We start from the raw sequence: 70,680 nt of genomic DNA, 5'->3' as shown, positions 1-70,680 counted from the left end.
CCTCGCCGCGTATCCATCAGCACCTCTGCTGCTTGGCTCTCGACAATAGTCTCACTGCATGACCCCCGCTAACAACCTAATCGCCCAACTCTCGGAATCTCTGCCACCTATGTTACGATCAACAACCTTACGACTCATCGGTTTGACAACATCCATCTTGAACAAAGAGTTTTCTACGTTTTATGCCAACAGCTTCGTCGTCTATTGGTATAACAAACTTTCCTTATTCGTCATAGTCTGATCTGGCTACCTACACTACCCATACCAGACTGAGGGAGTTTAGTTGGGTATAGTGTAGTTTGAAGATACCTTTAGGACGGTTACTAATGCTCGTGTAAGGCAAACTATCTAGATGGCTATTTGTGAAATTCCATCTGCGTCGAATAACAGTCTTATAGATTGTGTGGCTACCTTGATATGATATCGTACCGACTCCATTGCCACATAGCAGCCCCGCTCCGCATAGCATTGTCAACAACCTCGCTCTGCATGATCGCAACAACAGCTACGTTGCATCATATGAGTTGGATCATATTCCTAACAAGGAAAGGTCATTATGTAACAGCCCAAATCTCAAGTATTGCTAAATTGCATTTTAGGGTATTTTAAAGGAGGGACTCGGCGAGTTGGAGCCAGACTCGCCGAGTAGGGTCGCAGAGTTGGTCGCGGGTTCGCGACTGGACTCGACGAGTCCAGGTATGGACTCGGCGAGTCGACGCTGTTCAGTAGAAACCCTAGCCGTTTCGACCCTGGATCGTATATAATGTCTTTAGGGCCGTCATGTCTCGTCTTTTGGTCGATTGAAGCTAGCCTAAACGGCTGTGGGCATCTGGAGCAAGGGTGAAGGCTAGTGGAAGCTTAAAGAGGTTGTTAAGCAAGGTGGTGATCAAAGGAGGATCAAGGGGTTGAGCTCTGAAGGTTGGGGATGCAGGGATCACGTTTTCCAGGTAATCCTCGGATCATTTCTGTAGTGTTGGTGTTGTACTCGAATCTAGGGTTTAGGAAACCCATTTAAGGATTTGATAGATTATAGAGTTGTTACTAGTGTTTAAATCCCAGTAATAGTATGTGTAAAGGTCCAGGAAGTCCCATATCTATATATTGCGGAATCATGCGAATTACAGGGGGCAGTTGGCTGACTGCATGGCGTGGACTCGCCGAGTCGGATGATCAGACTCGGCGAGTAGCTTGAAGATTCACTGAAACTCGCCGAGTTGTTCTTCAGACTCGGCGAGTAGCATGAAGATCTACTGGAACTCGTCGAGTCGTTCTTCAGACTCGGCGAGTGGTGTCAGGATGCTTATACTCGTCGAGTTACCCTTTGCACTCGACGAGTCCAGTCAAGATTGACCGTTGACCTGTATATATCTTAGAGGGGTCAGTTGCCTTGGTTGATAAGATCATTAACTAAGGCTGTGGTATTATAGGGAACCTGCGGAACTAGCGGATTGTGTGCGAGTAGCTCGAAGAGGTTATAGCCTGCGTACCGAGGTGAGTCTTCTCACTATACCTCACCCGGAAGGGTTTGATTGTGTGACCGGAAGGTCAAGTATGTTGTGTGTTATGGTTATATGCTATGCATGGAAAGTTAGTTGCTACGCGTGATATACATGCTTATATATGGGCCGGAAGGCAATGTATTATGTGACAGAAAGGGCAGGTATGATATATGATATATGTGCTCTATGTGTTAGAGTATTTGTATTATGTGCTATGTATGTGTACGGGCCGGAAGGCATTTATCTTATGGGCCGGAAGGCGATATATATTGTGGACCGAAAGGTCCGGGCCGGAAGGCAATGTTATGTGGATCGAAAGATCCGGGCCGGAAGGCAAAGTCATGTGGATCGAAAGATCTGGGCCGGAAGGCAATGTTATGTGGACCGAAAGGTCCGGGCCGGATGGCGTATGTGCGTAAGGTATATTGGGGAACTCACTAAGCTTCGTGCTTACGTTGTTTATGTTACGATGTTTCAGGTTCTTACAGTAACGCGGGATGGCAACGGTTCGATTGTACACACCGAAGAAAGAGTTGAGTTTTGGAGGATCCTGGTCTTCTTTTATAACGAAAATGAAACTACGTTTTGTATTTTGGATGTGAATAAGATTTTAAACAAGTGTTTTTAATATTAAATTGATTAATTAAATGAAAATTTTATTTTTGGAAATCTGGGTGTTACAAATTGGTATCAGAGCCTTGGTTTGAGGGATTCGGACGCGCCTACGGGTAAATCTGGACTCAAACTGAGGAAGTAAGAAAAAGTTTTCCAAATAAATGGTTTTCTAAAAGTGGATAAGAGTTCAAAGAGGAAGCAAGAAAGAGCAGTGTGTACAATCAGCCAGAGCCAAACGGTGATTTCCCAAAATACTCTTACTTTTGTATTATGAAATATCTGTTATGCACTTTATGAGATATTATTGCATGCTAGAGACAGGCTAGGTATTTCACATCTTAGGACTAGAGTGGCCTGATTTGTGATGCCTTAGTCTAGGGTTGCCGTTATATGTGCGTTATGCTTTTGTGTGTATGTGATGAGTGAGAGTATCTAGTTAGAACGCACGAGGGGTAGAGCTTTAGAGTACAGTGGTACTTCCGAGGATGAGCCGAGAAGGTGGAGCTATCACAGCTAAGGAGTCCTATGTATGCTTCGATGCTCGAATGCTGCTTGCTTCGTGCTTTGTGGAGTTCTCGATGATGGGAGACAGCTACTAAGTGAGTATGACGATACTCGGGAGGTAGATGTTTGGCATCATCAGGAGCTCTTCAGCAGCTGATAGCAAAGAAGTGGGAGGACGGCGGAATGGGCTAGAGATTAAACCTAGCCAGATGAGTGCGCTGGTAGAGTAGAGGATTTCGCTGGAAAGCGAGCACGCGCGATGAGATTGGTGGAAGAGCAGGTTTATCAGCTACTTAGGAACTCTGGAATGGTCCGTGTGGAAAGTATGGGTAGATGTGGCAGGTAGTATGGGCCCGTACTACTGAAAGCAGAGGACCCATACTTGATACAGGGGGCATTCTGAAGGTCCTAAGGAACAGATTGAGGGGTGATGTTATGGTTCGGATACCATACATCGGAGCGGATACAGAGTGATGTTATGGTCAGGGCACCATACATCGGAACAGATTGAGATAGATGTTGTGGTTCGAGTGCTATACATTGGAGCAGGTTGAGGAATGGTGCTATGGTTCAGGTACCATACACCGAAGCATGTTGAGGAAGGATGTCATGGGGTGAGTACCATGGTTCGTAGTGGATGATGCTTGTGGCTATCTTGTTATCCGGTTATCGATCGGACGAGCACGAGCGAGCGGGATGCGAGGATTCGCGAGATCCGGCGTGATGAGGTTGCTGCATTGTTGCGGGTTGAGTCGCCAAAATTGTTTGGGTCGATCAGGACCACTATGATTGAAGTAGTTTGATGAGCGATATGCGGCTTTCGCAGAGACGGCTGCCGCGGCAGTTACAGCGGTTGTAGCAACGGCAAAGAAAGGGACTAGTCGGGGTTTTCAGTATCGGGACTTCTATTATGCGAAGCCTCCCACCTTCGATGGGGTTCAGGACTCGATTGTTGCTATGAGATGGTTATCAGTCATGGAGGGGTGTTTCTCCACGAGTTTATGCCCTGCTAATCAGAGGGCGGGGTGTGCTCTGAACCTATTGAGGCTCGGGGCGAGGGATTGGTGGAGGTTGACCACGAGGTCATTTTCTGATGCGCAGAGGGCTGCGGTTTCATGGGATCAATTCAGAGGGATGTTCAGTACTCGCTATGTTCCGCGAGATGAAAAGGGGAGATTGGCTCGGGAATTCCTTGAGCTGAGACAGGATTTGGAGTCGGTGACTGAGAGCACCGGGATGTTTATTGAGAGGGCGATGTTTTGCCCTGAGATCGCTTCGAAGCAGGCTCAGATGTTCCGGAATTCAAGTATGCCCAAGGGGGGGAATATCAGACAGTTCGTGTCTGCGCAGAGACGCGAGACCGTGTTGGTATCGCAGGAGGCCGCCATGTGGCGTGAGTTAGAGGTTGAGTTGCAGTAGCGTGAGATGAGGCAGGCCCCGATGCAGTCGTAGTCGGCGCCGAAACGGTCCATGACCGTAGACGTTGAATAGCAGGTTGGGTTATAGTGGTAGCAGTGAAGAGTTCAGACGAGTTTTGCAGTGCGGAGAGTCATCGTCTGTATTGAGAGTAAGTCCCTGTTCTTGGGACAAATCCGGCGTTGGATACGGGTTGAGGAGTTGAGATGAGAGGAACGATGATGCTGCGGTGCAGTCTACGAGCCAGATATGTTCTCGAGCAGTGCAGGTGCTTAGTATTAGATCAGTATGGGATTTGGAACGATTAGAGGCAGCTGTGATGAGAAGTTCTTGGAGAGTTAGCTAGAGGATCAGAGTATAGGGGAGTGATTGACTCCATAAGGGGAGGGACTATCGGGTGTTGCACAGCACTTTTCTGGAGCAGGTACGACTTCGCTGGTGAAAGATAGTCGTGGGTTGATTGTATATCAATTGGTGTTGGTTCGAACTCTAGTGGGGGAGAACCAGGTGCAGTATGTAAGAAAGAAAGAATTGTCAGGAGTAGTAATAATTGGAGTATAGAGATGCAGTAGGAGAGCATGAGATCATAGGTGTCGATGATCGAGTAAAAAGGGGTTACATCGGAGCTTGCGGGTCCGGTGGTACATGCCGCAAGTGCGGAAAGGAGGGGCACTGTGCGCGGGATTGTTGGCAGTCAGTGCCAATTCGGGATTTGAGGAGGACAAAATGAAGCGGAGCCCCAGAGGGCTCAGGGTCGTGTTTATCTGCGTGCGACAGAGGAAGACGGAGCAGTGCCGGAGGCAGCGGCAGGTATGATGCTTTCGGGATGTCTTAATTGTCTTGCATGTATGTGGCGTATTGTTTGTGCTGGTATCTTGTATGGATTTCGATGCGGTATTCGTTGTTTCGCGGGTCGGGCATGGTTATGGATTGGTGCTTCAGGTTTTCGCTTTGGCATTCGTTATTCCCTGATGGTTGGGTATGGTTGTAATTGGTATTTTAGTGTCTGTAGTCTTGTGCGGTTTTCGATGTGATGTTCATCCTTTGGGCAGATTGTGAGTTTGGTTATGGGTTGATGTCGAGGATTCCCTTGGTTATCGTTCGTGAGGGTTGTTAGGGGAGATGCGGCACGGGGTTGATTGTCGGGTAGTATCTGCAGTTGTGGAGTAGATAATTGAAGGATCAGATTCTTTTGAGCGGATTGATCAGGGAGGAGATGTGTTTTGCTGAGGGTTGCTTACGCTTGTGGGAAGCAGTCAGTGGGTAAATGTTCTCTTTGTGCAGGATGGTTCTGAAAGGTCGTTAATGACGATCGGTGGCAGTTAGTCAGTGCTTTAGTGGGGGAGAATTGTAAAATTCTCCGGGAGATCGATGAGTATGTGAGGGTGCTTAGCTGCCAGGATTCAGCAGTGTTTGTTAGCGCAAAGTATAGGCCATCGAGAATGGGTGGAGCATGCGGGGCGGGATACAGACCTAGGGTATTCGATTGTGGAGGCCTGGGAGGAGGCCGGAATCAAGCTTGAGTAAGTAATCGGAATTTTGCGATCAGAGTATTGGTACGTCTGAGGTACGTGATGGGTTGCACTGCATTAACCCCACGGGATTATGTTGTGCATGTTTCTAGAGCTGGAACCGGAAGGTTCCAGAGTTAGAACCTAAGGGTTCGCAGAGTTGGGTGTACGGACCCACAGAGATATAGCCTCGAGTGGCTAGTATGTGTTGTGAGAGTCGGTCCAGTCATACTGGAGACTCTGTTGGTATTGCTGGATTAGTTTGGGATTTGCGGATCGCGTATGTGCGGTGTGATTGCATTGGAAGGTCTGGCCCCGGGTTAGTGATCTTGTTTAGCTGAGGCAGTGATTCTGATGAGTGGAGAGAGCGTATGGGATTGAGAACCCCTGCAATGGGAACCAGAGTATGCGGATAGCGGTTACGCAAAAAGGGGTGGTGTCGCTTGGGGCGAGCACCGTGGCACCGGTTGGAGTGGCATTATGGCCAGGAGGGTTCCTTGGAAAAGGAAAAGAGGAAGGTGTGTAGCTCCGAAGGGGTGCAAGTTCACGAAAGTGAAAGCTGCAGGGCAGAGTTATGGTTAGAGTACTTCGAGTATGGTTCTGAGTATCGTGTTGCGGCAGTGGAGTAGGAACCCATCCGGTTGGGATGTCTGTTGAGGCTCAGAAGGGATGCATGGAGAGAGAAAATTTTAAATTTTCAGTGTGAATCCGATCAGAGTGTAGGGTGGATGTAGTGGTTCATCTTGGGAGATGTTCGAGGATATCATCAGTGTACCGGGTCTTCCAACCTACGAGTGTTGGGGCTAGTTCAGCATGTGTATATGATGGCAAGAGGAGAATTTGTGAGAGTTACTCTGGGAGTGAGAATGGATCTCTCAGTTGGTCTGGGATGGACAAAGTGGGCTTTGGACCGGGGATCCGGTGGTTCAGGGTTTCCTAACCCTTATGGGTTGAGGGATCGTTGAGATTTGGAGCAGAGTGCGTCTTGGGTAATTTCCGAATGCAGAGAGTGATGAGCAGTTCAGAGTTCGGGCTTTAGTTGGCAAAGCAGACTCAGCAGGTTAAAGAGAGTTAGTGATCGTCTAGAGTTAACAGGAAAGTTATGCAGGCAGACGCCGTTACGAGTATGTGATTCAGGTCAGCGACTTCGTATTTCGGTCGGGTGTTTTGATTTAGGATGAGGGGTAAATGGGGGGCCCCGGTATGTTGGGACTTTTCGTGAAGGTGCGAAGGTAGGAAGGGTGGCCTACTGTTTGGAGCTGTCAACGGGATTGGATCGGATCCATGACACTTGTATGGGTCGCAATTGAAGGGGTGTGTAGCGGATGAGTCAGCAGTGGTTTTACTAGAGAACGGTGAGGTGAATGCGAGCCTGTGTTATGTTGAGAGGCCAGTGGCCGTCGGAGATCGGAAGATCAAGGTTCTGAGGAACAAGGAGGTACCTCTGGTATTGGGTTCAGTAGCGGCCTCGGAAGAGATCGGAAGTGTCTAGGGAAGCCGAAACGTGTGATGCGGGAGCAGCATCCAGAATTATTTTCAGAGCGAGACTTCGAGGGCGAAGTCTAATTCTAGTGGGGGAGAATTGTAACAGCCCAAATCTCAAGTATTGCTAAATTGCATTTTAGGGTATTTTAAAGGAGGGACTCGGCGAGTTGGAGCCAGACTCGCCGAGTAGGGTCGCAGAGTTGGTCGCGGGTTCGCGACTGGACTCGACGAGTCCAGGTATGGACTCGGCGAGTCGACGCTGTTCAGTAGAAACCCTAGCCGTTTCGACCCTGGATCGTATATAATGTCTTTAGGGCCGTCATGTCTCGTCTTTTGGTCGATTGAAGCTAGCCTAAACGGCTGTGGGCATCTGGAGCAAGGGTGAAGGCTAGTGGAAGCTTAAAGAGGTTGTTAAGCAAGGTGGTGATCAAAGGAGGATCAAGGGGTTGAGCTCTGAAGGTTGGGGATGCAGGGATCACGTTTTCCAGGTAATCCTCGGATCATTTCTGTAGTGTTGGTGTTGTACTCGAATCTAGGGTTTAGGAAACCCATTTAAGGATTTGATAGATTATAGAGTTGTTACTAGTGTTTAAATCCCAGTAATAGTATGTGTAAAGGTCCAGGAAGTCCCATATCTATATATTGCGGAATCATGCGAATTACAGGGGGCAGTTGGCTGACTGCATGGCGTGGACTCGCCGAGTCGGATGATCAGACTCGGCGAGTAGCTTGAAGATTCACTGAAACTCGCCGAGTTGTTCTTCAGACTCGGCGAGTAGCATGAAGATCTACTGGAACTCGTCGAGTCGTTCTTCAGACTCGGCGAGTGGTGTCAGGATGCTTATACTCGTCGAGTTACCCTTTGCACTCGACGAGTCCAGTCAAGATTGACCGTTGACCTGTATATATCTTAGAGGGGTCAGTTGCCTTGGTTGATAAGATCATTAACTAAGGCTGTGGTATTATAGGGAACCTGCGGAACTAGCGGATTGTGTGCGAGTAGCTCGAAGAGGTTATAGCCTGCGTACCGAGGTGAGTCTTCTCACTATACCTCACCCGGAAGGGTTTGATTGTGTGACCGGAAGGTCAAGTATGTTGTGTGTTATGGTTATATGCTATGCATGGAAAGTTAGTTGCTACGCGTGATATACATGCTTATATATGGGCCGGAAGGCAATGTATTATGTGACAGAAAGGGCAGGTATGATATATGATATATGTGCTCTATGTGTTAGAGTATTTGTATTATGTGCTATGTATGTGTACGGGCCGGAAGGCATTTATCTTATGGGCCGGAAGGCGATATATATTGTGGACCGAAAGGTCCGGGCCGGAAGGCAATGTTATGTGGATCGAAAGATCCGGGCCGGAAGGCAAAGTCATGTGGATCGAAAGATCTGGGCCGGAAGGCAATGTTATGTGGACCGAAAGGTCCGGGCCGGATGGCGTATGTGCGTAAGGTATATTGGGGAACTCACTAAGCTTCGTGCTTACGTTGTTTATGTTACGATGTTTCAGGTTCTTACAGTAACGCGGGATGGCAACGGTTCGATTGTACACACCGAAGAAAGAGTTGAGTTTTGGAGGATCCTGGTCTTCTTTTATAACGAAAATGAAACTACGTTTTGTATTTTGGATGTGAATAAGATTTTAAACAAGTGTTTTTAATATTAAATTGATTAATTAAATGAAAATTTTATTTTTGGAAATCTGGGTGTTACACATTAAGCCAGCACTACCTGGCTCATTGCGTATCACCACGGTGCTCGTGGGAAAGGTTCGGTCATTTCTTTCCATTCTTTAATGTATTGGTTCTTGTCTAATCTGATCCGATTGTCAGCAACCCAATCGCATCGGACTAGGGGGACTTGATGACACATGGTTTATATGACTAAGTCCAGTCCATTGTCATTGGCCGCATACCAATAACATCCGACTGGGGGGACTTGATGACACACAGTTCATATGACTAAGTCCAGTCCGATGTCATTTGCCGCGTACCAATAACATCAGAATGGGGGGACTTGATGATATATGGTCCATTAGCATGGGCTAGACTGCTCTAGCGCGCCAGCTTGGCCTAGCGCACTCCTGCCAGCCTTGTCTGGCGTTCCCTTGCCAACCTTGCTGGGGACTCCCTTGCCAATCCTGCTGGGGACTCTCCTGCTGGCCCGGCTTGGCGCTGCCTTGCCAGCCTGATGATGCACAGTTCATATGACTAAGTCCAGTCCGATGTCATTGGTCGCGTACCAATAACATCAGACTGGGGGGACTTGATGATATATGGTCAATTAGCATGGCCTAGACTGCTCTAGCGTACCAGCCTGGCCTTGCGCGCTCCTGTCAGCCCTGCCTGGCGTTCCCTTTCCAGCTTTGCTGGGGACTCTCCTGTCGGCCTGCCCTGGCGCTCCCTTGCCAGCCTTGCTGGGGACTCTCCCGCCGGCCTGGCCTGACTCTCCCTTGTCAGCCTCTCCTGGTGTGCGCCCGCCAACCTTGCCTAGGGCGCACCCGCTAGCCCCGCCCGACGCCTTTGGGCGGCCTTGCCCAGCTCCTTGATAGTTGGGCCTGAACCGGGCTGGCCCAAGGCCTGACCTAATTCCCCTTGACCTAATTGTCCACTATAAATAGAATAGTGCCTCCTCCATGAGGGGGGACTTTTCCCCTAGACCTTGTCTCCATGACCTTTCTCTTGGGCTCTTCCTCCATGGCTCAACCGCCACTCTACTCCGGTCGGGTGGCTCAGCCACCACCCACCGTCGTCAGCCACCATACACCACCACCATCACCAAGATGGTTCTCTCTAGCTAAAGAGAACCGTCTCAGATCTACCAGATGATCTAACTTGACCGTCGAAGCCCGGTCCCGGGGCACAGTCCCTGGGGCGGCTCTAATAGCATTGTCTGTTGTGACCTCGCAGATTTGTCTCCGGCGTAGAAGCACATTCTCAGAGCAGGTGGTCGGAGCCGATGTCACATCAGTTATAGTATGAAAATTATTCTTAGTGTAATTCATTCTTATGAAATGGGAGCATTGCATTGTGAACTGTAGTTGATGATATACATTGTCATGGATATGTTAAAAAATAATTGATTGAAATAATATAACTCAAAACTACCTAATTTACTATATATGATGGCTAATTTTAGTTTATTTGGTGTTTCATTTTCCATTTGTCGTTCCAATGTGTTTATAACTTTAACAAATGGTCTAAATGTATTTCTTAAACAATTACATCATTGGAAAACGTTTTCTAAATTTAATTCATATGTAAATCTATACTCACTTTTTATTATTTATTTTTCTTTTCTTCTCTCAAAGCATCACGTTTTGTGCAATGGCTTCTCATGGCCGATCAATATGTTCATTATCCCAGAGTGGTGTAAGGAATTGTCTTCCTTACACCACTCTGGGATGATGAACCACTTAAACGGGCCTTCATCAGCATTGTAAGAGATGGAAGTCATTGTTCTTCCATACCAAAAGGCCCACTTTTTTAGGTGATCTACCAATCACACTATTTGATGCACTAACTCAAAATAGAAGGTGGTGCATCGGTCTGTTAGAGGTTGTATTTTCAAAATACAACCCGTTAACGTTCGGTAGTGGCTTCATGGGCCCTTTAATGGACATTGCTTATGCACAAAATGCGTTTTGGCCTATTTGGTCAATTCCAATCTATATATACTCTTTCATCCCTCAGCTAGCACTCCTTAATCGTGTATCTGTCTTCCCGAAGGTATGCACATACCTAAATATACTACACTCCTTGCAATACTATACATATCCAAATTAAACATTTGCAATGATTGAAATACATGTTACAGATTACTGGTTTCTTTTGTACGTTTTTTTGTTTCTTGGGGCCAACATTCAAGACTGTCTTGATTTTATGTTGGCACAGGGTACATTCCAACAATGGTGGAATGTCCAACGAATGTGGTTCATACGAGGTCTCTCATCGTATATATTTGGGTTCATTGAATTCTCCATTAAACGTTTGGGTATTGCTTCAAAAGGGTTTCATGTGACAAACAAAGTGGTTGACAATGAATAAAGAAAGAGATACAACAATGGGGTTTTTGAATTTAGTGTCCCCTCACCAATGTTTGTGCCTTTAGCAACGGTTGCAATCGTCAATTTGGTTGCATTTGTGTTTGGCATTTTGCAAATTTTAAAAGGAGGAAACGTTAATGGACTTTTTGGGCAAATGTTTCTAGCTTGTTTTAGGCTTGTGAATTCTTGGCCCATTTATAAAGCTATGGTATGGAGGACTGATAATGGGAGAATGCATAGAAGTATAAACGTAACTTCTACATTGTTTGGACTCACATTGTGTATGCTGGTTAAACTTGTACCAAATGCGTAACACGCATTAGTCACTTGTACTTTTAATGTTCTTGTGCAATTCAGATGTATACTTCATGTATTAGGACAACAGGACTTATTACATGTGATGAGTTTTTTTATAGTATATGAATTGTTGTGTACGTATGATTTTTTATTGGTTATAATTGAAACGCGAAAACGATATATCCTACTTCATAGGTAGGGATGTTGATTGGGTAAAATTTTCGGGTTTCGGGTAGAACGGTTCGGGTAGTTCGGGTATTTCCTTAAAATAATAATACTTGATACCCGGCCTATATTGTAATCCGGGTTCTCGATTTTTGGGTATTCGAGTTTTAGGTGTTCGAGTTTTAGGTCGGGTCAAGTATTTCCGGGTATACCTGAAAATTACTTAAGTGTCACTTATTGATTTTTTTAATTCTTTTTTGCATTTCGGTTGCTTTAACAAAAAAGTGGGTAACAAAATATTCCATGCAATTAACAAGTATATATACGATAACAATACAAGTCATTATAATATATTATGTGATTTTGCATTTCATTTCAAATTTTGATAAAAAAAAAACAATTTATGGAGTAAATGATCACTCTTTGATCAAATTTGGATTAACCAAACATGTTACATGATTTAATGCAAAATGTGAGTACATAAATATTATAAATAAAAGAATTTAGCATGTTATCTAAATTGCAGGGACCAATTATATAGCTATATTTCAATTCATAAAGAATAAATGATAAAAAAAGAAACATGTGCATAGTTGAAAAAAAGAAACAGATATGTAGTGCACAAAGAAAATGAAAGGGGGTCGAACATCTTATTCATTTTCATTATATTTATTGTAACATTCTGTTAAAAAACTCTATTTCATTTTCAACAATTTCTTTTTTATTTATTATATACCGTTGAAATAATGAAGTCATATAACATTTGGTTTAAACTTTAATAGTTATTATAACTAGTGTATTAATTTATTTTTTATTTTAAATTGAGTATTCGGGTATACCCGGATTTTTTTAAACCTACCCAATTCCCGACCTATTTAAATATCGGGTTACCCGATCACCCGAAACCCGATTTACCCGACCCAATCTATCCGAATTCAAAACAGGTCGGATCAAGTAATCGAGTATTGGGTATTTTCAATAGGCCTATTAATAGGAAAAGGACATGGTCTGAAGGTTGATAAGAATGCTTAATATGATGATTTCCACACAAGTATGAGATTCCTTGGACATAATATTAAGACAGAAAAAGTTAGTGCAACCATAAAAGTTGCTTCTAAATTTAGTGCAACCATAAAAGTTGCTTCTAAATTTACATAATAAAAGTCAACTATAAAGAATTAGGTTATAGCTCATGGGTACTACGGTTACAACAATAATTAAAACTTTATAGTAAAGTGTAAAACTTATAATTATTAATTACTTATTTTCAATAAATTATTAATTAAACATGATTTTGTAGGATTTTCAATATAGAAATAAAATTAATTATCGACAATCATAACCAAAACTTATTCAATGCAAATTTAAAATTCTCCTAAAAATCATAAATCAAATAATAATTGCATAACTTATTATTAACATCAATACTTTTTAAAAAATAAAAATTGATGAGAAAATGTCAAATGTCATTTTAGAAAATGTAAACTATAAGAAAATGACAAGTAACATTAGTAACTATTTTTTTATTAGTATAGGAAGGTTGCGAAGTTTGAATTATCTTTCATCTTTTTATGAAAACATAATAATGGACATATCAAAGATGTAAGTAATGCAAGTTACTCACCTTGATGACTTTGTATCTAATGGTGTTTCACTTCTTTGAGATTTCTTGCTTCCAAGAGCATCCAAACTTGTGTAGTACAAGCTTAAGATATGAATGATCAATACTAAGCTTTAGATAGCACGTAACAAAGTGACCATTAACCAACTACCTAACTTTTATACTTATCTTGTGTGCTAATATGATACGATCATATCATCAATAGCTCTAATTAACAACTTTGATGATAAAAAATTCATTCCACAAGATCCAACCATTATTTATTCAACCTAGGGTCTTAAGTCCCATATGTGTTACCAAAAATTTGGTAAGGAGACTATCTCCTGAAAATAAGCTACTTTATTTAAATAAAAGATAAAATATATAAATTGATAAGCCTTATAATCGGATAAGGACCCAATCTCAATACTTATAAATACTAACGGCTATGAACATCCATACTAAGTTTCCTACACGATTCTAATTGGAAATCCAACCATAGGAACTAGTAACAACCAAGTCATATATAGATGACCTCTTTCTTGGGTTTGTCATAGGTTAACCTGATCATGTTTAAAAGTGTATGTCTATGATATCTCGTCACCTGTCGCTAATTATCATATAAATCGCACCACATGTTGTCGGTCGCTAATTTTCCTATTCTAATAAATGAATAGTTTTATTCTCATATTGACAAATGTCATACTATTTGAACTCCTCATTAATATTAGAGGTTACCTATCATGCCACTTGTCAACCTATTAATTATCAATTTTAAATTTCAAATTTTAAATTTATCACTTTAATTACATTAAATTAATAATTGATTCTCCATTTTAAATTTTAAAATTGTTCACTCTAATTATATTAAATTAATAACATTAGATTAAAAAATAAAATAAACTTAATACAAATTATAAGGTGATATAACTTCACGCATTTATTTAAACCAACGATTATTATTTTATATAAATAAAAAATAACTCTTAAGTAATAATTTATTTAAAATAATTGATTGATATTTTTGTATTTTTAATATCAAAGTTTAATTAATTTTATAACAGTAGTAATTTATAATAATTTATTTAAACCAACGATTATTATTTTATATAACTAGTATATCTTATATGTTTGTTAACACAATTTTTTTAGGTAATTTGTATTTGATAATTTTTATTTTTAATATTATATTAGTTTGATTACATGTATTATAAACAAATAACGATTACATTTTCAAAATTAAAAATTTGTTCTAATTTAGATGTTGAGTTAAATATATACTTTAACTAATTTTCCATTAAAAACTTTGAACTTTAACGTCACCGTTCATGAGCTTACTATAAAATCTAAAGTATAGCTGATAGTTTTTTTTTATTAGATAAAGAGACATCTCATTTGGTTAATTATATCAAAATTTTAATTTGATATATTGTTTTTTTTTTCAAATTTGACACTTTGTTTTCTAATTTTTTATAATTCTTACCACTTGACCAGTCAACCTAGTTACATGCTAACATGACATGATAGCATGTCATTTTTGATGACATAACATGCTGACGTGTCAAAGTTGATTTTTTTTAACACAAAAAACACTAAGTTTTCATATTTTTTTCGATTTTGACACTAAGTTTAATTTTTTCTTTCAATTTTGACACTCTGTTTTTTTGTTCCTGAACATTATTTTTACCAATTTTGTTCAATGTTAACTATTTTCAATTTGAAACCATATAAATATTTTATGAATACATTTTAAATCGTATAAGTGCATTTTTTTTCATTTAAAAGCCAAATTTTGTTATAAATACAACGTTTTTTACATTCAAACCATAATTTTCTTTATAATTATGTATTAGTTATATAAAAATCATATTTTATATTAAATAAACAACTTTAAAATGAGTTTAGAGGTTTGGAGACGTGTAGTTAATTAATGTCCAGAGGTCAAGCTTGCAACCCGTGAAATTTTACATATTATTCACAACTTATTGTTAGTTTGATTCTCATGATTATAACAAATGCATATGTATGCATAACCTTATGCTTTAAATGTAAAAAGAAAAAAAAAACATTGTATTTATATAAAAATATGGTTTTTAAACGAAAAAAAAATATATTTATACGGTTTAAAATGTAATAAAAATATATATTTATATGGTTTCAAACGAAAAGTTAACAACATTGAACAAAATTGAAAAAAATAATGTTCGATTTTGAACAAAAAATAGTGTCAAGATTGAAAAAAAAAATTAAACTTAATGTCAAAATCGAAAAAATGAAAAACTTAATGTCTTTTGTGGGAAAGTTAGATATAAAAATGAATACTTATAACATGAAAATGCAAATCTAAAATATTATTACGAGAATATTAAATTTTGTCATTTCAGCATGTCACGTCATCAAAATTGACATGTCATCATGTCACGTCAGCAGGTAACCTGATTACCCGGTCAAGTGGTCAGAATTATAAATAATAAAAAACACATGTCAAATTTAAAACGAAAAGAAAAACACACAGTCAAATTAAAATTTTGGTATAAACATAGTGTTTTTGTACTATTTACCTCAAGATAATGTCTAATAACTTTTATGATAATTATTTATTTTGACTTTTTTTTTAATTTATAATCTAATTATTATTTAACTACATAATTATTATTTATTATATCCAACTAATTATTTTTATTTTAAATGATATTTTATAATAAAAATTAACAAACATATTTTTTATCTTATCTACGTCATCTTTTTTCTTTTTACAGTAATTATTCTTTTTGTTTTCTAATTTATGTGTCTCACATAAATTAATTCAAAAAAAATTATTTCTAACAAACGTCAATCCCAAGAACTAAGTATAACTTTCTAAAAATAAATTGTCAATTTTGTAATAAGTTATAATTAACAACCAATATATAACGTATTTAAATTGTTTAAAATTTACAAAATTCTCTTATTTCTAGTCATTTATTAAAATAATAGATATTAGAAATATTATTACAAAAAATCTACATGAACTTTATTTATTGATAAGATACACATAATAAAATATTATAGTTTAGGAAAATTACAAAAAAAAAAAAAGGATCATCAGCGTCTTTTTTTTTCAAAAGAGAATGCAATACCTTTTTTTTAAGAGAGGTTAAAATATTTATAGTATAGAAAAATCACAAATTGCACCGGAATAAAGTTGTCTTGTGGATCTAAAATCAATGCGTTTTTTATATAATAATAATAATAATAATAATAATAAGAATAATAATAATAATAATAATTATTATTATTATTAAAAAAAAAAAAAAAAAAAAAAAAAAAAAAAAAAAAAACTTAGAACAAAATTTAAAAACTATAACCGTACACCATAAAAGAAAACTAAAAAATGTTTATTACGTTAACTGACGGTAATATATATAACTTAATTAAGTGATGATACATTCTTCTATTTTTAATATTTATTTGAAAATTAACATGTAGAATAAATATATCTTAATTATTTTATTATTTGTTTATAAAATATTTAGCTTTTAATTGAAAACTAAATATATTAATCAATGTTATAAAAATCGATTTAGATGGCCAATTAATCAGACCAAACAACTATAAATGACTCACCCGTTCAAAGGAGACAGCTGACCAAATGCATGGTTGGAACTTGTTTTTAATAAAGTCTTCTACCCTTTTTATACAAATGTTTGCCCTTGATTTTTTTTGTCCCACTAGCGATGTGGGATACTCAACATTATAACTTCTCACAAATAGGTAGAGAACCCTCTTAAAATCGATCAACTCCAACAAAATTGCACACCTTCCTTTTGCAATAGATTGATTTCTATTCTTTCTTCTTTCTTATCGATTGCAGATACCGTATTCTTCCTCCTTTCTTTTGCGTTTGTGATGTGTGAAAGTTGATGGTGGTTGTTGTCTGTTAATACGGGGATGAAGTGGGATGTGTTGCAGCGGTGGTAGATGGAGGGAATGCTAACACTCTTAGCACGTTGTTATATAGGATTTTTTTTTTAGTTTTTTTGATGTCGTATAAGCTTAACATGTCTAGCACAAAAATGAAATAAGTGAAAATGTGACAATTTAATAGGTTTAATTTTGGAGAAAAAAAATTAAAATATATAAAAAAAAATCACAAAACAATCAAGCACAACACATTTTCTTAGCTTGTCTGCGACACCCATATCATCTCCTTCTTGTGTGAGGGGTGTAGCATCCTTAGCATTTTGTTTTAACACCTTTCATAATACATTCAACTCCTTAGGAAATTGACTTTGATTAGATGCCTTTTTAGCAGAACACAAACTCTTTTTTATTAGGTCATCTGTTATATCAACCACTAACCATTATAATGATGGATGTCACATCAGCACCACATTTCTTACCATTAACCAATGGATACCTACCACTAAACACATCACTCCATCTCATTTTTTTAATTAAATTTAATTCAAAAATACATAAAAATTCATATAATTTTTTAAATACTAACTTTCATTAATTTAAAATACTAAATTACATTAATTAAAATGAAAAAAATAACGTTAAAAATAAAAATTACATTAACTAAAATAAAAAACAACAAAAATAACATTAAGAATTAAGAAGCTAAAAATACCAAACTGTTAATTTGTGTTTTTTAAGCAAGGTTATTCCATTTTGGGGAATTCATCAATTTTTGTCAAGCTTTGACATGTCTAAAACGTTGATGATTTGTGTTTTCATATTGCTCCATGGTCACATTAACCGGATCAATATCGGCTTTGTATACATGTTTATAACAAAGTTGTAAATTCCATTGAACTCAGAACATTTGGCCCTCATATCGCGTTTCATCAACATTTCAAATTGCACAACTCATTAAACCATGGAAAACACTTTCAACATTTCTCCAAAAAGAACCGAAAGTTTGACCAACGTCTTCTTCCGAAACTGTCACACATGCTTGTGCTGATTTCTCTTCTGACTATTTTTTATTTTAGGGAGGCATAATTTTTAAAGGATCAAACAACAAAAATATATCTAAAGGGAGAAGAAATGTATGAAAAATAAGAAGGTGAGTAGTATTATTTATAAGTAAATGTTGAAGGAATTGAAAAATAGCCGTTAGAAAGGAGGAAGAATAAGTAAACGAGATTTAATACAAGAAATGAAATTATTGGTCGTTTGGAATCGTTGACCGGAGCATGGAGGGCCACGACCATGACCCACCACGAACCACCAGGGTGGTGTGCACGGTCGTGACTCGTGTCCACCTAGACCACGACCCACTCCGTGGCCTTATCTCGAAAATCTCGAAAAACGCTACAGGGAAAACCTTTTAAAAGATCAATGCATATATCGATAAGGAGACTACTTTAAAATTAAATAAAAGATAAACATATGAATTGATAAGCCTTAATCCGATAAGCCCCAATCTCAATACTTATAAATACTAACGGCCATGAACACCTCCAAACACACTGGAAAACACCGAGAGGGAAAACATGGGATTAGGACCACCCCTTCACACATACAAGCACATGCCATGCACTGTCTTCAACCGTCTATTTGCAATTATTTACATTTGTGCCATCGTCGCCCTTATCTACCACCATTTCCTCACCCTCAGCCACTCCACTACCTTCATCTCCGTCGCCATCACCACCTCCCTCTTGATCTCCGACCTCATCCTCGCCTTCATGTGGGCCACCACCACTTCCTTCCGCCTCCGGCCCATCCTCCGGCAAGTCTTCCCTGAAAACCTAGAGAAAGTCCTCGACAGAAAAGATTTTCCGGCCATGGACATATTCATATGCACGGCCGATCCCTACAAGGAACCACCCATTAACGTAGTCAACACTGCGCTATCTCTTATGGCTTACGACTATCCACCGGAGAAGATTTCTGTGTATGTTTCAGACGATGGTGGGTCGGAGCTTACTCTTTTTGCGTTCATGGAGGCTGCAAATTTTGCAAAGATTTGGCTGCCGTTTTGTCGGGATAATAATATCATGGATAGATGCCCGGAAGCATATTTCAGCTCTGAACACCATGGAAGGGCTGAGCTAGAGAGTGAGGAGATTAAGGTAATTAGAACTAAGTATTTTGTTATCTATATATGTTCTTCTTGCATGATTTTTTTTATAAGCTACTTCACTCACATACATTCATATATCAGAACGAGCAAAAATTAATTTGTCCAATCAAACTTACCAACCCAATTAAAATCGATTGATTAGTGTCACGTATCGAATTGTAATTGGATTCGGTTTAAACATTTTCAATATCCAAATTAGAGATTGACATAGTCATGATTCGCTCAAACATAGATATGATTTTTTATAGCCTTTTTGAGTTTTGTGTTTGTCTTTTTGCTAGATTTTTTTGATGTAAATTATTGCCATTCTAAAAGAATATATTGAACACGTTCCGTGTATAGAATCATTTTTTATTTTTCCTAATGTGTTATTATATCCGCGCATTTATGTCAATACCACGTAATTCTTTTCTACAACGTGTTTGTTGAGTAGATTTTCCCTCTAAACGATAGTCGATGATGTTCATAAGTTGTTACGTACGTTAGGCTATTTATGAGAGCATGAAGATGAAAGTGGAGAATGTGGTTGAAAGAGGTGAAGTATGCCCCGACTACATCATGAACGAACTACAACGTCAAACATTTAACAAATATCGAACCCCAGGGTTTGCTCGTTCACATCACCCTCCTATTATTCAGGTATATTTATTCATTAACTTTATATGTATTATGTATAGCTTAAAATGATATATCGATCCGACTACCATATAAGACAATTAATATAAAACATTATGAACTTGAGCCATTGATTCAAGTAGTCATCCTAGTGAGAAGCGTAAGAAACAATCACAGATTGACACTCATTGGATAAAATTCATACGACCACTGTGATTTGTACGTAGGGTGTCAACTGTTTTGTAACCACCCATTAATGTGGTCTTTGATTTTGTTATCCATAGGTTAAATCACCATGTTTATATATGAATGGTCCTATACTTGTTTTCTCTCATGTATTGATGCTAAGTTTTCATATAAAAAGGACATTTAACATTCAATGGTTTTAATCATTTATTTGTTGATAGGTATTGATAGATGGTGGAAAAGAAAAGGACAAGAAAGGGCACTCCATGCCAAATCTTGTGTATGTATCAAGAGGAAAAAACATCAACGTCCCACACCATTTCAAGGCGGGTGCTCTCAATACATTGGTAAGATTCCAAAACTTGTTTTCATTCTTTTTGGTCCAAAAAGACGTCTTTAGTTTTATTGACCATATTCTTAATAAATAGATATAAAGCTAGTAGCGTTAAATGTTTGGACACATGATTAATAATATGATTAATATCGATAAACATGACATTTTCAATCTAGAAAAATGGTAAACCAAAACATCTTAGTGGGGTCTCACGTAAGCCCAATCAATTAATACTAGCAATATTTTAAGGTGTGTTAAAGTTTAAATTCAGGACATCATGACGAAATTATATTTCTCAACCATTAGACTCATGTTAAAGAGTAACAGTTTCAATGTAATTATGATAGATGATATAAGGGTTGTGTGTTATATCGAAAATACAGTAGTGTTTTCCTTAAAATAGTTACAAGAAACCATAAAAATATAGAAAAATTAAGATTGTTTTGACCCGGCTCCGCCCATTCCATTTATCTTGTAGAAAAAAAATATTCAGCTTATTATTCAACACAACTATTTTGTCACTCTACTTTTGGTAATTTTAAAGTACCACGACCCATTCCATTTCTCTTATAGAAAAGAATATTCCACTTATTATTCAACACATCTATTTTGTCACTCTACCTTTGGTAAATTTATAGTACCAAATGACGCAAAATAATGTTTAGAAAGTATTATAATATTGTATATTATATCTATATTAAAAACTAAAGTCGGTAGAATTGTCAATCGGTTTTTCCAACCTCTCTGTTTTGTATCTATCCATATTTTCCGTTGTTTTTCTTTTGTAAAATTACATTTTCTACCCTTATATTTTGAAAAATATCATTTTTATCTTTGAAAATTTTAGAAAGTTACTTTAACCCCCTTTATTTCCACCTCTTTGTTTTTAAAAATTTGCTTTTACCTTTGAGCTGTCCAAAATTTCATTTTCATCCCTCCATGTTCTAAATTAGTGTGTTTACCCCTCGTACTATACATAATGTGATTTTCTTATAGTTACTGCCCTTCGATTTTGTAAAACGGCGTTGACCCCATCAGCTTTGAACTTTGTAAAATTCGTTAAGTTAAAATAAAAAATAAATAAATAACTAATTCTTTATATGTTTTTATTTTTATGTATGTATTGATATAAATTCGAAGTGGTCGAAGTAAATTTAGAATATTCGTTCCTTAATTTTTTTTTAAACTTATTGTACTTTTTTTATGTATGTGTGATTTTTATGTTTTGACAACTTAAATCCTCCTAAGTTTATATGCAATACTTTTGGTCCATGACGTTTATTATTTGGACCGAGTTCTACTTTAAGAAAAAAGCTTTTTAAACAAATATATAAACAGACACGTTAATACTTTATAAACAAATTAGAACAAGGTTAAAATGTCAGAAATTTTGTATTTTTGTTGGGTATGGCAATAAAGTTAAATAAAATATTATTTTACTTATTCTCCAATAGCAAATGTCTTTTGATAAATTAAAGAGATAAATAAAATATTGAAGCATTAATATATGGTATCAATAGATCTTTAATAATGCGCATGTTTTAAAATATAATGCACATGGTATAACTTTTTAAACGTTTATCATTTCATGGCATATCTTTTTAATAATGCGCATGTTTATGTTATATTTATCTAATTTAACTAAACTGTTTAAAATAAAGCATTAATAAACCTATCATACACAGATCTAGCAACATACTGTTGTCGAATTGAAACTGATTAGTGGTGTTTAGACTTTAGTTTGGTTCCTGATTCTGTCGATGTATTATTTTCGGTTTTTGTTTATTTCGGTTCCGATACGAACATCTTCTTAGATGACACACTTCTTAATAAAAACGGAACAAAAACCGGTTAGTGGTGTTTAATCCGATTCTCAATTCCATGTTCACTCTTTAATTAGTCTTCTATATTCCAGTTTCGGTCTAGTTCCGACCCTGTCAATTTTAATACATAATACATAGATTAGCAATTAACTTTAATAATATCTAAAGTACATTGCTAATCATAATTTAATTACCGACTGTGTTTCAAATAGTAAGTAAAATAATTAATATTTTAAGGTTCATGTATTACCCATCACAATTATTGATGACAATAAGAATAATCATAATAATAATTGTTGTTATTAGTATTTTGTTTTTTGAATGGATTACAAATTATATATACATAGTGTTTTACTTTTAAATTTACACATCCAGGTTGGTGGGTGTGATATCTAATATTATCATATTTTTGGCATGTTACGACATTGTACATATCATTTTCCCTTTATTCTTCTTTCACCCCACAAAACTGATAGGAAATGGATTTTAATATTTTTTATATTATATTATATATATATATATATATATATATATATATATATATATATATATATATATATATATTATTTAATAATGAATTATAAGTACTTAAAAAGGAACATAGGAAAAGATGTGGCAAGATGGTCTTGTGGAGGGTGGACACCACACACCTGGTTGGTGTAGTGTTTACTGCACTATTACATTGTCATGTCACATACCGCAGTGTGCGGTGGTGCCACTTCAACTGGTATGAACCTTCAAATTTTGGTCGAGAACACTTATCTTAACTCTTGATATATATATATATATATATATATATATATATATATATATATGTTTTTATCTATTTTTCCATTATCAAGACTTAATTGTTGTAAATGGTAATGTAGTAATCTTACTTTAAAACTTGTTTTTACATACTAATTGAGTTTAGTTTTCTAAGTTGATCTTAATTATTACTCGTGTTTTTGAAGCTTCGAGTATCGGCTGTACTGACCAATGCACCTATAGTTCTTACTCAAGATTGTGATATGTACTCCAATGATCCACATACTCCTAAAAGAGCATTGTGTTATATTTCCAATCCATCGGTTCGACCCCAATTAGGATACATCCAGTTTCCTCAACGTTACCATGGGCTCAACGAAGATGACATCTACGGTGGTGAGTTCTTGCGTTTATTTGTAGCAAACCCTGTTGGAATGGATGGTTTACAAGGTCCTTCTTATGTCGGAAGTGGATGCTTTTTCCGTCGTCGAGTTTTCTTTGGTGGCCCCACGTCAATGGTGCTACCAGAAATACCAGAACTCCGACCAGACTGTGTGGTGGAGAAACCCATTACGTCAGAAGCCATTATTGAATTGGCCCACCATGTGGGTGAATGCAACTACGAAAATAACACCAAATGGGGATTCGAAGTAAGTCATACATACTCGAAACTTGTTATTTGTAATAACATAATTTGAAAATATTTGACTTCTTTTTTACATGTAGTTAGGGTTTCGTTATGGGTCACTTGTAGAGGATTATTTTACAGGATACAGATTGCAATGTGAAGGATGGGAGTCAGTATTTTGCCACCCAAGTAGGTCGGCTTTTTTGGGTGATGTTCCAATCTCACTCATCGATGTAGTTAGTCAAACAAAAAGATGGGCTATCGGACTTCTTGAGGTTGGCTTCTCCAAGTATACACCAATGATTTTCGGGTCACGATACATGGGTCATGTCGTGGGTTTATGTTACACACACTATGCCTTTTGGCCCATTTTGTCAATTCCCATTGTTATATACTCGTTTATCCCTCAAATTGCTCTTCTAAACGGATTATATATCTTTCCAAAGGTACGTACATATTTTAGTTGTATAGTATTTGTGAACATATGTCGAGTCCATTTAATTTCCTTTGAACATGTTCTTTTTGAATGTAGGTGACAGATCCATGGTTCTTGTTGTACGTTTTTGTATTTCTTGGAGCATATGCGCAAGATTGTTATGACTTCATCTTATTTGGAAGCACGTTTAAGAGATGGTGGAATGATCAACGGATATGGTTGATTAAGGGATTATCGCCTTACTTGTTTGGACTTGCCGAGTACATTGCTAAACATTTAGGGATAGCTTCACAAGGGTTCAATGTAACAAGCAAAGTGCAAGATGATGAACAAAGCAAGAGATATGATCAGGGTCTTATGGAGTTTGGGGTCCATTCCATAATGTTTTTACCCCTCACAACAGCATCAATTGTTAGTTTATTCTCGTTGGTAGTTGGAATAATTCAAATGTTGAGCATTTGGGAAGTGGAGAAGTTGTTTGTGCAATTGTTTATAGCTGGTTTTGGGGTATTGAATAGTTGGCCAATATATGAAGCCATGGTACTAAGGAGTGATAAAGGAAGGATTCCTATCAAGACTACGATCAGTTCAATATGTTTTGCAATACTTCTCTGCGGTGGAGCTTTCCTTGTACTATAAATCTTGTGTTAGTAATTATTTATGATAATAATGAAATATATTTGTAGCAGCTAGAGCTTTAGTAGTAACAATCTGTTTGGTATATTTGAAGACAGTTTTATTCAAGCATATATAATATCATGTATTAGACTATTAGGTGTAAAACCTGTGTATTACACGGGTTAATTAAAAAAATTAAATATTAAAGTGTAAACAATAAATATTTTTTAATTGCAATTTAACATCATATTTTTTACATTTAATATTTTACATATATAAATATTATGTGGCTTTTTAATTTTAGAATTTGAAAAACCTAAGAATTGACATGTTAATATTATTTATTTTAAAAATATTACAAAATAACAAGTGTCAAAACTCATGAGAAATTGACATGTGGCAAAATGGATCTTCATTTATTATAGTCGATTCAGTACCCCATAACCATTCACTAAGTCTTAATTATCATATATTCTTATTCATACATTTAGTGTAACAAATATCTTCTTTTTCTTGGTTATGACCAGAGAAGCAAAAGTCCAAAACAAAGATAAAGGAAACATGATGTGTACGTATGTGTGTGTCTATTGTGCCATCAACAAAAACAGACAACAGCTAAACTAAACCAACACATGAGGTAAAATACAACTAATCTTTATAGATCAATTAAGGTTTATAGATCTATAATATTTTAAATTTATCAACGATTCAAATTGTAGGATGATAATCAATCAACCTTGGATTCACAGGTTTGACCTGGTTTACTTTTATATAAAGTCATAAATTGAGTAGTGGAATTGGGGATGACTCTTCAAAATATTTATATTTATAACAATAAACATGTATTATTTAACAAAAAAATCATTATATCAAGTATAAAAGTACATTGTTATTTGTAATGAAAGTTGCAAGCAATAAAAATCAGAAATAGTGATGTTAATTGGTTTGGCGCGTGTTTGACAAAATTAGTTGGAAGTTAGTAGCTAGAAGTTGTAGCTTTTGGATTTTAATTGTGTAAAGTTAGATAAAAAAAAACAAAAAAAACAAAAAAAAAAAAAAAACAAAAAAAAACAAAACAAAAGCTAACAGCTCACAAAAGTTACTTGAAGTAGCTTTTGGATATGAGTTTTTTTGTTTAAAATAAAAGTTAAAAGCTCCTACCGTCAAACATATTTTTTTTTTATTTTCGGGTTTTATTTAACTTTCAAAATCCCCCAAAAGCTACGTGCCGAATACGTCGGATATTATTATGTCATTAGCTTCATAAACTGGTTGGCATTAGTTAATAGTGGCGGGTCAATTAAGTGATAAATGGGATATATGTTAATCTCTTAATGACTTGACCATATAATGGAATTAAGAAGTAAAACTTTGATCATAATTAGGTAGTAATGTCATAACATGGGACATGGTAGAAATATGTTTAGATCACACATGTCTATAGTATAAGTTGGTCTTAAAGAATAAGTAGGTATAACATATCGTTTTACATAAACAAAAACATCTACATTATTATACATCGCATTTTATTATTATACGCTCATTTTAATTGGACTCCAATACCAAAAGTAAACATATAGTTATGTTCATATATATTGATCCTCATGGGTTTATATAGACAAAACTATGCAATTGGTCATTGGTCCATGTTGTTTGCCAAAATAGAACGGGTTTATATAGACAAAACTATGCAATTGGTCATTGGTCCATGTTGTTTGCCAAAATAGAACGATTCAATATAATTATCGAAAACGCTACACGTTGGGTTTATTGTGTGTGTTGTAGAAAGGTTTTTGATTTTGAAGGGTTTGAAGGAAAAATTGTTTGGAGCTCATCACATATCTATACAAATTGGAAATCGTTTTGAAGGTTTTCCTAGTTTTGAATTTTGAAGTCGTTTTAAAAGATCATTTTTAGTGGGAGCAGATGATGATGTTGGTGACTGATGGTGTTCAAATTTAGAATTGTTTCTAAACTTAAAGTCGATTTCCAAGTATGTATGTGTTTGTTGCTTACCAAATTTGTTGGTGGTGGCAGTTTGGTAGTGGAGGCGGCAAATACTGGTGGTGGTCTGTTGGAACTTTATATAAAAAGGAATTGCAAGTTGGCAATTTCCTTTGTATTCCACATTGGTGGGGGAAAAAACTTTTGTGGGTTTATAAGTCTATTCCCTTGGTAAGCCTTCAAAGGCTTTAGTGGATAAAAGGAATGGGTCAAGCCCACGCGCGCCTAGCCTAGCCTAGCACTAGTCGACGCGGGTGCGCGAAATGGCACGATTTAGGCGCACTTTGCACGACGCATCGATCGCTGGGAGCTGAGGAGCTTTTATTTTTGACGGGTTCGGGTCAAGCCGGTTTGACCGATCCGGTCAAATGGTTGACCGCCGTTGACTTCGTGGAGACCAAGTCAGGGTATTCTAGAAGGATCAGGAGCTGTCGCCCTAGGGTTTTTGGGGCCGGCCTATGGGGGCCCGTTTGATGCCTTCTAGGGTTACAATACCTATAAATACAACACCCTAGGAGCTGCATTAAAACCTCACGAAATCTGAAAGCTCTCACCCTCTCTCTGTGTTTTTATCCCTTCTAGTTTCCAAGTAGTCGCTTTGTGTTTGTCGATTTCCAGTGTTGTTGGAATATCGATCAAGCTGCATTAAATCCTGGGGTTTTACTCTGTTGCTTACAGCCAGTACAAGCGAAGTAAAAACCTTTAAGGACAGGAGTCTGATCCGTGCAGTTGCTTCAAGATCAAGATCAGCAATCAACAGGTAGGTTTTACTTTTATGTCTTGTGGTTAATTCGTCTAATAACAGGACAGTCTTCTTCTACCTTTCTTATAATCAAATCTAATCGAGAAGGATAGATTTGGTTTCTGGACGAAAATTGGTAAATATAATAATAATAATTGGATCTATTATTCGCAACTAATCGACATATAATTCTCAATATTATTTGTCAGTTTCCTTGCGCGTCTATTATTTGTGATAAATCAACAGACTAATGGACACTACTGCTAGCCTCCACTTCATGAACCAAGAGTTTGCCAAACTTGACCAATTCGATGGTCAGAACTACACTCATTGGGCCGAAAAGGTCAAGTTCATGCTTCAAGTCTTGAAGCTCTATGTAACGCCCCGTTCCTGGGACTTTTGGGGCACTTTGGAGCAAGTGGAAGAAGGGAGAGGTTGAAGAGGTCAAGGAAGGGGACTTAGATCCAAAACACATTCATTTGGGGTCATCCATTCTGGTAATAAAGTTTCCATCTTGATTATTGATTTTTTAGATCTTGTTTGTCCCTAAATTGTTGCTTTTAAGCCCTAAAACCCCAAATCCTTGAAGAGAAACCTTATGGTTGGGTTATACTTCAGATCTGGACTCTCATTACCTTCTTGAAGTGTTAAGTTTCAGTCATATTGGTGATTAAGGTCCCTCTTGAGTTTAGAACCCCATTAAGAGCTTGTTTGGGCATTTGAAGCCTCTAAAGCTATGCATGCACGTAAAGTTTGCAACTTTACGTGATAAGGATGCCCTAGAAGCCTAGATCTGTGGTTTGGAGCCGCTGCATGGCTCAAATCAGGTTTGTATGGAAAAAGGATTGAATGAACTCAGCGAGTAGAGCGATGGACTCAGTGAGTCCTATGAAGATAGCCTTGGACTCGGCGAGTTGGATGAGCAACTCAACGAGTCCGATAAAGATTGCCTTAAGACTCGACGAGTTGTTCTTCAACTCAGCGAGTCAGATGAACTTGGACTTAGTATGTATTCATCGAGGAGGAACGCGTCGAGTCTTCGCTAAGCTCGACGAGTTGAAACGGGTGTAGAACTAGAATAGATGGAAGGGACTCGGCGAGTTGGCGAGCCAACTCGGCGAGTCCAGTCAACTGGGAGTTGACCTTGGACCAGGGACGGGCCAGTCAATTGACCTAAGGATATTTATGAGTGGCTAATCTATGTGTATGGGTTTGTAGCCGGAGGATTACCGGTGCAGCAGCCAGACGTCTTGTAGTCGGACTTTCGGTAGCTATTCTTCGAGGTGAGTTTCCTTCCAGTAGTAACGAATCTAAGGCACCAAGGTCGGCCCGATTAGATGATATGCTAGTGTCGGAGTGTGGGCAGAGCCCGTATCTCATGGTCGAGTTTGATTATGATACATGCCGGTATGATAGATTTGTCTATACTCGTTGTCTGTGTGATACTTGTATGTTATGGATTAGCAGCTGAGTGTGGGCGAGGCCCGTATCTCTCTGATAGCGGAGTGTGGGCGAGGCTCGTATCTTCTAGATGGCGGAGTGTGGGGGAGGCCCGTATCTCCCAGATGGAGGAGTGTGGGCGAGGCCCGTATCTCCCAGGTAATGGAGTGTGGGCGAGGCCCGTATCTCCCAGCTAGCGGAGTGTGGGCGAGGCCCGTATCTTCATGAGTGTGGGCGAGGCCCGTATCTCCTAGTTGTTCATTGTATGTTTGTATGGTATAAGGTATTACGGGGGAACTCACTAAGCTACGTGCTTACAGTTTTCAGTTTTGGTTTCAGGTACCTCTTCTTCGAAGGGGAAGGAGTTGGCGCGGTAGCGGCCCATCACACACATGCCTCGTATTCCGCACTATGAGATCTTCATGGGGATTTGTACTCTCACATTATTAAGTTTATGAAAATGTTTTCCTGACATGTGATATCTTTTATGAAATGTTATGATCGGTGACGCTTTTGTTTCTAAATGCTTTACTAAGTATATGTTTTAAAAATGAAATTTTTGGCTCGTATTTTTGGGATGTTACAAGTTGGTATTAGAGCCCTGGTTTGAGGGATTCGGACACACCTTCGGGGGTGTCTGAACTCAAATCGAGGGATTAAAAGATTTTAAAGCAGAAAAATATTTTCGAAAAAGCTAAGTAAAGAGTTTTAAATCGAGGGATCCGTACCCGAACTAAGGAAGGCTGAGACAAGACCAGGGAACTTGAAGTAAATGTGACCCCTTTAGGGGTATCAATATCACTAATGGTTGTCTGTGTGTATTGCAGAATGGTGGTACTACGTCAGAGGCCAGCTGGTGGCAGTTCTGGAGAGGGATCGGGTTCGGGATCAGGTTCCGAGCCAATAGATGAGAGGCTACACGAGTTCATCGCGTCAGAGATCACCAGAGGCATCCTTGAGTCGACCCCCGTCATTTTCGGGTCGATCAAGGAAGGGATAGTTGAGCTGATGGAGGACCGCCTCAGGGCGTTCAGGAGTGACATGGCATCTGGCCAGTCAGCATCTCGCACACTGTCCTTTAAGGACTTCAAGGGAAGTGGTGCGCCGGATTTCCATGGGGCGAAGGACCCCATTGTTGCCAGACGATGGATTGGGGGCATTAAGTCCGCACAGCTGACCAGCTTCTGTCCCGAGGGGTCGAAGGTGAGATATGCAGCAGGATGTTTGCGAGACCGAGCTAGGGATTGGTGGGAGTCCGTTGGTGACTCGTTGGGAGCCTCGGTTGTCGAGGCTATGACCTGGTCGGACTTCGTGACCAAGTTCAGGGCAGAGTTTGCGCCGGCTGTCGAGCTTCAGCAGTTGGCCAGAGAGTTCTTAGACATGAGACAGACGACGGAGACTGTGGCGGAGATCACCGCCAAGTTCCGGGAGAGAGCATTGTTAGTGCCCCAGTATGCGGGAGACGAGGATATGAGGAGGACCCGCTATCATGACATGTTACGGGCCGACATCCGGGAGCATGTTAGCTTTTCAGCTTGCCCTACCATGGAGTCCATGATTGCTAGGGCGAGGGAAAGGGAGATTGATTTGGAGCACATTCGAAAGAGAAAGGCAAAGACGGGGCAGGTGGTTGGGGCTTCGGGGAAGAAGCCCAAGGGATCAGATGGTAGGCCAAAAGGCCAAGGGGGTCGGGCCGCTGCGGAAAATGCAGCAGGTCGCATGAGGGAGCATGTAGGTTGGGATCATCAGGCTGCTACAAATGCGGCAAGGCGGGGCACTTTAGCAGGGATTGTACTGCCCCTGTCTCGGTTGTTCAGACATCTGATTTGTTGTGTTTCCACTGCAACCATAGGGGCCACAAGAGGGCCAACTGCCCCCAGTTGACGGCAGCATCAGCACCAGTGAAAGCGCCAGCTCCAGCGACTCTGAGGATCACAAATGGCCGGCAGGGCAAGGCAGAGGCTCCAGTGGCGAGGAGTCGGGCGTTTCAGTTGACGACAGAGGAGGCACGCGTCGCACCCGATGTGGTGACGGGTATGATTCTTTCCCTCTATCTTATTTATGATGTTATGATATTGATATGTGCTTTGTGTATATGCGTTAGGATCGTTCCATGTGAATGGTATTCCTGTTCAGGTGTTTGACTCGAGTGCCACCCGATCATTTGTTTCCCTTGCGCTTAGCAAGAGGTTTACTGAGTCTTCGGGCATGTTGGATTGCCCTTTAGAGGTAGAGATTGCCGATGATCGATCGGTGCGAGCGTCGGCGGTATTCAGGGATTGTGTCCTAAGGTTATTTAAGGAGCACTATCTGGTGGATTTGGTTCCCAGCCCTTTGTGGGGGGAACAAGGTGATTATAGGCATGGATTGGTTGAGCCCTAATGGGGCGGTGATAGATTGTGCGCAACAGTTAGTGTGGATCGGGGCCCCAAGTGGGGGAGAGTTGATAATCCACGGCGAGAGGCCACAACGTGGACCCACAGTATGTTCAGCAGCAAGGGCTAGGCGCTACCTTCAGCAGGGTTGCGCGGGATATGTCGCGTACGTTATGGATACCCGAGAGGCGGGTAAGGCGACGGTGAGCGAGGTTCCAGTGGTGCGAGACTATGCTGATGTGTTCACGGAGGAGCTTCCTGGAATACCTCCGGAGCGTCAGGTAGAGTTCAGGATCGACCTAGTTCCTAGTGCGGCTCCGATAGCCAAGGCACCCTATCGGTTGGCTCCTCCCGAGATGCAGGATTTGTCTACATAGCTGCAGGAGTTGCTAGACAAGGGATTTATTAGACCGAGCAGTTCACCCTGGGGAGCCCCGATCCTGTTTGTGAAGAAGAAGGACGGGTCGCATCGGATGTGTATTGATTACCAAAAGCTGAATAAGGTGACAGTGAAGAACCGTTACCCACTCCCGAGGATTGATGACCTATTTGATCAGTTGCATGGAGCATCTTGGTTCTCCAAGATCGATTTGCGTTCAAGGTATCATCAGATGAGGGTCCGAGAGGAGGATGTATAGAAGACCGCGTTTCGGACGCGTTATGGCCATTATGAGTTCGTGGTGATGTCGTTTGGGCTCACCAATGCTCCTGCCGCGTTCATGGACCTCATGAACCGCGTATGTAGACCAATGTTGGATCGGTCTGTGATAGTTTTCATTGATGACATCTTGGTTTATTCCAAGACGCAGGAGGAGCACAAGGAGCATCTGAGAGAGGTTTTGGAGACCTTGAGGAGGGAGAGCTTGTACGCCAAGTTCTCCAAATGTGAGTTTTGGTTGCGCGAGGTGCAGTTTCTTGGGCGCCTCGTCAATCAGAACGGGATTTCTATAGACCGGGCCAAGGTGGAGGTCGTGATGAGATGGGAGGTTCCGAAGTTTCCATCCAAGATTCGGAGTTTCCTGGGATTAGCGGGCTACTATCGGAGATTCATTCAGGACTTCTCCAAGATAGTCGTACCCCTGACGCGGCTGACTAAGAAAGTCGTGGTCTTTCGATGGGGGCCTGAACAGCAGGCAGCATTCGAGGTTCTAAGACAGAGATTGTGTGAGGCGCTAATCTTAGCCCTGCCAGAGGGCGTAGAGGATTTTGTGGTATATTGTAACGCGTCCATTTCGGGGTTGGGCGCGGTATTGATGCAGAGAGGTCGTGTCATTGCCTACGCTTCGAGGCAGCTGAAGCCTCACAAGGCGAACTACCCGACGCACGGTTTAGAGTTGGGGGCGGTGGTCTTCGCCCTCAAGATGTGGCGACATTACCTTTATGGGGTTCGGTGTACCTTTTACACGGACCACAAGAGTTGAGGTACCTCATGGATCAGCCGAATCTGAACATGAGGCAACGTCGGTGGCTCGATGTGGTGAAGGATTATGACTGTGAGATCCTTTACCACCCGGGGAAGGCCAATGTGGTGGTCGATGCGCTTAGCCGCAAGGTGGCGCCGATCAGGGATATTTGCATGCAGATGACAGTGGTGACCCCGCTTTTGGAGCGAATTCGGGAGGCCCAGCAGGAGGCCATGAAGGAGGAACATCGGAAGAGTGAGCGCATAGTGGGTCAGGTTTCCTCCTTCGACTATGATAGCAGGGGATTATTGTCATTACACCGCAGGGTGTGGGTGTCGTACATCGGAGGCGTGCGCCAGGTCTTGATGGAGGAGGCGCACAAATCTCGATTCTCCATTTATCCTGGGGCGACGAAGATGTATAGGGATCTTCTTCTGGACTATTGGTGGCCCTGCATGAAGCGGGATGTGGCTTGGTACGTCGAGCGGTGCTTGACCTGCAGGAAGGTCAAGGCCGAGCATCAGAGACCACACGGCAAGATGCAGCCGTTGGATATCCCGTTGTGGAAATGGGAAGATATTACGATGGACTTTATCACGAAGCTACCCAGGACTGCGCGAGGAGTGGATTCTATATGGGTCATCGTGGATCGATTGACCAAGAGCGCCCATTTTATTCCGATTCAGGAGAGCATCTCGGCCAAGAAGTTGGTCGACATCTATATCAGGGAGATAGTGGTGCGGCACGGGGTGCCAGTATCAGTGATTTCAGACAAAGATGTGCGTTTTACTTCCAGGTTTTGGGAGAAGTTTCATGATGAGTTGGGCACTCGTCTGCATCTTAGCACTACCTTCCACCCGCAGACGGATGGTCAGAGTGAGCGGACCATCCAGACTCTTGAGGATATGTTGTGGGCATGCGTGCTAGATTTCGGTGGCAGTTGGGATACGTATCTTCCGTTAGCATAGTTTTCGTATAACAACAGTTACCATGCGAGTATTGACCGCCCTCCTTTCGAGATGCTCTACGGGAGAAACTGCAGGACCCCTATTTGTTGGGGCAAGGTCGATCAGTGTGTCATTGGGAGCACCGAAGTGGTGCTCAAGACGACAGAGTTGATCCAGCACGTTTGTAGTATACTACAGACTGCGCAGAGTCGGCAGAAGAGTTACGCCGACAGGAGGCGTTCAGACTTGGAGTTTCAGGTGGGTGACATGGTCCTCCTGAAGGTATCACCCTGGAAGGGTGTCATTAGGTTCTGGAAGAGGGGCAAGTTGGGCCCCAGGTTCATTGGTCCTTTTAGGGTTTTGGCCCGAGTGGGTCGGGCCGCCTATCGATTGGATATTCCAGCAGAGCTTAGCCAGATCCACAACACTTTTCATGTTTCTCAGTTGAGAAAGTGTTTGGTGGACGAGTCAGCAGTTGTACCCTTGGAGGATATTCAGGTTGATAGCAACCTGAACTATATCGAGAGACCAGTTGCGATCTTAGATCGAAAGGCGAAGACCTTGAGGAACAAGGTGGTTCAGTTGGTGAAGGTGCAGTGGCAGCACCGGAGGGGTTCAGAGTGGACATGGGAGGCGGAGGAGGAGATGAGGGAGAACTACCCAGAGTTATTTCTGGAGACAGCAGACTTCGAGGACGAAGTCTAAGATAAGTGGGGGAGAATTGTAACGCCCCGTTCCTGGGACTTTTGGGGCACTTTGGAGCAAGTGGAAGAAGGGAGAGGTTGAAGAGGTCAAGGAAGGGGACTTAGATCCAAAACACATTCATTTGGGGTCATCCATTCTGGTAATAAAGTTTCCATCTTGATTATTGATTTTTTAGATCTTGTTTGTCCCTAAATTGTTGCTTTTAAGCCCTAAAACCCCAAATCCTTGAAGAGAAACCTTATGGTTGGGTTATACTTCAGATCTGGACTCTCATTACCTTCTTGAAGTGTTAAGTTTCAGTCATATTGGTGATTAAGGTCCCTCTTGAGTTTAGAACCCCATTAAGAGCTTGTTTGGGCATTTGAAGCCTCTAAAGCTATGCATGCACGTAAAGTTTGCAACTTTACGTGATAAGGATGCCCTAGAAGCCTAGATCTGTGGTTTGGAGCCGCTGCATGGCTCAAATCAGGTTTGTATGGAAAAAGGATTGAATGAACTCAGCGAGTAGAGCGATGGACTCAGTGAGTCCTATGAAGATAGCCTTGGACTCGGCGAGTTGGATGAGCAACTCAACGAGTCCGATGAAGATTGCCTTAAGACTCGACGGGTTGTTCTTCAACTCGGCGAGTCAGATGAACTTGGACTTAGTATGTATGCATCGAGGAGAAACGCGTCGAGTCTTCGCTAAGCTCGACGAGTTAAAACGGGTGTAGAACTAGAGCAGATGGAAGGGACTCGGCGAGTCCAGTCAACTGGGAGTTGACCTTAACCAAGGAGTTGACCTTGGACCAGGGATGGTCGAGTCAATTGACCTAAGGATATTTATGAGTGGCTAATCTATGTGTATGGGTTTGTAGCCGGAGGATTACCGGTGCAGCAGCCAGACGTCTTGTAGTCGGACTTTCGGTAGCTATTCTTCGAGGTGAGTTTCCTTCCAGTAGTAACGGGTCTAAGGCACCAAGGCCAGCCCGATTAGATGATATGCTAGTGTCGAAGTGTGGGAAGAGCCCGTATCTCATGGTCGAGTTTGATTATGATACATGCCAGTATGATAGGTCTGTCTATACTCGTTGTCTGTGTGATACTTGTATGTTATGGATTAGCAGCTGAGTGTGGGCGAGGCCCGTATCTCTCTGATAGCGGAGTGTGGGCGAGGCCCGTATCTCCCAGCTAGCGGAGTGTGGGTGAGGCCCGTATCTTCATGAGTGTGGACGAGGCCCGTATCTCCTAGTTGTTCATTGTATGTTTGTATGGTATAAGGTATTACGGGGGAACTTACTAAGCTACGTGCTTATAGTTTTCAGTTTTGGTTTCAGGTACCTCTTCTTCGAAGGGGAAGGAGCTGGCGCGGTAGCGGCCCATCACACACATTCCTCGTATTCCGCACTATGAGATCTTCTTGGGGATTTGTACTCTGACATTATTAAGTTTATGAAAATGTTTTCCAGACATGTGATATCTTTTATGAAATGTTATGATCGGTGACGCTTTTATTTCTAAATGCTTTACTAAGTATATGTTTTAAAAATGAAATTTTTGGCTCGTATTTTTGGGATGTTACACTTTCCTTTGTGTTGGACCCAAAACTGGCACCAATTCCTGATGATCCAATTCCCAAGGAGGGGGAATCTGTAGACCCAACGGTCATTACAGAACTGGAAAAGCAAAGGATTCTGCATAGAGAATCCGAGGAATTGTGTGTGGGTCACATCAAGAATTCCCTATCTGATCGGCTCTATGATCTTTACTCGCCAGTCAAAGATCCAAAAGAGCAATGGAATGCGTTGGAACTTAAGTATAAGGCACATGAGGAAGTTACTAACAAGTACCTTGTGTCCAAGTACCTTAAGTTTCAAATGGTTGATGACAAATCGATTATGGAGCAAGTGCATGAACTCCAAGTCATGGTCAACAAGTTGAACGCACTCACCATCTCTCTTCCATAACTCTTTCAGGTTGGTGCGATCATCGCAAAACTGCCACCCTCGTGGAAAGATTTCTCTAAGAGAATGATGCACAAATCTGAGGACTACTCCTTGGATGATCTAATGAAACACCTCCGCATTGAGGAGGAAACTCGCATCAAGGACAAGCGAGGTAAAGTTGGACAAAGTGTGCATCAAGTGTCAGCTGGGAGTTCTAGCCACAAAGGCAAATCTGGGGGACAGAACAAGAAGAACTTTGGACCCAAGAAACAAAGCTTCAAGAAATTGGGTCATCAGAATCCCAACTCAAAGCCAAAAGGGCCGGTCCTTGCCACGTCTGTGGAGAGATTGGGCACTATGCGAGAGAATGCAAAGATCGCAAATCAGTACCGGTTTCACATGTAGTCGAGAAGGTGACTGACATGGTGGCTAGTGTGAACCTTGGAGAGATTTTCATGATCTCCTCTCTTACTCGAGCAATCTGTGCTCGAGGTTGGTTCGTGGACACTGGAGCCACTGTGCATGTTTGTGGGCATCGAGAGAGCTTTAGCACCTACCACCCCATGCCACAAGGGACGGTTGTCGTCTGTGCTGATGGACACAGAGCTGAAGTTCTAGGAAAGGGTGATGTTCGGTTGAAGTGCACACGTGGTGAATGGGTGACTCTTCGAGATGTTCTTCATGTTCCTACGATCTCGAAGGGTTTGGTTTCTGCAGACAAGTTTGACAAGGGTGGGTTCAAGATGGTGCTTGAGAGAGGCAAAATTGTGATCACTAAAGGCAGAAGACATGTTGGGAGGGAGAACAATACTTCGAGAATGTATCGCTTGTGTCTTAGTGATGAGGGTAATATGAGTGGTCCTAATGTTGAGTGTGGTGTTTCTAGTGTTGCTAGTGTGTCGAGTGTTGGTAATGATGTAATTGATGGATTGGTTGCTAATGTGAATGAAGTGAACTTTTCTGGTTATATTGTTTGTTCAATTTCTTTATGGCATAAACGTTTAGCTCACACTAATGTTAAAAACATTGAAAAAATGCAAACTAAAGGTATGTTAAAATATGACACAAAAGATTTTGAAAAATGTGAAACATGTGTAAAATCAAAGTTCACTAAGAAACCATTTCCATCAGTTAAGAGAAACACTTCATTACTTGAGTTGATTCATTCTGATATATGTGAGTTAAATGGAATCCTTACTCGAGGAGGAAAAAGGTATTTCATCACATTTTGTGATGACTTCAGTAGATATCTACATGTTTATTTGCTGAGATCAAAAGATGAAGCTTTTGATGCATTTAAACGATATAAGGCTGAGTTCAAAAATCAACTGGAAAGACACATCAAAATTCTTCGCTCGGACAGAGGCGGAGAATATTTCAACCAAGAGTTTGACACATTCTGCGAAGATAATGGAATCAAACATGAGAGAACATCACCATACACTCCCCAACAGAATGGTTTGGCTGAAAGAAAGAACCGAACCCTTTGTGAGATGGTCAACTGTATGTTGAACCAATCGGGTCAACCAAACAATTTGTGGGGGGGAAGCACTATTGACTGCTTGTTATGTTCATAATAGGATCACTAGTTGTGTGATTCCTACAAGCCCTTATGAGTTGTGGAAAGGTAGAAAGCCTAACCTAGACTATTTGAAAGTGTGGGGGTGTGTTGTTTTTTATCGGACTCCCGATCCTAAGCGAACCAAATTGGGAGCACGAGCTAATAAGAGTATATTTATTGGATATGCTCAAAATAGCAAGGCTTACCGGTTACTAGATATTGATTCAGGTGTTTTTGTGGAATCCAGAGATGTGGAATTCTTTGAGGACAAGTTTTCTAAGGATGAAGAAAACTCTAGTCATACAACACCTACAAGTACCTCTTAAGAAATACTCCCACCTCCTCCCATTGTGGAGGAACCAAGGAGAAGTACTAGGGCTAGAACTGAGAAAACCTTTGGAGATGATTTCTATTCTTATTTGGTCGAAGGAACACAAAAGAAAGTGACGAGAGAGGTCATCTTTTCAATTAATTTGGATGATGATCCTAAGACTTTTACTGAAGCCATGACGTCTCGGGATGCTCCTCTGTGGAAGGAAGCAATAAATGACGAAATGGATTCAATGAGGGTAATGGAACTTGGGAGTTAGCTGATCTACCCAAGGGGAGAAGACCCATAGGATCCAAATGGATATTCAAGAAGAAATATCATCCTGATGGATCCATATCTGCCTATAAAGCAAGGTTGGTTGCAAAGGGCTATAGGCAGCGAGAAGGGATCGATTATTTTGATACCTATGCCCCAGTTGCTAGAATTAGTTCAATTAGAACTCTCATAGCAATATCAGCTTTGAAGGGATTGTACATTCATCAAATGGATGTGAAGACAGCCTTTCTGAATGGTTTTCTCAAAAGGGAGATTTACCTGGAGCAACCTGAAGGTTTCGTAATACCTGGACAAGAAAACAAAGTATGTAGACTTGTTAAGTCTTTGTATGGGTTGAAAAAAGCTCCCAAATAGTGGCATGAGAGATTTGACACCACTGTGACTGCATTTGGTTTTCAGCACAATAGTGCTGACAGGTGTATTTATTCTAAATATACATCTGATTATATAGTAGTTATATGTCTTTATGTTGATGATATGTTGATCGTTGGCACTCACCTAGAAGGTATTCTTGAGACGAAGAAATACCTATCCTCGAACTTTAAGATGAAAGAGCTTGGAGAAGTAGATACTATTCTTGGTATCAATGTGAAGAGGACAGGTGGTCAGATTTCTCTGAGTCAATCTCATTACATAGAGAAAATTCTGACAAAGTTTCAACATTTGAACATTAAGTACTTCAATACTCCTTTTGATTCAACTGTAAAACTGAAGGAAGTATGATGTATGCTACTCACTGCACGCGACCTGACATCGCATTCGCTGTAAGCAAATTGAGTCAGTACACTGTTAATCTAGGGACGGAGCACTGGAAGGCAGTGGGTAGAGTACTAGGATACCTGAAAAGGACAAGTACTTTTGAGTTGACATATTCGTCATCTAATGGAATACTTGAAGGTTATTCTGATGCCAGTTGGATTGATCACACTAGTGATTCAAAATCAACAAGTGGTTGGATTTATACTCTAGCTGGTGGTGTTGTTTCTTGGGCGAGCAAGAAACAGACATGCATAGCTCATTCAACGATGGAAGCAAAGCTAATTGCCTTAGCAGCAGCAGGCAAAGAGGCAGAGTGGATTCGAGATCTACTTATGGATATTCGTTTGTGGGATATTCTGATGCCATCAATACCCATGTACTGTGACAGTGAGGCCACACTGTCTAAAGTATATAATGCGGTATATAATGGGAAGTCAAGGCATGTAGGTCTGCGACACAATTTTGTGAGACAACTAATTGAAAGTGGTACCATCAAGGTTGTCTATGTCAAGACAAGTAGGAACTTGGCAGATCCGTTTACCAAACCTCTGACGAGAGATTTGGTTACATCTACCACGAGAGTCATGGGTCTAAAACCACAATAGAATCGTTTAGTGATGGAAACCCAACTTGTCATTAGTGCTCCTAATTTTTTCAAGTTTAAAGGGTAACAACGAAATCACTAACGATAGAAGGTACTATCATTCATGATATATCCATGTGAGGTAGGATAGTACGTCGTTGCCGAGAATGAGGTTGAGTTACGACTCTTAACATAGTTTTGGAGACATCTAAGCAACGAAGATGTAAAACTTTGCCTATATGATCTAGAGGTGGTGCCTCCTCAAGTGAAGATTAGTGGTTTATCTTCTAAAGGGTCATGAAAAGGATTTATAGCGCATGGCCATAATAGCGCTCAGGGAGAACACAAATATGACTTGTGATGTGTGGGGGTAAACCGGAGAGGTCATTTAGGTTCATGGTTTAAACCTATAAGGATACCATTGAATCCGTCTCTTCTTGTTTGTTCTCATTAAACTAGGGTTTAATCTTCGTGACACCTGAGTGACATCATCTGTCTTAGTGAAAGGAAACTTACCAACTTGGTGGGGGATTGTTGGAACTTTATATAAAAAGGAATTGCAAGTTGGCAATTTCCTTTGTATCCCACATTGGTGGGGGGAAGAAACTTTTGTGGGTTTATAAATCTATTCCCTTGGTAAGCCTTCAAAGACTTTAGTGGATCAAAGGAATGGGCCAAGCCCACGCACGCGCCTAGCCTAGCCTAGCACTAGCCGACGCCGCGAGTGCGCGAAATGGCGCGATTTAGGCGCACTTTGCACAACGCATCGGTCGCTGGGAGTTGAGGAGCTTTTATTTTTGACGAGTTCGAGTCAAGCCGGTTTGACCGATCCGGTCAAATGGTTGACCGCCGTTGACTTCGTGGAGGCCAAGTCAGGGTATTCTAAAAGGATCAGGAAACGGCTTGCTTGGAGAGCAAGTTGTCGCCCTAGGGTTTTTGGGGTCGGCCTATGGGGGCCCGTTTGATGCCTTCAGGGTTATAATACCTATAAATACAGCTCCCTAGGAGCTACATTAAAACCTCACGAAATCTGAAAGCTCTTACCCTCTCTTTGCGTTTTTTTCCCTTTTGGTTTCCACGTAGTCGCTTTTTTGTCGATTTCCAGTGTTGTTGGAATATCGATCAAGCTGCATTAAATCCTGGGGTTTTGCTCTGTTGCTTACAGCCAGTACAAGCAAGGTAAAAACCTCTAAGGACAGGAGTTTGATCTGTGCAGTTGCTTCAAGATCAAGATCAACAATCAACAGGTAGGTTTTACTTTTGTGGTTAATTCGTCCAATAACATGACAGTCTTCTTCTACCTTTCTTATAATCAGATCTAATCAAGAATGATAGATTTGGTTTCTGGACGAAACTTGATAAATATAATAATAATAATAATTAGATCTATTATTCGCAACTAATCGACATATAATTTTCAATATTATTTGTCGGTTCCCTTGCGCGTCTATTAGTTTGTTTTACAACATGGTCGACAGTGGTGACAAAGGTGGTTATTATACTTAAGTGTGTGTTTATAAAGATGCTCATGAATATGTATGCACACATGAAGATGTTTTTGAGTATGTGTATTCATGAAGGACAAACCCACATGAATATTCATGAAGTGTTTTTTTTATTTTTTATTTTTTAATCAAAAAACAAACAAATTATGTAAAACAAATAAAAATTGATAGAAAAGTCAATTTTATATTTTATATGCAATAAAAACCAACCACACGAAATAACAAGGACCCAACATGTAGTAGTTTGTATTGTCAGTCTACAAGGACCAACCACATAATATATATATATATATATATATATATATATATATATATATATATATATAATAAATGGTACTTGCATTATATATCAAAATAAGTATACACTTTAAGATTTTTTTTTGAAAAATGCTTAGTGTAATTTATTCTTATATATGAAATGAGAGCATGACATTGTGAACCGAAGTAGATGATATACTTTGTGGTATATATGCGAAAAGTAGAAACAAGTATACAAGTTTTTTTCAAAAAGACATTTCATTCAGATCACTTTAATTTCAAAAAACTTTTCCTTTATATCATTTTGTCACACAATGAAATCCTTCAAATACATATTTTTAAGGAATTTTTGGGAATTCATTAATTACATTTGACAACCAACCACGCTATCGAATGGAATTCGGCATTACAATTCCTTCCGGTTGAAGTGAAACACCACATTCACCACTTTTTTTTCTTTTTATTTATTAGAATAGATGTTAAATATGATTAAAAAGGAGTTAACTAAATTAGCAATTAAAGTTTTTCAAATAGATAGATTTAATATATGGTACGTGTCTAGAGACATAATATGACTCAAAACTACCTATTTACCAAACATGTTGGCTAATTTTAGTTTATTTGATGTCTCGTACTTCAATTGTCGTTCCAAGGTGTTTCTGACTTTAGCTAATGATCTAAATGTATTTATTAAACCATTACATTGTGTTATATATTGATTAGGTCATACAAAAGGATAAACAAAAAAGGAGTGCAATCTGTGGAGATAAAAACTAAAAAGTTAATTGTTCAATATTAGTTATTACTTGTGTTTTTCATTATATGGGTGTGTAATTAAATCTTTACATTAAATAAATAAAGCGAGTAGGATCGATGAGGTGACATAAGGTCCATAGAAGTCGATTTTTGTCTCCGATCTTAATACTTATGATGAAAAAAAAAATAAGAATTCATAAAACCAAAAAGGAGTAGTTTTTAACTTTTTATGATAGAATTCCACACGGGTCAAAAATATATAGGTCCACAAAGATTAAACACATCGATAATTCTAACAAATTTGATAGAGAAATCCCAACTAGAATGCAAACAGATTTGGGGTTTGTAATTTTGTATAATTGCTTATGGTGGACCATTTTTCACACTTGGATTCTTTTAAAATGGAAGCAGTTGTCGCAAATTGGTAATTACGCTTTCCTATATTCTAAAAATCTTCCACAACGATTCCCTCTTCTTCACGCACCCAATTATTGTTGACCCTACATGTCTTTTCTTGCATTCCCTCAACCTCACAAGTGTAATACTAGGTTTTATAATGTCGACTAAAGAATTAATATAATAAATATGACCATAAAGATTAAATTTCATTTGGGTTAGGTCAAGTAAATGAACTAAAACAAGCATTAAGCCATTGACTTTTATTTCCTTAGCGTAAATGACAAACTTGAGAGCAAACTACAACCTTCAATGAATGATGTACACGTTTTACATCATTATTGTCATTTCTTCCTTAAAATGGTTTTACCTTCTTTTAACTCAACATCATTGAAAAACTACCTTCATCAAGACGCAATAATCCAATAAACTCACCACTATGAAACTAATCATGAAATTTGTTTGTGTATGTGTGTGGGCTAAGTATATACATATATATATATATATATATATATATATATATATATATATATATATATATATATATATATATATATATATATATATATATATATATGACCCACTCTCACTCTCACTTACTCACCCCTACAACAACAAGTGGTCTGTCTCTATTTAAACTTTAGCCACTATCAAAACTTTCATGTTTTGTGCTTAGGTGTCCTAATGGAGGGTAAAATTGTAATTGATCTTCTTCCACATCCCAACTATGATGAAGGTCTCTTTGCCAATGGTCTCAAGGTCTCTTTTCACTTTCTAAAATGTCAAATACTTTTTTTCACCATGTTATACTACTAATATTAATATGACAAAGCCTTTATAAATCGGTTGTATTTCTATAGGACTTAAGAAATGTGAAAGAACAGTTGTATTCAGCTGCAGAACATTTTGAAGATTCGTATTACAAGAATGATCAGAAACAAATGTGAGTGTCATTTTTTGTGATATTTTTATCCACTGTTGTTATGTTTTTCTATTTGATTAGTTTCTGTGTTTTGTTTAAGGTTGTTTGAAAGCTTAAAGAACTACATCTCCAAATCTCTCATTAAAACCATAGACCATTTGGGGTCTGTCATGTATAAACTCAACAACTTTCTAGATCACAATGTCAATGAAGCTTCCAGACTAAACCTTCAACTCTTATGCATTGAACAGGTAATCTTTTTATAAAAATATATATTTTTTATATTTATAAACTTGTATTTTTTATATGTTGTCTTGGAGATTATTGCTTGCAGAGGTTACAAACATGTCAAGCATATGCTAACAAAGTTGGATTATATCAATACTTAGAGACTCCACAGACACCCAAGTGTCCTAAGAAGTACACTCTCCCAGGTGGATTTTTATTTTTTAAAAATTTCTCATGTATCTTATTGAGATTTTTTCTAATTATTGCTACAGAGAATTGTGTTTTTGAAGGAAAGGCTGAGTCATTTGGTGTAAGGTAACATATATACATATATATAATAAGTAAATCATATGTAGGCATTGTCGTTATAAGAAGTTACCTTTGTAACAGCAGAAAGGGGTATTCTGGACAATTCCCACCGGGTTCGGTTGACTTTTCATTTAGAAAGGCTGCATTGAACAAAAGAATAGGTTAGCAGAAAAAGACTTCTTTCCACTTTCAAGTTTGACGATATTTTTTTTTAAATAATTTCTTTATTTACTAATTAAATTCACATGAAAAACCAGAAAAACGATCAAGATCAATTTCACCTATTCGATTCCGGATAAAGCGATCAGAGTCTGCATCTTGTGCTCATAGATCCATGAGTCCAAACATATCAAGAAGATCTTGTTCATCGTATCCACAAAGAGAAAGTCCAAAAGATATGGAAGCCTACTCTAAGAAAACCAGAAATCTTTTCAAACTGTTGCTCAACATGTACAAGTCAAAGAATAAGGCGTTAAAAGATCCTGAAAAGCGTACAACTTAATTTGTTTCTATCGATGTTTTGCTAATCATTAACCAAAAATAAACAATTTGTTTCTTTTCCTTTTGGGGGAGTGGTTTTGTGAGAAAAGTGGGGTCTAGTCAAATCCAAGATCAAAACTTGGGAAGTCTGCATTTCTTGAGTTTGTATTCTTGAAATCATTCAGATCATTGTAATCTTTAGAAGAATCTGGTGATTTAGTATCAGTATCATCATCAACTGGTTTGCAATTTTCCTCATTGCAAATTGCCACGTCAGAAGTACTAGTATATGAGTCTTTTTGCTTCTCTATTTCACCACTTTCTTGAGTAGTAGGTCTTTTTAGAATGGACAAAATCGAACGTGCTGCTTAAAAAAGAGTGATGAAGATAACCACCAAATTTTAGTGCAAATCCAAATAGAAATTGATATAGGGATCAATTATATACCATCACGTAAAGGCTTGTTGTTTATGATAGTTGTTGATACAGCTTCATCTGGCTCAAAAATTCTAGCTTTTGAGTCAGTATCTTCCGATTGCAAAGCTCTTTTTGGAGGTTTTTCTATAAATATAACATATAAATTTAGAAAGGATAACTTCATAACCACATGATAAACCAAAAGATAAAAACAAGTTACAATTTGACCAAAAAACAACCCCTGAAATAAATGGAATCTTAATTCATATTACACAACATAATTGGGTATCATGCATCAAGATAATGATTGGTATATGCAGTAATCAGATATGTGGAATGGAATTGGAGCATTATGATGGAAAGTGAAAATCATATTTGGTTGCCACATAGGAATGGAATGGAACATTTATCATGCAATGTGATGCATTCCATGATGGAATGGAATGATATATCATGGTTATAGATTATTTTATTTACAAAATCTTTGATAACACCAATATCTTTAAAATTAAGTTTAATTACATTGCTTTTTTAAGTCTATTTCAAGATTCCATGGTATTTAATTTAATTTATTTTTTTATTTTTGTAAAATATTTTTTTAAAACGAAAATGAACTTTTTTTACTACGTGAAATATATATAGTCTACATTTGAAACGAACATGAAATACTTTTATATGTCATTAACTTAGCAATGCATCTTTATTTGATTAAAGTTTATTTGTATAAAATCACATTTTTTCTTTATCAATCAATTTAAATTCATTTAGTTTTCTAAATGTACATAACAAACAAGATGTTTGAATGACTTATTCCATTCCTTCAAGGCAACCAAACATGATAATGGAATGTAATCATCCATTCCATTACTTTGTTGATTTTATTCCATCATACCAAACAGACTATTAAGTCTTACCATCAGATAGAGGTCTGTTAGCTGGGATTCTCTTAGATAATTTGATATTTTCTACATCTTCATTTTCCAATGTAGAAGCTTTCCTTGAACTTTCCCCTACACATTTAAGCCAATAACAGAATAACAAATCATTATCCATAGTTTCATGTAATTTCACATAACTATGACACTAAAGAAATATAAAATCTACCTTCAGAACATCTCCTTTGTTCACCAATTTCCACCAAGTAATTTGACATGTTGAATAAACTTCCACTGTTGATGTCTTCAGAGAGTTTAAGGTATCTATGGGACAATATTGTTCCATCTTCTGATAACAAAGTAGCCTCCTGTGATGATGTATAGATATCCTCCCATTGGTAAACAAAATAGATAAAAACATGTTTGTATAACAAAAATGACAAATTTGACCTCTCTCCCTTGTGATCCACAACTTGCAAGTTTTAAGACACCATCATGGAACTTCTTGGCCTTTTGGGTTACTTGTGTAGTGTACATGACATTCCACTCTAATTGAAAAAGACAATGATAAATCATAATAATGCAATAGACATAACAGAACATTGTGGATGCTTAAAGTCAATGAAAAATGTGCCTTGCAGAAGTCAAATAATGTATAGAACTGACCTTTTAAATCTGTTTTTGTAAAAGACATGTTTGTTTCATGTTTCTTGAACTCTGAATTTACATAACAATGACATAAGATAAATAACATTCACCAAAAAAATGCAACAAAATGAATAGATGAACAAACCAGCAAGATGCTCATTGTGATTCTTGGAAGGCATTGTATTCTGTTTATAGAAATTTCTTCCATCAACATTTGTATCTTTGAAAGGTTTATGGTCTCTGAGTTCTATAATGTCAACTATATGACCATCAAATTTCATTGATTCACCAGCTGTAATTGTTTCCTCCTTTTTAAGGAATCTGCTGTCTAATTGTGTCCTTGTTTCATCATATAGAATCACCTGAGGAAAAAAAAAACTATGAAAATGTGTAATTTTGTTTGGTGAGTATGCAAAAATGTGTTGAAATTTAACCTGCCTCCCCCGCAACCCAGAAATTAAAACTTTTAAGATTCCATCGTGAAATTTCTTGGCTTTTTGTGTTAATTGAGTAGTGTATAAGACCTGCCATTCTAATTGGAAAAAAGAAAATAGAATCAACAATGTGAAAACAATATGCAACTAAAAGTCTAACAATTAAAAATATATAAACATGATTAATAATATGAAAGAAATCTTTCCACTTAAGTATTGATACCCAATATAAAGCCTAACATCACAGATTCCTTTGTAAGAGAAATTGTTCATTTAGAAAATAAACCTGTTGAATCATCTTTAGATGTGTCTGGACAACTGGGTGGAGAGCAATACTTCTTGACTTCACGTTTCTTGAACTCTGATATCATGAAGGTTAACATGAGTGCAATGGCACTTAACATTGTTACATTACATGATTATGAATATAATATAACTAACCTCTGATAATTTTCTGTGATGGACTCAGATTGATTGATGATGTTTTACCAATTCGTGAGCTAACCTTGCTGGTTTCTAAATGTGAAAATAGAAGCATGAAAATGTGTGGTATTTAGTTATATACCAACTAAACATCATAAAAACAAGTGGAGTTATTATTTAGCTTACTACTGTTGGACATGTGAGCCTTATCAGCAGTAGATTTGTCTCTTTGAAGAATCAAGTTTGGAAAGGGTTTACTATCTCCATGAGGATCACCAATGTCAACAAGATAAGCACCAAGTGTTATTGTTTCACCCGATTTAACAGCATCATCAAGCTTCACAATTTTGCTATCCAAAAGTTTATCACAATCGTCATATAGCTTAACCTGTTAGAAGATTGATAAAAATGAAAAAGTGGTAATGCTCTTTAGATATAAGGTAATTGATCAGTTGTTAATATCACCCATAGCAATCACTGTACTCTTTTTCTTTTAAGTGTTCCATTTGAAAGGTATTTAATCTCATAGGAACCAGAAGTCCAAAATATAATTATCTTATGGTGTTATAAGAAAATTGCAGATTCTTGCAGTGACACTAGCAATAGAAGTGGGCTATGCTATTGTAGTGTTATGAACGAACCATACTTTTCTATCATCTGGAAATGAATTTCTGAATAGTTTTTATATAGAATCTCTCGAAATCAATATACATAAATTATGTATCATGTGAAAGCATTGATAGATTTACTAATTATGCATCTACACCACTGCTATCTGTAAACTGGCAACATATATGGATTTTTTGTGGTCTAACAAAGCACTCGAAGTATCAAAAACCATCATATGTTCTCGTTGATTTCTAAAGAACAGTAGGTGTAGCTGTTACAGATAATTTATCTGACTATAAAAGCCAAAATCACTATTAGGAAGTCAAATTCAGGTCGATTTTTCCAGATGAGAGGATAAGATGTAGACAAAACTTAAAAACAAAGTTCGAATGAAACAGACAGTAGAACGAATGAACGATCATCACAATGATTAACATTGTGTGTCCTCGCACGCAATTAACCGACGCAATAAACAAATTAAGAGTATGATGCGAAAGCAACCTTATGACTAGATGATTGAACATCTAAGAATCCGTCTTGATAAACTTTACGCTTCTGCTTTATGTGCTTCGTGTAGGTCACCGACCATCTCGTTACATCATCCGCCATTTTTCCTCTTTCTTCACTGCTTGTTAACGATAATCCAAACTTTCAAAAGCTAGAATTCGATTGCATCAAACTGAAGCCAGAATTTCATAATGAATGAACAATTCGACTTGAATTTGTATATTTTGTAATGGCGGGAAACTGATAAAAATGTTGGTGTGAAAGAGATTCGTCGTCTACTTCATCATTCGGTAAATGGATTTTGGCCGGATAGGCAATGACCCATATCCGACTCTCGACCCGGCCTGATAATCTAGGTTTCGGTTTTTACAAGTATCCAGTTTCTTTGCTTTTCATTCACTAAACCAAATCAAATTTATATTATCTACTTTTAAATAATTTTAAATAATATTGTTCATTATTCCGATAAAAACGAATTGCTCAATTTGACAAATTAGATTGGACTATTTGGTTCGGATATTCGGATTTTTGGATTGGTTTTCAACAAAACCGAATTACTATTTTGGATTTTAGATTGGTTTTGGTTTATAAATTATGAACCGAATAATCCAAAAAAAAACAAATAACAACTTATTATTTATTTATTTTTAATATAACTATAACTATTTTTTAATTTTATAATTTATTTTTCAAACAAGTTCAAAGATCCTTAACTATTAAATATTAAACTATAATATACATTCTTAGTAGTTTATAAATTTTAAATCACAACTAAATATTTTTTTTTCTTCTATAAAAATTGGATAATATTTTAATTATATGTAATTTTAAAATATTTTAGTTTTTGAAAACCGAATTATAAAAACCGGTCCAACCAAATTGTAATTGGATCGGATTTGAATTTAATTTGGATTATTCGGATCCATATTTTTAAAACCGATATTAATTTGGATTTACTTAGTTGGATCGGGTAGAACCGATCCATCTAAACGAACACCCCTACTTTTAAATATGTTCATTCATTTAGCCCATTCGGAATGGGCAATGGGAGTCCCGTTATTATTCCGACATGTACATCAAATAACGTCGGTATAACGCGCAAAACATCGTCGCCCCCTTGTTGTTATTAGGCATTATGGTATCGGGCGTTTTCGTGGTAACGAGAAACGAAAGAAATACACACCGATTTTTCTACAACGGCTATAAAATGGACCGTTGATTGAACGGTCAAAATGTTTAAAAGAAAAAAAAAAACTATATCTATTTCAGTTTTCACTCTCTCTCTCTCTCTCTCTCTCTCTATATATATATATATATATATATATATATATATATATGAGAAATTAAATATCCTCCTACTTTTGCTCCTGCAAATCTTCTTACCCAATTAAATGATGACATGTGTCACAATTAATGTTCATTTAATGATATTTTAGTATACTAAAATGACACATGTGTAACAGCCCGGAATCTCAGGTATTGTTAAATTATGTTTTTGGGGTGTTTTAAGAAGGGACTCGGCGAGTTGGAGCCTAGACTCGCCGAGTAGGATCGCAGACTTGGTCGCAGGTTCGCGACTGGACTCGACGAGTCCAGATATGGACTCGGCGAGTCTACGCTGTTTAGCGAAAACCCTAACCGTTCGGGTTTGGGACGTATAAAAGAGACTTATTGGCCGTCATTGTTCATTTTAGCCTTCTGAGAAGAACCCTAAATCGATTGTGTGCATCTGGAGCAAGGATTATAGGTCATTGTTGATTATAGAAGAGTTGTTGTGCAAGAAAGAGAAGGGATTGGCTAAAGGAACAGCAAGGGAGTCACATTCGGAGGATTGGGGACACAGAGAACACATCATCCAGGTAAGAATTCGAATATACTCTGCTATGTTGATGTGATTATGGAATTAGGGTTTATGGAACCCTTTTGTGAATAGATTGAATGTTACCCTAGTCCCCTAAACGATTGTAACCCTGTATTGGGACCCTTGGAGGTCCAGAATGTCCCATGTCTGTGTATTTCGGGAATTGATGAAGGTTTTGGATTGGAATCCTTATGCCTTAAGTCAAAATGTAAATTATGAATCATAGGGTGTATCATGAGCACTGAAATGAGGACTTTACGTGATGGATCAGCCTAGGAAGGCCAGACCTAGGAATGGTCGAAGCAGTTCTGACCTTAGGATGCAGTTTGAGCGGTTGCATGGCATGGACTCGCCGAGTTAGATGAACAGACTCGGCGAGTAGCTTGAAGATTAACTGGGACTCGTCGAGTTGTTCTTCAAACTCGGCGAGTTGAGTCGGGGTGGCCCCGCGATTCTTCCAGGAGTAACTCGTCGGGTCAAGGAGGATACTCGACGAGTATAAAGGGAATCTCAGAGAATTGGAGGACGTCTAGACTCGCCGAGTCGCCATGGCACTCGCCGAGTCCGGTCGAGTTGACCGTTGACCGTTGACCGTTGATCAGAGTTGACCTAAGTCCGACTTCTTAGGGATAGTCACACTTAGAAGATATAAGTGTTAATGAGAGTTATGTGATGTTATAGGGAGGTTGTAGCTCGACGGATTGTGCACGAGTGATTTCAGGATTTGCTAGCTTTCAGCATTCACGAGGTGAGTCTTCTCACTATACTGTACCCGGAAGGGTTTGACTGTGTGACCGGAAGGTCATATATGATATGTGATATGTATGCTATATGTGGTAAGCTGTTTGTTATATGTGCTATGTATGTTATGGGCCGGAAGGCGATTATATTATGGGCCGGAAGGCAATATGTTATGGGCCGGAAGGCAATATGTTGTGTGATGGACCGGAAGGTCGGCGTGGGTAGGACCGGAAGGTTTACCCAGCAGGGACGGAAGTCCCCTGAGACACATGGACCGGAAGGTCAGGGCCTGGAAAGGCGTATGTGCGTAAGTTGTATATTGGGGAACTCACTAAGCATTTATGCTTACAGTTGTTATGTATATGTTTCAGGTACTAGCGAGGACCGTGGGAAGGCGCCGGCGTGATCGGTACACACTGGAGAATGTTTTGATGATCTTGGGGTTTAGACAATTTGTATTTGACATGACACTTAAATTATTTATGCCTTGTTTTGAATGGGAATACTTTATTTTTTTAAAATGAAAAATTTATTTGAAAATTTGCGTTGTTACAACATGTCATCATTTAATTGGGTAAGAAGATTTGCAGGAGCAAAAGTAGGAGGATATTTAATTTCTCTATATATTTATATATACATTTTCACTTCAAATATCACTCACCATTTCTCACTTTAATTATTACATACCATCAATTCATTTTTTACACAAAAAATCATATGGATCAAACCCTAACACTCCTTCTCCAAACACAAATACATCTCCATCTCTTGGTTTTGCACAATACGAGTTGTACCCGAACATCCTCAACAGTCAATGCAAATATTTCAATCCTGCATCGCCCCACCACAATTCCCTACAACCATTCCACAAAACCTTTTCAACACATTCGCTACAATGCAACAAAATATCACGCAACCACCACCCACGCAAGAAACGGTTCCCGAGACGCAAGCGGGGGGGGGGGGGGGAGCCGGAAAAACTGGCCAACAAAGGGAGAGCACGAAGGTAAGGGAAAGTGGTCGCGGTCGCGGTGGAGCAATCAGAAGACGAACCTCCAGCATGGTGGACTGCGGGGGAGGAATACGCGTTGGCGATGGCATGGTGCGGGACATCAAAAAATCCAACACAAGGAAACGATATGAGAAAAGTTGTTTTTTGGGAAGCCGTGATCGGGAAATTTCGGACAATTTTGAAGAAGGATGCAAATTATCGCAATCACGATATGTTGAGTCGCAAATAGACTCAAATAAGCAAGAAGTGCATCAAATTCAGTTCCGTCCACAACAAACTTTCCTCGTACAAGCAAAGTGATGCGACCCATTTTGACGATTATAGAGCGGCTAGGGACCAATATCATGTTGAGACCGGTCACGTTTTCGAGCACGAAAAGATTTGAGAGATTATCAAGGAATACCCAAGATGGAATAAAACGGACACATTTACGGAACAACAATCGAAGAGGTCTTGCGGCTCGGGTTCGATTGATTTTCGGACGTACGCACGAACATCAACCTTAATGCAGACATAGATGAGATACCGGACGACTTCAACGACATCGAAGAGATCTCCCCGCCTCGACGATCGATAAGTCGCGACAAAGCGAGGCGGGCTCAACGACATGTGGAGGAAGGTGAAAGTAGACATCGAGAGCAAGCGGAAATGAAAACAAAAGTTTGACGATCACAACGAAATTGCGCGTAAAAGATATGACTTGCAATGGGAGCATTTGAAGTTCCTTCGTCATGAAGCCGATGAAGACATTGCTAAGGATTTGACAATTTTTCAAACTAGCGAGGAGAATATGTCACCGAGACGGTTGGAGGTGCTCCGAAAAATGAAAGCAAAGATCGAGCGGAGATATTTAGTCGAAGAATAGTGTATCAGTTTTATATTTTTAAATTCCGCCTTCGACTTGAAAGCGAGAGGTTTTTCGCTCCTCTCCTGACGTGTTGAAATAAGGACCTGGGCGACTTTTCTCCTCATCGCTAGCCTGTTTCCAAGAGGGGGAAGAGAAGGTTTATTATGTTTTCGGTCGATGTTTTTTTTCATTGTAATGTCGTTTTTATTTTTAAAATAGTATGTTTAATTAACTATTTAATTTAATTATGTTTTATTTAATTTATATGTTTTTAAAAAAATATCAAGACATAAATTAAAAAAAAACAAATTAGAAAAATAGAAATTAATAAATAAATAAAATGGTAGCGATATCACATGTTATTTGGTGTTGTCCATTTCCATCTTGGGTGTTATAACACCAAAAATATGACTAGGATGATGAGGTCGACACTTTGGGTGTGATAACATGTAATAACATGTTGCCCATACCCAATAGCCTTCAACTCTATTTTGTGTGATAGTTCGAAAAGCCAACTTATCTATAAGTTAATTTAAATAGTTTATCAAAAACTAGTGATATGTTATAATAAGTTATTTTTATGGTTATAACAACAATTAAATTACCGGTAAATGCTTATCACCATAAGGGTGACAAGGGTGACACTCGAACAAATATATAGTTTGTTGCTGTGTTTTTGTAGAAATGATTTACTTGGATTTGGATGATGTTTTTTGTAAGACCAAATTTAAATGATGTTTTTTAAACGATTTTTAACATAATTACCTTTATAATTATATAAAGTCATTTTCCCTTTATTTGTTTGTTTTTACTTTTAAGGGCAAGTAGCAAACATGTCCAGTATGGTTGATGCCTCACAACGTTAGACTCACAACGTTAGAAATATTATGGTTGATGCCTCACAACGTTAGACTCACAACGTTAGAAATATTGAGCCTAAGATAATCCAAAAACCATACAATTACTTGTAATGATTCCTTTATGTAAAAAAACATAGCATCAAAATATAACATCAATCAATTAATCAAGATCCAGCAATCCCACAATTTTTTTAAACAAAACAGTGAAAATTGAGTACAATTTCAATGCAGAATTTTATGTTTTATTAAAATCACAAACTCCCATCTCCAATTTATATATTCAACTAATAAAGACATCAACAAGGAACATTCATTCTTCTTCAACAACAACACTGATCTCACCCTTCTCCAGAAGATCATAAAAAGCCCTTGTTTTTCTCTGCTCATTCCAGTGGTGCATCTTCCACAAACCACCAGCAGCCAACCCAAGAACCGCCCCAATCACCAGTTCCTTCACCACACTTGGCCCTTTCAACACCGGATGAGCCACCCTACCACCACCCATTATTATACTTTCTACTAAAAAAAACCTGTAATCTGAGGAAAAAACAGTAACAATCACAATAGTAAAAAAAAAAAATGCAAATGTGTTATTATTATGGGAAAATAAATGTATGTAAAGATTAAAAAAATCCGCAATGCGAAAGGCAAGTCAATTTGGTTCTGTTTTGATTGATTTGACTTCTTTCTGGATTTGTTTATGGTAATGGAACTAAAATTTTGGATTTGGGTTCTTCATTTCACATGTGTCGACACAACCCTAACTTTTTACAAATTCCTCAATTTTAATTCTACCAAAAAAAAAAGATTTACAGAACAAATTAATTTCCTGTTACACAAACGGATAATGCAAAATATACGTTCGATTCCCATGTCTTCAATGAAGAATGAAGATAAAACAATTACAAATGAGTTAACAACAATCAAGCAAGTTTGATTAACAAAGCTAAAAACAGTATAACTAACTAACTTCACAATATCATGATAATCGTAACAATAGCAATTTTTAAACAAAAAAGATGAAAAATCAAGCATGCACGAATCTACGATTTTAACGGATCTACTTGTTTCTGATTTAAATCTTTGTTTCCTAGAGACAAAAACATGCTAAGAAAAAAAGTTGACGGAAAATTTACCGGAGACGACGACGACTGGCGGACTTTTTTCGCCGTTCGCTTGCCCTACGGATGCGCCTTCTGTGACGAGTGATTTTAGTTTTTGACTTTTTGTTTAGTAAAGTTACGGGTCTAATTTAACGAAAGAAAAATTGCATTAACACTCCTTGTATTTTGTTATATTTTCAAATCAGCATACATAACTTTCTTATTTTGGACAGATGGACCCCGTACGTTTCAGTTGAAGTATCATATAGCCCTTTGTGGTTTCTTTATTATTTAAAACTTCCCAAAATGAACAAAATTGGCATCGGGCTTAATATGACCTAATGTTTTTGTTTAATTTATAAACGTAATTCTAAACAAATATCATTTTCTTATAACAATACACATATAACATTTTTGTTTTGGGTTTAGTCGATTCAATTTGTTTTAATCGATATAAATCATATCTAATTGCTATTGCTTTATTTCATAAATCATGTCACATTTCCAACCCTATATGAAAACAAGTCAATTTGGCTTTTTATGCAACTCATACAGGTAAAACTGAATTAAGAAGCCATGTCAAAATGTATTTATATATTTATAACCTCTAACATTGTATTATTATATATTTTATGCAAACATGGTTAAAAACTTAAAATATATAAATCTGGAGATATGTAATATGCAAAATCTTAAATCTTTACATATCCATATTCCATTTCCCATGTCTAAGAAATTATAAAACACAGGCCACATCAGGTCACAACTTGGTGTAAATTAGAACCAATGAAAAGGGGTCCAAATTCTAAAATCCAAATATTTTTTAAATAAACAAAAACATGTTGTATAACCAAAAAAAAAAAAAGTTATCTCTTCTTTTTGCCACCCTTTCCAGATTTAGAAGGTCCAGTGGTTGACGTGGCAGCAGGCTCCTGTTTCTTTACCCTGCCAGGGTGTCTTGGAACCAATTCAGCAACATGAAGCATCAGGTGTTTTTCTGCAATTTAAAAATTCATAATTAACATTAGCTTTCTTTTTTCTAGACCAAAAAAACTGTATGAACAAGATTAAATTACCATTTTACCATTACATTTGAAAAAATATTCATCAATTTCAACGTGAGAGGAAAAAAGAAGAGAGGCAGATATGTAAATACGGGTTAATGTTTGATACATTCCAGTTGTCTAGATTAAGTGCTTAACTCATTAAGCCCATTAACACCCCTTAGTTTATCTTGGTTATAAACTTATAACTTTTTATGTTTTCTTCATATTATTAGCCATATAATGAGGTTATTTTCTTATTATGTTAACATTTTAGGGTTGCTATTTCCACATTTATACTGGGTGTTGCACAAAATTTACATTCATTAGCCACATGATCATACAACAGAATCAAAAAACAGGAACAAATTGGAATAAAAATCAGAACTTTTCAGAAATCAATGCTTACTAGATGTGATAGCTTGGTTGTATAAACTCCCATCCGACCTTTTCAGAATGAACCTCACCCTTCCTACTTGCATGAAGTCCCGTGGATATGCCTTATCAAGCTTTATAAAAATGAAAGTGAATTAGAACCCTAAATTACACATTTAAGTTAACAGAAAAGCTGCTTATACTTGATAAGAGCTACATTATGTTGATATGTTGCTGTTTCTGTTAACAAATAACTATTCTTCTGATGAACACAGATAGATAATCAACAGATCCATGTTTGGATCTTTCATTCAAGTTGTAAGGATATTGACACAAAATCAAAACTAACTGTATACAACTATACATTATGTCAACTTGTTGATGTCATGAATAAAACCTCAACATTCTAATCAATCATTCTTAAAACGTGAAAATCTAGTTCACCTTAAATTAAACTATTCGATATCAGAAGTAGAATCATAGCTTCGTGTAAAAGAAAATTCAAAGTGAAGTCGAAAAAACCTCAATAGCGAAAGGAATTTTCAGGTGGCTGCAACAATCACCGATTTCTACCGCGGTAGGGTTTTCGCAAGCTTTTGCTGCGCAGATTCGTCTACCTTCGGCTATAGTCTTCTTCGAGTTTATGTAAACAGGATATAGTATATTCCATTTTTTGAAATTAGGCGTCTCACCATCCATAATTTTCTGTTAACAGCCTAATCGCAATCAGAAATCTGAATCGATCGTATAAAGATAGATGCACATACCGTATCAATTACTAAATACAGATTTTTAAGAAAGACACGATCAACGACATACCTTTTTCCGATTGGACGCCGATCAAGGACTTTAAGAAGGAGTGGCCGGAGACGGCAATGTGGTCGACTTCCGGCGAGAATCCGAGAAATGGGACAAGGCAGCTGCAAAAGCAAAAACTGTCGTCGAGAAAGAAACTGCTAATAACAAAAGGCTAAAAGCCCAAAATGCTGGACTAGTAAGAGAGTATAAGAGGCCCAATTATAAAGGTATAACAACAGAGTACCACTGTAACAGGGTGTTTTGGAATAGTTTTTTATTTCTTGAAGTCGAAAAGCTAAACTAATATTTGGTATAAAATAACCATATGATGCTTCATCGAGTTTTTGCTATTTTGATTGTTCATTTTATGTATATAAGGAGTTTTTTTCAAAGAACTTATCATTTTGTCGTTATATATTTTCTAAAATAGTCTACATTAAAGAAACAAATCATAGTCAAACTAAATTGACCAATTATGTTTAGTTTAGAGGTGCACAAAAATAGGATGTAATCTAATCCATTTTTTAAAATCCAATTGGTAACTAATTTCGGAGGTATTCGGATATCAAATAATCTGGTCCAAATTTATCCGGATCTGGGCCAAGAAATAAGGATCCGGTATGTTCGGATTCATATAGGTTTAGAATTGGATTTTTGAAATTGTATATCCAAAATTTCAATGTATATTAAAAAAATCACTCCAACCAAATATATATTTCTATTGTATTTGATTTAAATAGAAAATAAAAAACAAGTATAAAGTTGCAATAACATAAACATAGAAATTGAAGATACAGTTATGACAAGTTTGGTTTGCCAAATGTCTAGAAAGGAATTGGAATTTTTCAAAGGAATTGAGTATAAACAATTTTAAATTTGTTATGAGTTTAGTTGATATTGGAATATAGAGTTATTGAAAAAAATTGAAATGTAAAGTATATAAAGTTTTGTTATTTTTTTTTTGTTATTATTTCCTCTTTTATAGAAAAAGATTAAACTATAACATACTATATTTGTTACTTTTAAAAAATATTGTTAAACCCAAATAATAAAATAAAATTACTCAAATAACCAACAAAATAAAATCGATCAAAACATAACTAAATATTGTTAATAGGATTTCAAACAATATTATTAGCCAACTAACTAAGATACGTATAAAGTATAAACTTGTAGTGTACCCTCCCTTAAAATACGTATAAAGTATAAATTAGTGGTGTACCCTCCCTGTTAGGGTTAGGGAGGAGAAGAAGGTTTCTAAAATTGACAAGCAACTTGAATTTTCTTGATAGATTGTGTAAACGCTTTCCGAATATGATATTTCTATATGATTGAGTTACACAAAATCCAAATTACGAGTATAATCATTTAACAAACAAGGGACCGATAAAAGGCACCGAAATAGAGTTTTATAGAATTCATAATTTTCTAGATTACCAAATACCAATCGACATTAAATGATGATTTTATCATTTAAATAGGATGGTGACGATTTCAAAAATAATTATGGTGAATATATTCCAAAAATATGATTATAAAACCCCCATTATGGGCACATCTCCATTTACCTCCACCGTTTTGTCACACCGCGAGATCAAATTTATTTTATACAAAAGTGTTACTCTATTGGTAATTTGTAAATTTCATTCCTTTTTTAAAAGGGTGGACTCTAAACTAGAGGCCCAATATAGAGTATATAGAGACCAAAACATATTTTATGTCTTGGCTAGCGGGCTTTTCTAAACCCATTTTTATCAATTAAAAAAATAAAAGACCAAAACCTTTTTTAGTTAATTCCAATTTAATAAAGAATTTAATCAAAATGAGTAAAAATTTATAAAAACATCCCAAAATTCAGGAACTATACTCGGAGGTGCTCCAGAAAGAAACCGCGTGATGGAAATGGATAGCCGCCAAAGATGGTAAGGTAGAAGAGAAAAATGGATTCATAGTTAAGCGGTAGTCTCTCAAGTAAATTAGAAAATGTAAATTTTACTCAACTAATCAATCTAGAAAAAGATGATAGGGTTATATTTTAAGTAATAAGTATTTAAATAAAAACATAAGGTATAAACTAATCTAACCTAATAAATAAAGATTTTTTTGTCACATGTCACATTCTTATTTATTTTGTCACATGTAATTTTATGGTTATTTTAAATTAATTTTTACTAGTTGTGAAACCCGTATATTATACAGGTTGATTAAAATAAAATGTTAAATAGAAACGATTAAATGAGAAGTTTATTTGAATTTGAAATTTGAAATAAATAAAATTTATGAGGAAAAAAACATGCAAAAAATAAATAAATTAAAATTATTGTTTAGTTATCAGACCTGTATACTAAACAGATTAATTATAACAAAATGTTAAACACAAAGGTTTAAACTATAAATTTATTTGAAATTGAAATTTAAAATTTAAATTTTGAAATTAATACCATTATGGTAGGTTTAATTTATGGAAACTAATTAATAATATATTAGAAATGGAAAATGAAATAAATGACAAGTGGAAAATAAATATATCTCTAAATTATGACAAAATGACATGTGGCAAATTGAATGAGAGAATGACATGTGGCAAAATCATTCTTATTTATTAGGGTAGATTCTACATGTCATTTTATTGTTTTTTTTTTCATTTTATTAAATTCTAGATAATATTTAAATGTAATAATAATAAATGCATATCAACTTCATTAATGAACATTCCTTCTAATTTCAAAATTACTAAATTAAAGATTCATTAATTTTCTTTATTTATTTATCTAAATTATTTGTTTAAATTTAAAAGAGAAAACAAAACACTTTAATTTTTATAATTCAATATTTTTTCACTTTTCTTATAAATACAAACTTCTTAAATGTTTAGAATTTTGTATTTAATTTTTTTAAATAAACTCATGTAATACATGGGTTTCACACTTAGTTAAATTAATACAGAACATTTTGGTTTAAATGATTTCTCGGGAAACAAATCGGTTTGTTTGGTTTATAGAACCGAATCGAACACAATGTTTATAGTTTTCAAAAAATTACAAACCACACCGACACACCGTTGAATGTTGTTTTGATTTTGATTTGGTTTTTTTTCATCCTTAATTGATTTGACTATTTTCTCAAAAACTCGATAAGGTAAATCAATCCTAGTGGCTAGTGTTCCCTTTATCATTGGATGACATTAAAAGAAAAACTTGAATGAAACAACCACGTTAAGAAGTAAATCAAACAGAAAAGAGAAATGGATAATATTTTCTCCTCATTAGAGCTTCATATTACACATCTAACAGCTCCAATGCACCACACGATTAAACACTCAAAAGAAGAAAAAGAAAAATCAGAAACAGCATTGCCCTTTCGTAGTTCTTTTATAATGGGCTTTTGCCTAATGGACCTAAGTGTAGAATACTATACCAATCAAAATATTCTAAGGATATTCATTATGGGCCTGGCCCACACTGTTCACCTTCGTCGGACCCACCTGTGTACCCGTTTCAGCCAGACCCATCTCTGCATTTGCTTTCCTCGCAGCCAATTGTCGCTGTGTTGACTTGTAAAAGGTAGCGTACAGTATTAACTGGGTTATACCCAATAGTGATCCAAGCCCATTTGGTATCTGTATAAAAATAACTTCATTAATATCATATTAATCATCAATGTTAGCGTATATTTTAAGCAACTTTAAAAAACAAGTTGTTACATATGTATTTAAGTTAATGTAATTTGGAAGTAACCTTTCAAGCAAATTTCAAATTTAATAATTAATTATTGAAAAATAGAGAAATAGCGACTTACAACAATGTAGGGATCAAAGCGAATGAGTGCGTAGATAGTCCAACTTATGCCATTCAGCATCGAAAACAAAGACAAGAAAAATGGCATATATTCCACGCTTTTCGTTGTAATCACAAGTTTCTGATAAAAAAATATTTTAATATTTTATAGAAATATAAGTTAATTGGAGGGAGTAAAGAAGAGGCATACCATAACAGACAATGGAGACGCATACATCATAATATTCCCAACAATGGCAATACTTCCGACAATATCTGACCGGACTTTGGTGGAATGGGCAACGGTCAGGACCAGGGCAGACAAGACGCCGAGAAACACCAGTTCGCCGGCAATGATCAGTAGCATTTTGATCCTCTGCTTGCGGTCACAGTATATCAGGAAGAGCAGCAGATACGCAGTCTCGATCAACAAACCTGTGCCGTTGATTGTGATGACCAAAAAGCTGTGAGGATGGACCACCGGAAGTCCGTACAACACCCACACCCCGCAGTTTATAAAGGTGGCGAGGTATGGCACCGGCGAGAATTGCTCCACCGTTCTTTTCTTCACAATTTGAATGAATGTTGGCCTGAGAATTTTGTTTGGCTTTTGGTCAAAATTAGAATTTGTTTGACTTCTGGTCAAAATTAATATCTGTACGTTATTACTTGTAGGATTTTTATAAGTAAGAGCAAAATTGTAAAACTAACTATATTTCTTCCCTTGCACTCAAAATTTATAAACAGGTAAGCTTTTGTTCTTTTCATTACATTTAATTTTGTCCTTTTCTTTCTAAACAAAAGTTGATAACAGAATGTGAGATTGTGATTGATAATGTTTATGAGTTTTTGTTTTGTCTTTTAATTCTTGTTAAAAAGAGATTAATACCCAAAAAGGAAAAAAATTAAAAAAACTACTTTTGGGTGAAAAACTTTACAAACGAAACAAATAATGAAATTTGAGGTTTGACCAAGTGGACCTCTTTACTTTCAATATTTTATCACAAAAAAACTTTCTATATTCATGAAAAGGCTATTTTTCATCGTTTCGTTATTTGAAATATATATAGTATTTTATTTTGTGATCTAAAAAATCATAAATTATTTTATGAATGTAATAAAAGCAGCTCAGAAGATAAAAGAATGTCTCACATAAATCACAAATATGTTATATATCAAATGTAATTAAAAATTTAATATAACTATTTCCAAATGACCAAAATTATTTTTTTTCGGAATTAAATGTTACTTCATGAGAAGTACTTGAGATTTAAGTTTTCATTAATGGCGGAAGAATCACAAAAAAAAGATAAGAGTGTACTCAGGACTAGGTAGTTGGCCTTCTTATTTCACACCTATATGGCTACATTGACGCAAATGTCAGATTTACCCTTTCACTATTCAAAGCATTTAACATTTTTGCACAAAAAGTACTTTTTCTAGAGGGTACATCTGTCATTTGAGCAACATACTAAACTCGTGAAGCGGCGAAGGTACATCCACAGAGCATGGCGGTGAAAAAAATGCAAAACTTATCATGTTTCCATAAAAAACTAGAGCAAAAATGGAGATAAGAACAAGATCATGTGTGTGAGTGTGTGTGCGAGTGTGAGTGAATTATAGTAGAGAAAACTTACACAGGAGATAAGAACAAGATAAGTGCAATGACATTTCCTGAAAAGCAACAATTAAGATCAGATTTAGAATACGAACAAAAAACACAAATTAAGAACACCGAATGCACTTCAATAACGAAATGATTTCATCACTCGCTGAGTCTCTCGATCTCTAAAACAATTGCACAGAGGGATCGAATGCCATTGATGAATTGCAATTGACATGATTTGAAATCGAAAGTTTAAAACAGCTAGTAACAAAGCTTCCGAGAATGAAATTGAGCACTTAAAAGGACATGCAGAATCATTTAATCAAATATATTCTTAGATCGATCGATCGAGAGATAGAATTTGTGTGTGTTTTACTCACCGATGATGCCGACAGCTGTGCGTGCGAATTCTGAAGAAACCATGGTGAAGAAGCAAATTAGTGGAGTGTGTGTGTTTGTTGCTGAAATGAGAGGAGGAAGATGGGGTGTTATATGGTGTTGCTTATGGAGATAGAGAGAGAAAGGGTGACGAGTGTGTGTGTAAATTATTAATGACAAATCGGTTGAGTTTGGATTTTTGCACTTTAATTTCATCCATTTTTTAAAAAAAGAAATAACCGGATAACACATTAAATATAAATTTTATGTTGATGACTTCTATATTGTATTAAAAGAAGCAAATTGAGTGCAAAAAAAGAAAATGAGACATGTGTTAAATTTTGTTTTGTAATATGTTTATTTTATTTTCTGTTTTTTTATAAATTATGTTTAAAGATAGAATTTATGTTTTGTACAAGTTTGAGTAAATTACATGAATGGTCCCTATGGTTTGGGGTAATTTATACGTTTGGTCCCTAACTTATTTTTTTAACTCGGGAGGTCTCTACTATTTGTTTTTGTTACGCGATTGGTCCCTACTGTTTGTTTTCGTTACATGTTTGGTCTCTGTCTTACCTAAAAATACTATTATTTAAATAGAGAAAAATGTTGGGGTGGGTAAGGTAAGGTGTGGGGGTGTGTTTATTTAAACAAATTAAAAAATCAAGGGCAAAATAGTCTTTTTAGGTAATACAGGGACCAAATACGTAAAAAAAAACAAACAGTATGGACCTTCTGAGTTAAAAAACTAAGTTAGGGACCAAACGCGCAAATTACCGTAAACCATAGGAACCATCCGTGTAATTTACTCTAAAAGTTTTGATCCGCTACAATAATAATTGAGTTCAAGTATGTAATTTCTTCTATTGAACTAAAAACATACAACTTAATCTCTTAGATGTTAATTTTGAAGTTACATTTATAGCCACGGATTAGCTAAAATTTGTTTTTTCTCAACATGTACGAGATGTCGAGGATACCCTGCTGCATAATTATTATTATTATTATTATTTTTTTCGGATTCATTGTATTGATAGTTGAGACTAGACGCGAGTTATGATCCATTGGACTTTTGGAGGACGACATCGGCAAAGTTAAAGCAATGAGCCTAATGATGAAACAGAAATTAGTGTAGAGAGCAAGTCCTACACCCACAATGTAAGACTGTTGTAACACGTATCTTTTAATTTTATTTATTTAGATGAACTCAAAAGCCAAGTAATAATTATTAGTGGACCTACTTACGTTTTTATTCATATGAAATATTGGTAAATGTGGATCTTGATAAAACTAATAATATTTTATGAGATTTGTCGTAATTTCAAATAGATAGATAGATAAATTATAAGAAAAAGTAGGAAAATTTAATTTCTATAATTATTATTCCGTATAAGATTAGAGGGAATTGCGCCACATTTGACACAATCCATATACGTGCTACCTAAAATTTGTCATGCTGCTACAAAAATTTGTCATTTAGGCCGTATACGGTGACATATCACATCATTACAGTGTCACATAATCGCTACATCATTTTTCTTCTTACCACACAAAACTGGTGGGTGCTATAACCTAAACAGTTATTGCACTCGAAATTTCAATAGCGGTCACATGCCGCTATTTGAAATCACGGTTATTGCAGTTGTATAACGGTTTTTTAATATTATGTATAATTTATATTATATATTTTTACAAAATTTATATATTAGATTATTAATACAATATATAATTAATATCATAAAAAATCATATAAAAACATAACATAATCTATATAAAATATTCTAATATAATAATATGAAAACTAAAAAGTGTCAAAAGGTCATCGCAATTCAAGGCGTTCTTGGTTTCTAACTACTGAAACATACGAGAAATGGAAGTTTTCATTTGTTTTGTAGTTTGTAATTAATTATATTTATTATTTGGACTTATTAAGACAAAAAGTGTAGTGAACTAATTAAAAAAATAAAGATTTAATATTGAAACAACACACAATCATTTTTTTTTTGTCAAAGTAGCTCAATATGTAAGAAACTGTAAAAGCGGGTGTAGCGTCGTTATAGCGCTGATGAGTTTCGCGGTAAATAGCGTTCAATAGCGCTGCTAATAGCGTCACCGTTATTCTTAAACGTTATTTCAAAATAGCGGTTCAGTAACACCGCAAAACACTATAGCGCTCTATTGATAGCAAAGGTTAAAACACACCTTACCACATCGTTTATTTTTTTTAATTGAATAAAATCTAATTATATAAAATTAATAAAAAGAGAATAGTTCATTAATTAAAAATAAGATAGTGTTGTTCGCATAACGTCTCCGATAAACCCCCGTTTCCCGCAACGCCAATGTATTCAACGAAGTGGACGACGATGATAAATACATTTTAAATACAAAGGAAGGTTAATATATAGAGAGTTTGATGTTTGCTTTGTGTAGTAAAATGAGAACTGAATGTGTGAATTTATAGCGAAGTTAAAAAAAAACTAGAAGTAGTTGTTGAGAACCTCTAACGGTTGAATAGCCATCACCAACATGCGGTAAGCCCTTCTCTTGCAGTGGTCATACCGCAATGTAAATTAGGAGGAGGGGTTGCAATGATCCAATATTTTTTACATTTAAACTAAGAGAATTATTAGAGTTTTATCTACAATATGTCGAATTCTACTAAAATAAAAACATTTTAATCCCTTGGTTAAACATGAGCTTACAATAAAACCTTACATACAAATTGAAACAATAAGGAAGAACTCGAAGAGTTGGCTGGAAAGTCCCCATACAAGGATGCCTTGTTGTACGCGCGTATTAAGTAAAAAAACTCGACGAGTTTATCTTAAAAGCTCGACATGTTGTAGCTAAATTTTGGAATATATATATATATATATATATATATATATATATATATATATATATATATAGAGAGAGAGAGAGAGAGATTGTGTATTCCTGAAACCCTAACGAATGCTAGAGGCTTTGGACGACTTTTGGAGGCTAGAAAGGTTCTGAGAAGTTCTGGTTTTCGATTTTCTACTAGGAACTTAAGTTTAAAGAGATCAAATGCATTAAAGTATCACTTTTCTCTTAATCTTTGTTTTTAGTCATGTTGATAACATTAGATTTTGAGTTTATGATTGTTTTTGCTGAAGTTATGGGCTAAACTCCATACTTCTATTTAGATATAGAGGATCTTATGAATATAGTTTGATCGAGTGACTTGGGTTAATTTGATTTGTTTATTTATCTTGTTAAGCTTGTTAAAAGATCTTTATTTGTTATTGATAATTATTTTATGTAATAACTAAGTAATTGAGTTGCATGGATATCTTATTAATTGCTTGAATCATATAGTTTTGTGAAAACAAGATTGTATGCCTAGTATTAGTGAACATGAACCTAGGGTTAAATAGAAAATAAGTAAGTTAATGTGTGAACATATGTGATGACCAACCATATATGAGTTAATTGAATGACCAATTTAGTTGACTAATATTACAAGTCTTACCTGGTTCAAACTGAACACTAGGAAACTTGTTGGTTTAATCACTTGAAGTCATAAATCCGGCCCTCCTAAGCTCATTCATCACGTAAAGTCACAGTCTTGGCTACCATGCAACACCTACAAGGCTCTTTTTGAAGAAATGACCTCTAAGATGGCAACCCTAGTCTCCAACCCAAAAGGAAGGACATAAAGCATGGCATTTGGGACTCTCTGGACCTGCTAAGGTCCAGATCTAGGTACCATATCCCCATGAGACCTCTCACACTTCAATTACAAAACAAACAAGGCATGAAGAAACCCTAGATTTGACCATATCAACAAAAACACGGAAATAAGCTCTGAATGATACCTCAAGAAGCTTCCCCTGAAGAAATGGAAGTAGATCCAAGCTCCCCAACTCTTCTAGCTTGACTTTCCCCTTCCTTTCTTGCAAATACACACAAATTTGGTGAATAATGGCCTCTTATCTCACTCACAAGAACCGTCAGCTGCTTTGGTGCTCTCAAGGTCAAGGTAGCCGCAATGAAGGGCCATAAGGTCCTTTAAATAGGGCTTAGGACCAGGAAATTAGGGTTTCATTAAACAGCGCGGACTCGCCGAGTCCAGGCGCGAACCCGCGTCCAGAACCGCGATCCTACTCGGCGAGTTTGAGCTCCAACTCGCAGAGTCCCCTCACAAAACACCAAAAAATATATGAATAAAAGATACCTGGAAATTCGGGCTGTTACAATGGTAATCATTGATATATTAATCCATTGCACTTGCCACGAAATCAACCATAGGAATAAATGAATCGAAATCTAAATGGAAGTCTCTTTTATCTTATTGAATCTAGTTGTTTTTCATTCTCCTTTAGTTTTTAATTGTCTTTTGTTTAAGTGTTTATTGATTGCTTAAGTTTTTAGTCTTGCAAAACTAGAAAAAACCCCCTTTTTATTACGTGTTTTATTTAGGTAATACTAGTATTTATTTTAATTGTTACCGTTCCCTGTGTTCGATACCCTACTTGCTTGAACTATATTGATAATCGATAGACACACTGCCTTTTGTGTGTTTGTCTTTGTGTCTAAGTTAGTGATGGGTTTTAAGCATTACATCAATCCTATGGTGCACATGCATCCCTAAAGCTTTGGATCTAGGTTTTCTCTAATTGTACATGCAATAATAATCATCCAAAGCTATAACCCTAAACTAGCATGCAATTTTCGAAATTAATACCTAATACAAAGTTAGATGATTACCTTTCTAGTAGCTTGCTTGATCTTCAACCTTTGAGAACTTAGCACCTCAAATGTGATGCCTCTAATAGATCATAAACACCAAGAGCAAGTTGGAGGAATATAAGAGAGAGGCTAGGGATCACAAAAATTCGGTTGTTACTCTTCTAGGGTTCAAGTGCCGATTTTAGGAGTCCCATGGGGTCTTTATATAGCTGAGCTGCTAGGGTTTTAGTCAAAACCCTAATCTGATTGCTTATGCCTCAAGCGGTCCACATGATCCTTCCAGAAGGCCCATATGGACGATTTCTATGTGGGCTTCCACATAAATTTCTTCCACCTCCTTCTTTAAGGAGTTTATAGCCGATCTTGCAATTATCTTATAATTACAATACCTAATACAAAGTTAGATGATTACCTTTCTAGTAGCTTGCTTGATCTTCAACCTTTGAGAACTTAGCACCTCAAATGTGATGCCTCTAATAGATCATAAACACCAAGAGCAAGTTGGAGGAATATAAGAGAGAGGCAAGGGATCACAAAAATTCGGTTGGTACTCTTCTAGGGTTCAAGTGCCGATTTTAGGAGTCCCATGGGGTCTTTATATAGGTGAGCTGCTAGGGTTTTAGTCAAAACCCTAATCAAATTGCTTATGCCTCAAGCGGTCCACATGATCCTTCCAGAAGGCCCATATGGACGATTTCTATGTGGGCTTCCACATAAATTTCTTTCACCTCCTTCTTTAAGGAGTTTATAGTCGATCTTGCAATTATCTTATAATTACAATATCAGTCCCCTTAATTTAATTAATCTCTTTTGATCACTAAATTAATTCTTGACTGATATTAATTAAATAATATGATTTCTCAGTTAATATATTACTCTTATAATATATTAATAAATCACAATTAACCTCTTTCTCCATAATTCATCCAGTCAAGTTGCTATGGTGAAGGCAACCCAAAAGGACCATGCTACTATCGGGTCAAGTACATACCAATTATAGTTATGGGCTTAGACACCAAATGCAAAAATCTTCCACTTGGATAAGTCTAATAACTATTAATGCAAGTATGACTTCAACATCCGATTAGCAATGGTAGCTCTCGAAAGCCGCTGTCGAACTCTGACACGTCCTATGTAGTCCTCCGTTCTCAAGATATCATGCAGACAAATACATGGAACATAGTCATACTTATTGTCCAGTAGTTTGTTTCCCGATTTCTGATTTTTTTGACATAAAACTTAATAGAACACATCAACCCAGTCCTGACCGTGCCCGACACATAAGTCAACACAAAATCATCGAGGGGCCCAAGATATCGCTTTTAATCCTTATAGGATAAAAGGAGCAGATAAACTTTGACTTATATGCTTGTACTATTTACTTATTGAATCAAACACAACAATACGTTTTATAACATCAAATTACTGATGCGTTTACGCATTATCAATGCACAACCAACTTGTAAACAACAACTCATATATCTCGGTTTAAAGACTATACGATATTATCGTCTCACAATCACTCGTGATGAATTCCATAAAGTGATTCATGTGAGCGTGGGTTTAATCCAATACTCAAATCTTATTTCAGGAGCACTCATGAATGTTGCAGCAAACCTTTGCTATGTCTATAATGCTTAGACAATCTACAAGCCAATTCGTGACAGTCTTTCCTCAATACCTACTTTCAAAGTATGATCGAATGTGGATAGTTTTAATAATCATATTATTCTGGAAGTCAAAACACGCAAAATGAAACAACAGTAAACAATTGACACAAGACAATAACTTTACTCATAAATAAAACCTCTTTATTTAATCATCAAATTTCACTTACATTTTATCTATTACAAGTTTCTAAATAGCTATATAATCACTAAAACTAATATCATCCTTCAATTCAATACTCCTAGCATGCTGCAAGTGCTTAACCCTACTCAATCCCTTCGTAAGGGGATCTATTGGGTTCTCCTCTGACAATACCATCTTCACTACGAGGAGTCCATCTTCTACTTGATTTCTGATGAAGTGGTATTTTCTGTCGATGTGCCTGGATCTGCCATGATCCCTCGGTTCCTTGGTTAAGGCGAACGCACACTCGTTGTCACAGAAAATTTTCATAGGCTCCTTTATGGCAAGTACAACTCCAAGGTCTCCAATGAAGTTCTCTAGCCATATTTCCTCCTTCGACGCTTTGCTCGCTGCTATGTACTATGATTCGCACGTTGAATCAGCTACAGTCTCCTGCTTGGAACTTTTCCATGTTACTGCTTCTCCATTTAGGGCAAACACCCAGCCCGACTGATAGCGGAAATTATCTCGGTCGGTCTGAAAACTGGTGTCACTATACCCCCGCACTCTTAAGTCATCACTCCCACCAAGGATAAGAACCCAGCCCTTAGTCCTCTACAGGTACTTAAGAATGTTATTTACCGTAGTCCAGTGAGCTCTACGAGGGTTCCCTTGATATCGATTAACCATGCTCAAGGCGAAAGCCACATCATGGCGGGTACATGTCATATCATACATGATCGAACCAACGGCGGAAGCATAAGGTACTCGAATCATTTCTGCTATCTCAGCATCGGTACTCGGACTCTGAGTCTTACTCAGTTTGGTATTGTTTTGGATTGGTAACTCCTCTTTCTTGGAATTCTCCATGCTAAAACATTTTAACACTTTATCCAAGTAAGTACTTTGACTAAGTCCTATTATTATTTTACTCCCATTTCTCAATATCCTTATCCCTAGAATATAAGCAGCTTCTTTGAGGTCCTTCATAGCGAAGCACTTCCCAATCCAGGACTTGACCTCCTGCAAGGTTGGGATGTCGTTTCCTATGAGCAGTATGACATTCACATGCAATACGAGAAAGCTAACTATACTCCCACTGACTTTGACATACACAGGACTCATCCTCGCTTCTCGAAAAACCTAACTCTTTGACTTTCTCATCGAAACAAAGATTCCATCTGCGAGATGCTTGTTTTAATCCATAGATGGATTTCTTAAACTTACACACTCTATTAGGGTGATTCGCATCGACAAAACCCTCTTGCTGACTCATGTAAAAATCTTCAGCCAACTTCCCATTTAGGAAAGCGGTTTTGACATCCATCTGCCATATTTCATTATCAT

At 37.2% G+C, this 70,680-nt stretch overlaps 6 protein-coding genes and 1 pseudogene across 12 annotated transcripts; 3 read left to right on the top strand and 4 right to left on the bottom strand.

Moving 5' to 3' along the window:
* The first annotated feature begins 18,582 nt into the window (after positions 1–18,582).
* Positions 18,583–24,678, top strand: LOC145056979 (cellulose synthase-like protein G3). 2 transcript variants are annotated; one of them, XM_079004724.1, is made up of 6 exons: positions 18,583–19,210; positions 19,708–19,860; positions 20,244–20,369; positions 23,133–23,576; positions 23,653–24,000; positions 24,087–24,678. In XM_079004724.1, exons 1-6 carry the CDS (start codon positions 18,629–18,631, stop codon positions 24,627–24,629), a joined length of 2,196 nt encoding a protein of 731 aa, XP_078860850.1. In that variant the 5' UTR covers positions 18,583–18,628; the 3' UTR covers positions 24,630–24,678. The 2 variants fall into 2 exon arrangements, with proteins under 2 accessions (XP_078860850.1, XP_078860851.1); XM_079004725.1 differs by having other exon boundaries at positions 19,075–19,210; positions 19,655–19,860.
* A 14,361-nt stretch (positions 24,679–39,039) lies between these two features.
* Positions 39,040–39,681, top strand: LOC145060220 (secreted RxLR effector protein 161 pseudogene; annotated as a pseudogene).
* A 3,490-nt stretch (positions 39,682–43,171) lies between these two features.
* LOC145056977 (protein ABIL2-like) lies at positions 43,172–44,771 on the top strand. 4 transcript variants are annotated; one of them, XM_079004722.1, is made up of 7 exons: positions 43,174–43,333; positions 43,435–43,517; positions 43,597–43,747; positions 43,831–43,930; positions 43,997–44,039; positions 44,118–44,194; positions 44,291–44,771. In XM_079004722.1, exons 1-7 carry the CDS (start codon positions 43,259–43,261, stop codon positions 44,533–44,535), a joined length of 774 nt encoding a protein of 257 aa, XP_078860848.1. In that variant the 5' UTR covers positions 43,174–43,258; the 3' UTR covers positions 44,536–44,771. The 4 variants fall into 4 exon arrangements, with proteins under 4 accessions (XP_078860846.1, XP_078860845.1, XP_078860848.1 ...); XM_079004721.1 differs by having other exon boundaries at positions 44,115–44,194; XM_079004720.1 differs by having other exon boundaries at positions 43,172–43,333; positions 43,831–44,039.
* LOC145056976 (uncharacterized) lies at positions 44,485–48,644 on the bottom strand. The gene is made up of 12 exons (XM_079004718.1): positions 48,421–48,644; positions 47,497–47,698; positions 47,329–47,403; positions 47,174–47,248; positions 46,888–46,985; positions 46,599–46,815; positions 46,472–46,522; positions 46,256–46,353; positions 46,035–46,173; positions 45,845–45,940; positions 44,961–45,074; positions 44,485–44,877 (listed from the first exon to the last, which is right to left on the bottom strand). The coding sequence occupies exons 1-12, from the start codon at positions 48,526–48,528 to the stop codon at positions 44,630–44,632; spliced, it is 1,521 nt and encodes a 506-aa protein (XP_078860844.1). The 5' UTR covers positions 48,529–48,644; the 3' UTR covers positions 44,485–44,629.
* Positions 48,645–53,907: 5,263 nt separating this feature from the next.
* Positions 53,908–55,006, bottom strand: LOC145056975 (cytochrome c oxidase subunit 5C-2). 2 transcript variants are annotated; one of them, XM_079004716.1, is made up of 2 exons: positions 54,884–55,006; positions 53,908–54,284 (listed from the first exon to the last, which is right to left on the bottom strand). In XM_079004716.1, the coding sequence occupies exon 2, from the start codon at positions 54,250–54,252 to the stop codon at positions 54,058–54,060; it is 195 nt and encodes a 64-aa protein (XP_078860842.1). In that variant the 5' UTR covers positions 54,253–54,284; positions 54,884–55,006; the 3' UTR covers positions 53,908–54,057. The 2 variants fall into 2 exon arrangements, with proteins under 2 accessions (XP_078860842.1, XP_078860843.1); XM_079004717.1 differs by having other exon boundaries at positions 53,908–54,277; positions 54,884–54,994.
* A 488-nt stretch (positions 55,007–55,494) lies between these two features.
* LOC145056974 (signal recognition particle 19 kDa protein-like) lies at positions 55,495–57,244 on the bottom strand. 2 transcript variants are annotated; one of them, XM_079004714.1, is made up of 4 exons: positions 57,088–57,244; positions 56,791–56,973; positions 56,303–56,402; positions 55,495–55,847 (listed from the first exon to the last, which is right to left on the bottom strand). In XM_079004714.1, exons 2-4 carry the CDS (start codon positions 56,965–56,967, stop codon positions 55,717–55,719), a joined length of 408 nt encoding a protein of 135 aa, XP_078860840.1. In that variant the 5' UTR covers positions 56,968–56,973; positions 57,088–57,244; the 3' UTR covers positions 55,495–55,716. The 2 variants fall into 2 exon arrangements, with proteins under 2 accessions (XP_078860840.1, XP_078860841.1); XM_079004715.1 differs by having other exon boundaries at positions 56,791–56,984; positions 57,088–57,241.
* A 3,049-nt stretch (positions 57,245–60,293) lies between these two features.
* LOC145056973 (bidirectional sugar transporter SWEET7-like) lies at positions 60,294–62,945 on the bottom strand. The gene is made up of 5 exons (XM_079004713.1): positions 62,829–62,945; positions 62,480–62,516; positions 61,054–61,432; positions 60,865–60,984; positions 60,294–60,685 (listed from the first exon to the last, which is right to left on the bottom strand). The coding sequence occupies exons 1-5, from the start codon at positions 62,869–62,871 to the stop codon at positions 60,497–60,499; spliced, it is 768 nt and encodes a 255-aa protein (XP_078860839.1). The 5' UTR covers positions 62,872–62,945; the 3' UTR covers positions 60,294–60,496.
* Between the last annotated feature and the right edge of the window lie 7,735 nt (positions 62,946–70,680).

The sequence above is a fragment of the Lactuca serriola genome, chromosome 6 (genome assembly GCF_051521515.1).
Source record: "Lactuca serriola cultivar US96UC23 chromosome 6, Lser_US96UC23_V15, whole genome shotgun sequence".
Classification (NCBI taxonomy): Eukaryota; Viridiplantae; Streptophyta; class Magnoliopsida; order Asterales; family Asteraceae; genus Lactuca; species Lactuca serriola.
This window is presented reverse-complemented; position numbering and strand designations above follow the sequence as displayed.

Excerpts from the sequence above, each read along its gene's own strand:
- LOC145056979 (XM_079004724.1), top strand. The coding sequence starts at position 18,629 with ATGGGATTAGGACCACCCCTTCACACATACAAGCACATGCCATGCACT. Across the intron at positions 20,370-23,132 it reads CGGGTGCTCTCAATACATTG|CTTCGAGTATCGGCTGTACT; the intron begins GTAAGATTCCAA and ends GTGTTTTTGAAG. Across the intron at positions 24,001-24,086 it reads GATTATATATCTTTCCAAAG|GTGACAGATCCATGGTTCTT; the intron begins GTACGTACATAT and ends TTTTGAATGTAG.
- LOC145056977 (XM_079004719.1), top strand. The coding sequence starts at position 43,259 with ATGGAGGGTAAAATTGTAATTGATCTTCTTCCACATCCCAACTATGAT. Across the intron at positions 43,334-43,434 it reads TCTTTGCCAATGGTCTCAAG|GACTTAAGAAATGTGAAAGA; the intron begins GTCTCTTTTCAC and ends GTATTTCTATAG. Across the intron at positions 43,518-43,596 it reads AAGAATGATCAGAAACAAAT|GTTGTTTGAAAGCTTAAAGA; the intron begins GTGAGTGTCATT and ends GTTTTGTTTAAG.
- LOC145056976 (XM_079004718.1), bottom strand. The coding sequence starts at position 48,528 with ATGGCGGATGATGTAACGAGATGGTCGGTGACCTACACGAAGCACATA. Across the intron at positions 46,986-47,173 it reads ATCTAAAGATGATTCAACAG|AATGGCAGGTCTTATACACT; the intron begins GTTTATTTTCTA and ends TTTTCCAATTAG. Across the intron at positions 45,075-45,844 it reads TAACAGACCTCTATCTGATG|AAAAACCTCCAAAAAGAGCT; the intron begins GTAAGACTTAAT and ends TTATATTTATAG.
- LOC145056975 (XM_079004716.1), bottom strand. The coding sequence starts at position 54,252 with ATGGGTGGTGGTAGGGTGGCTCATCCGGTGTTGAAAGGGCCAAGTGTG.
- LOC145056974 (XM_079004714.1), bottom strand. The coding sequence starts at position 56,967 with ATGGATGGTGAGACGCCTAATTTCAAAAAATGGAATATACTATATCCT. Across the intron at positions 56,403-56,790 it reads AAATTCCTTTCGCTATTGAG|CTTGATAAGGCATATCCACG; the intron begins GTTTTTTCGACT and ends ATTTTTATAAAG. Across the intron at positions 55,848-56,302 it reads CAACCAAGCTATCACATCTA|AAAAACACCTGATGCTTCAT; the intron begins GTAAGCATTGAT and ends TTTAAATTGCAG.
- LOC145056973 (XM_079004713.1), bottom strand. The coding sequence starts at position 62,871 with ATGGTTTCTTCAGAATTCGCACGCACAGCTGTCGGCATCATCG. Across the intron at positions 61,433-62,479 it reads ATCTTGTTCTTATCTCCTGT|GCCAACATTCATTCAAATTG; the intron begins GTAAGTTTTCTC and ends CAAAATTCTCAG. Across the intron at positions 60,985-61,053 it reads CGTCTCCATTGTCTGTTATG|AAACTTGTGATTACAACGAA; the intron begins GTATGCCTCTTC and ends TTTTTTTATCAG.